The following is a 72,089-nucleotide window of genomic DNA, read 5'->3' as shown; positions in this document are numbered from 1 at the left end:
ACAAACTGTTGTTATATCACTTAGTTCATAAAAAGGTGAAGTTAGTATGACTCGATTGATTTGGCATTTCCACTCACAAACTTACCAGAGTTCATAAGTGGGTGTTGTGTCAATGATTTTACTGATTTTTATAAACAAAAACCCAAAATGGCAACGCTGAAAACTTGACAAAGGTCTTTTATATGAAAATTGTAATTTCAAGTCAATCTATGGATGAGATACAGTAAAAAGAGAAGAAAAGGGACCTGGCCACCAGACTGAGAAGAGACGGGATTGTCCACCCATGTCATCTCCCCTATAACCTCTTGTGTGACACCCCAGTTTAACTGTGTAATGACCCGTCACTAACAACTTTCATTTGACTCTATCAGGGTCAATGTCAGCTACTGTACTGTGAACCTTTGGGTCTTTATGGGAACACAGACAGGTACAGAGATTAAATGATTTTTAATAGAACCATTTTCAAGGAATATATGATCAAGATAATGAGATGATTCAAGACACAATATTATTGAATCTAGGACAAGTCCAGTTTCTATTTCCCAGTTCTCAAAAACTTAGTTACACATATTGACAGATATTGTTGGAAACATCACAAAACTGAGGAAAAACAACCACTTAAAAAATAAAGCAACCCACACACAATCGACCTACATGTCTATTAGTGTTGGTCAGCTCGCCATGGTTTCTTACCATGGATGTTTTAAGCTGTAAGGGTCTTGAGAGAGGTCCCAGGTGCACTCCTTGTTGTTTTTGGACTAAAATCCTGGAGGCCATGATGAGGGCTTGTTGTTTAGGCTTGGGGGCTGAACAGTGATCACTGAGATTTATTCTGAGTCGTAATTATTATACCAGTCACTCTCAATAGGATCCAGTCATGTGCACTAAGCATACCAGGGGTAAAACATGGAAAACTATTTATTGAATGTCTTATTTCATGTGCATTGATGTTTTCTATGCTTTTTGTTGAGAGTGTAGTTTAATTTTTTGAACCACTTTTTTTTCTTAGACACGCTGCTGTGAATAAAAATGTTACTTGCAATGTCTTTTTTTTTTTCTTTTTTTTTTTTTTTAATTTTAACCGCACCTCTTCAATCTTTCAAGACATTCTTAAATCCATTAATGACTTTCAGAGTATCATAAAGAATGATGCAGTGAGGGAGGAATATCATTTTTTTTTCTCGAGAGGCCATTGTGCTTGAATAGTTGTTATTCTGTTTTATTGTTCATTTGTGTATCCTGTATAAGTGTTGGTTTTGTGTGGTTGTCAGGTCTCCCTTGCAAATAAAAATAAATAAAATGAAATAAAAGATTAAATATAAGCTGTTTAATGCTTGATTAAGAAACACCACTGTGTCATTTCTCTGCTTTCAGTATGGAGCTACAACCTGGAGCACATTATCTTTCCTTAACATTAGCACTTTAAACAGGGTGAAAGAACTTGATCCACATTTAAAAGTACTTCTAACTCTAAATCCCTCTAAGTTACCCATACTTTTTACTTCCATGTCAAGTATTCTTAAAAACCCAACATGATAGCCATTTAATTTAAGTATTAAGTAATATTTCCCAAAATGTCAAAAGGGCATCTGGTAATAAAAGATCTTTATTCTGTTACAGTATATCACTGATTTTCACTGTCAGCTTTGGAGGCTTTGTGATCATCCCAGACATGACCTAACAAGCTCAGAGTAACTGCTTAAAAAAAATATAAACATATGCATTTAGTATGTCGACTGCTTTTAATTTCCTATCTGCATTATCCACTTATATATACATGCATGGCTGAGATGTATATCTCCCCGGATATAAGTTCACTTCCTGGAAACAACTACAGTAACAAGAATATCCTGATTTTTTTTGTCTTGCATTTACACAGCGGATATGTAATTCAGTGCAAGATTGGCCTTATTACACTAGGTCTTTACATGCATTTATTTATGCAAGCAGGAAAATGAAAACAACTGCATATTTAATGAAACCGCAGGTGTGCATTTTGTTTTTTGTCCTGGCTGGGTAAAGATAACATTAACATGATTATAGCGTCCTGTCTTTGCCTGGTATTTCATGCTCATATTCCTCTAAAATAGCCTGCTGTGTGTGCATTGGATTTGCCACCACGTTAATGTCAAGCTAATGATACCTTATTTGGAAGTGACTGTCTGCGCTCGTTGTGTGTATCAAGTATTATCCAGTGTCATAGTTTATGCAATGAGGCAGAGAGTAACAGTAATAATGATAAGCTTGATGTTTTTTTTAGGAGTATTACAGTCATAATAGAGCGGAAAAATCCAACATATTAGCTGGCACGACCTGTCTGAAGACGACCAGACTATGTGTGCAGTGGCCGTGACTAAGTGCACACAAATCATCTAAGAAAAAGATGAAATGGGGGTGCATTATATCAATTTCTTTTTTAGGGCTCTTTTGTTTTGAAGGCGAGCAGTAGCTGACTGAGACAGACAGGCTCATCATTACCCAACAAGACGGAGCAAGAAGCCTCCACCTCACCTTCCCAGTCAAGTGGCCCAGTCAAGACAGGGACATGGGCACTGTGGTGTGTGTTGGGGGGGGTGGGATGGAGGAGTCGTCGTCACAGCAGCAGAACGGGTAGCCTGCCTGTCATCTCTGTCTCATCCACATTCTCCAATCTCACTAACTACACTCCTCCACGGCTCAGGCCTCCTCTCTCTCACTGGCCGGGTTTCCTACCAGTGCTGACAACCCACATATAATTAAGGGCCATGAATGCAGCGCTACCTATAAGTGGAGCTGACAGTGAGAGGCCTACCTATAGCTCCTTTTCTTCCACTCCTCCTCCTCATTCTTTCCTTCCATCTCCCTTGCACCGGTTGAGCAGCAGCTCAGCGGAGCGGCGGGGAGGCTGAGGGACGGTCACGGACCCACTGGCCCTAATTGATGGTCTCTTATTCCAGAGAGGGTGGGTCTGGGTGGGCGTGAGGAGGCGTGGAGGTGGTTGTTCATGGATTGGGGGGTGGTTGGCTTTGAAGACATCCCCCTTTTCCCGTCATATCACCCCACCCCCCTCTTTCTGCATCTCCTGCTCTTTTGCCTTGGCCTCTTTCTCTTTAAGGTCTAGCACAGTTAGGTTCTTTTCCTCACTTTCTCTCTATAATAGAGAGAAATAACAGAGTGAATGTGAAGTAACTCAATTAGAAAGAGGCTAACTTAGCAAAATGCTTCGATGGACTTCAGAGTAGCTCCACTGAAAATGAGAAAAATTGAAGGACTGACAACTAAGCTGAGGGAAAATAGAAAAAAGACGTGATAAGGAAAAAATGACTGTGACAATGAAGGTGGAGGGTGATTACTGGCAAGTGCACACCCGCCTCTCCCAGTTCTGCACCCAGAGAGTTCACATTTACTATAGATACTGTATATGTGTCAACGCTGGATATCTCAGAAGAGATTTTCCTGCAGTGCTCGGTCTGAACACACCCCAGTGTTGTTACCACAGTTGGGGTGTGGGGGTATTCCAGTCTCGAGCCGTTGACTGATTAGAGCAATTACACGTCAAATATCTGTCACAGCCAATCACGTCAGTCGGTTTGGTCTCTTTTGAGACAGGCGAGGGGGTGACCCAGACCTGCCTGCGTCGGACTGACCGCAGCCCTTACTGCGTCTGTATGTGCGCCTCTACAGTCGGCGATATTAGGTTAAGTAGGCCTGCCAAGCTCTGACACACTCCAGGTCATTATCCCCGACTAATAATACCATGTTATAGAGGTGGGAGTGGTGTTGATATGGATGGTTAGTGAGTGGATGAATGTCTGGCTGGAAGATTGGGGACAATGTTGGCATGTATGGAGGTGCATAGACATTTGTTCCGTTAGTTTTTGGTTCCGTTACTGCTTAGGTGAATTCCCAGAAGAAAACAACACAAGTATGATGACTATATTGAAGTAATACACATTTTTCATTGTGCTATTCCTCAAATTACTAATACTGTTACTTGCTTGCTTTCTTTTAACTACCCCCCCATGTTTTTACAGCCAGATATTGTCTCCTGATCACCACATGTTTTATCATCGTCACACAGATGTATTCTAGGAGCCAAAATCAGCCTGGGCATTTGGAAGAGAAACTCTTCACTTCTTAATGCATTTATATAATAAAAGCCTGTTGTGTTTACACTGCATGCATTTGGTGTGAATCAAATGCAGGACACATGAAAAACATATCAACACACTTTTCCATGACATTAAGTGAAAAGACACCTTTTGGTTTGCTGAGATAGTAGTCACAGCTTCACTGATTTGCAATCATTAGTTTTTTTTACTTGTAGTGTTTGAGTTATATGATTTAATACAAGATAAATGGTCTCACACTTTTTTCCCTTCTTTATATGACATTAAATTGCATTATAATTGACTATAACGGTGTTACTTGTAATCTGTTGTGCGGGAAGTATTTCTTAAAAGTCTATTTCATCACAAAGAAGTCAAAGCTGTTGAGACAGTTGAGTGCAACACTCTCTAGGTTCTATTTATTTGACGATACATGCCTAAATATTGAGCTTTGTTTTTGCATTAAATTCTTGTCTGAATCTGCATTTGTTAGAAAAGTAATAAAAGGAAGCAACTTAATCAGTAGTACCTATATTTAAGTAATACAGTAGTCATACATTTGAATAGGTTTTTACTAGTCTGCAGCAGCTGTATTTCAAGTTCAACCTTCTCAACACTGGTGATGGTAAAACATTTCAATAACAACCAATAAGAGCCAGAAGACAAACTCACCGCCCACTGTTGTAAATAACCCATCATGCAAACATCAGTATTCTTTTATGTTCTGTACGAGTCACTATCACTAAACACTATCTTGCTGTACCCTATCTGCACTCGTTCTAGCTCTCTTTCCTGTATGTTCCTATCGTGTCTTTTCGTTCTTTCCTCCTCACTGTATCCTTCTCTTTCCTCCTGTCTGTTTGACCCCGCTAAATTCAGAGCTGTGACACGTTTCGAAGGCTTTTGGCAGCACAACACTGTTATGGAGGACTGACTGGCCCTGCAGATCCCCTGCTGTGAGAACCCTGGCTGCACAGCTTGGAGATCACTGCAGATGACCTACGTTGTGCTTGTGTGTTTATGTGTGCACCTCCGTGTTGTGTGGCTGCGTATCTCTCAGTCCTGCCTGACCTTCTCTGTTTCAAGTGTACAAACATGTTATTTCAGTGTTGGGTTAGAAAGTGTCTCAGAGGTCCATCTGATTCAACTTTAAGAGCTATTTATTTCCTCTTACATCTATTGGATACGTAATCACATGGGAGACAGCGCACTAAACATGAAAAACATATGTAATTATGTCAAAAAGTTGACTGGTAGTGGAATCAATGCCCTTTAGTGCACACGACTTCATAGAGCTTTCTTATACATGAAAGAAGACAATACATACTGTAAAGAGGCACTATATGTGGTTTTCTAAATTTGTACAGAACCAGGTCAGAAAACTGCATGGTTGTTTGACTTCTGCCCAGTTGTACATGCTTGATTTTTGAGCTTTGGCGTTCTCCAGTACCGTTCACATACACTATTTTTCTGTAAGCCAAGCGCATGTATAGTTTTGTGAGTACATTTGCGTATTGGTGGTTCCTGACCTCCACTTCTCCATGGGAAACACTCCTGCACAGATTACTTCAAAAGTCAACGTTTGCATCGCGGTGTGTTTAAGTGATTGTAAATTCATGGATGTTAAATCATACTATGAGCTTACTATACACTCACAATGCGGGTGTTGAGCTTTTTGATACATGTGCATGAATAATTTCAGGTTATATATATATCATACTCTGTGTTTTTGCAAATAAGGGTGATTATAAGTGATTATCCCCAAAAAGCCCTGTATGTAGCACATGTATGTCATATCTGTGTGATTACATATGTGCATAAACACAAGGATTACATGTCTGCTGTAGTAGGTTTTTGCAATTTTAAGTGTGCAGGCATGGTGCCATTTTATTCAACTCTGAACTCTTGTTTTGATGATTGTGTCAAGAATGAAAACTGAAGAGACAATGACAAAAGGTTGTTTGATGTATTTCGTTATTTAGTCATATTTATGGATGTTGTTTGCTTTTAATTAATGCTTTAACTGTAGTAATTTGCTCTCCTGCAGATCCATGTCTGTTTGTTAAGTGGGCTAATCTTCCTTAGCCTTTTAGAGAAGCGACCACTAAGAATAGCAAACAGTGACAATCTGCCAGAAACTGTGACTGGCTGGGGCTGGGAATATATGCTCCAGGCGTTTTCCAGCCCCATCTCAAAACCTTACATCATCTATTATTCTCCTGCTCATATTGATATGTAATTTTTTCTTTTATCCATGTACAAATTCAAAATGACAGACGCAGAGGAGCAAAGAAGAACAAAAGAACTCAATTTGTAATTTTCTTTCCATATGTCCTTTACCCCAAACAGACACATATTTCTGCAAGTGCAATTTTTTTTTTATCATTTCTATCTTTTTTATGTTTGTTTTTGAAGTTGAAGTCAGATATATTGTTTGTGATGTCTCCTTGCAGTCTGGCTGTCACCAGCCCCCAATGTCTACATTCTAGATATTATTTCTGGCTGTCCGTACTCCATCTTGGGGCACAATAGAGCCTCTTTCATTTTCTGTGTCATAATGCGATAGCACAAATTTCCCTGCGAGGCATCACACTATTGGAAAAGCGAATAACATATGTTGTGTCTCAAACTCACCCTTCTTCCCCTTATCCCACTGGTGCAGATGACCAGTGAGTCTGCCAGTGCCAAGGGCTGAGGACGAAGAGCGAAGGCAGGAGGAGGAGGAGAGTGTTCTGGAAACATGTCACATAGACTATCATTCATCTCCAGAGTGAAGAGCAAAATAATATGAATCTTTCCTATCAAAACCCAGAAGAGAAGCCATAATGCATTAAATTCAGAGAACCACCACCAACAAACATGGCTCTGTAATGCATTGCCTGTATATTTTATTGATATTGGGGGAGAATAGTCTTTGCGCTGCCTTGAGGAACCTTCACAAAGCAGATTATCTTTTCCTTGGCATGACTTGGTGCCGCTTTCCAGGAGGGTGTGTGTTTGTATCTGTGTGTTTTTTTATATCATGTTTCACTAGATGGCTTGGCCATGCTAATCTTTCACTCAACACCAAGCTTGCAGGGCAGGCTGGCAGCTTTGCCCCCCCAAAAAAACAAAACAAAAAAAAAACAGAGAAGGATAAATAAGCCAGAAGAACTATAAACCTCAAGCAGCATATCCTCACTTCAGGCTCTCTCTAATGTGCCTGTGAAAAGTGTTTCCATATACATCTGTGGAATAGATAGGGACAGTTTTAAAAGCGAGGTGTCTTCAGATGGCTCCTCTATCCCTTGATTGCGAGATGAGGGTTGGTTATTAAAGCGAGATAAAGAGAAAGTGAAACAGCGAGTGAGCGAGCGAGCCAGTGAACGAGAAAAAAGGGAGAGTACGTGAGTTGGTGAGAGTGGGTTCAGATGAGGCGAGAGAGATGATGAAAAGAGTAGCCACTTGGTCCTTTGAGACTCCTTTTCTTCCCTTGCTGCCAAATTAGCCCAATTAGTCAGAGTGGCCTCTGTTCAGGCTGCTGTCAAACCCTCGACACCATACAGCAGCGCCAGCGGTCATTCCCTCTCATTTAAGTCAAGCTTTTGACTCTCTCCTCTGCCTCCTCTCCTGAGCCACCTGCACATGTCTCTGCTGAATGATTACTGTACGGGTGTGTGAAAAAGAGAGGGATTGTGTATGTGTCTATGTGCATGTGTATGTGCGTACTTGTGTTTGTGAAAAAGAGCTTGAAAGGAAGACATTCCCTTCAAATCAATCCCCACCTCGCCAGCATGGTGCCTCCGTGTCCTTCTTATGGCTCCAGCTTCCAAAGCTGAAGTGTGAGAAATCTTTTGATTCCTCAGGTAAAATCTACCAAGTCTCTTTAAAACTCACTATTGCCGTAACTCTTTTATCTTTTAACATCTGAAGAACCAAACTTTTACACACTGCATGGGAAAGGTTTGAGAATAGAGGGTGCTCTGGATGAGTAAAGTCTAGGAAAAATGCCCTGAGCATGGGTGTATGTATGTGCTGATTTGGCAACACAATAACAAACCCTCACCAAAAAATAAACTTCTGCAATTTACTATAATTGTTTAGTCTGTCGTGTTGTGACATAAAAACCTCCTGGAAAGAATAATGGGCACCTTCACCCTACAGCATCTCCCATGACATCATTCTGTCACCACTAACACAAATGGACAAAGGCAAACTCACTACAAAACAGCCACCGAGTTCCAAAGATGAAGGGATCACTTATAACTTGATAGCCACGGTCATCTTTCGTTTCAAATCCGTAGAACTGGAAGAAGAGCTGGTCTCTGTTAATCACCTGCCCACGGGCCGTAGGAGAACAGAGGCAGCAGGAGAGAGAAAGTGGTAGAGGGATGGAAGCAGATACAGAGACACAGAGAGAGGCAGAGCTAATTGGACCGACCTCGATGCAAGAACAAACATACCTTAAGCCACATGAATGGTGGCGGCGAGACGTAAGAGTCACAGAGTGAGCCAAAGCGCACGCATTCATCTCTTTAATTTACCTCACCACTGTTGTATTTTACCCTGGGCCTTGTCACAGCAAAGCCAAACACAGTTCTGACCGTCTGAGATGAAGATGACGTCTGTTTACCTGAATGTGTGTATCTAATAATTTGTCAAGGCTCAGAGGCCTTCTCATGTATGACAAATACACACAGTGCCACTTAGATGCTCCTACCCAGGGAAGCAGAACTCGCCTAAGGATAATACGCTCTGCTTTGTCTGCAGCACAGTACAGAGCTGAATGAGTTAGGGCTACAAAGAACTCAAACCAGATAGCAGGCACCCTCTTATATCTGCAGTATATACCATTATTAATTCAGTATTATAAATGAGAAGTTTTTTTCTTTAGACATACAAAAGGGAGTGGACCACACACAATGAATTATTTCCTATAAATATCTTACCTGCAAATCTACATTTTTTCAGGAGCACACGCACATCCGTCCATCTATCTATCTAACCTCCGCTCGTAGCTTCATCTTTGTAATTTTTTCCATCAAATCCGCTGACATAACTGTCAAAATCTTGTCTAAACAAGGTATCACTGTTGAGGGCTAATGATGATCCTCCTGGATTTCTGTCAAATCTTATTTGCAAAAGTCAAAAGGGCTGACGGGAATGGAGACAAGTTTATACATTATTTTTTTTCTTTGGATATGTAAGTATAATGACATTTTATGCATCAGTATCAGCTGTGCTCACATCATATTAAAAGTGTTTGGATGTGTGGGTTGTCTTGTTCAGAGGCCGTAACGTAACCTGATGAGAAAGGAATAAGGAGAGTCGTAGGAATGTAAGAAATAATAGGAGGAAAGGTGCTCTAATATTCCTTATAATGCCAATAAAAATAGTTCACATGCAAATACCATGTCATATCACATAGTGTGACCCCAAAACCCCTTTTCATTTAACACTGCAATAAAGTGACCTAATTGTTTGAGTGAGGTCTTCATTCCCTGCCTCCTCCCCCTAGTTCTTTCCTCCTTTTGAACCCCATCTCTTTTCTTATTCTATTACTTCTCCTCTTTTCCCCTCCTTCTTCTATAATTACCCCTCACACATCTATTCTCCCACATTCTTTCCTTCTCCCTCTAACTTCCTATCTCTCATGTGTTCATATACCACCACTAGCACAGACACAAGCTGAATTGTCCTGTTTTACCTGCTGCTTTATGTAGTAATGTGTTTTTCAGTCTTATAAGGTTACTTTTGAAGCTTAGTAGGTCACATGTGACTCCACTAATGATTCCTCAGTAATATGACTTGTTAAATTTGATTACTTATTAACTGCTTTTTTTTTTTCAACTGGGCAAAAAAGTTGAAAAGACCTACCTCAACAGATCTGAAATTAAGATCACTCCCATCAAAACACTTGAGTATGGGTCAGTGTGAATTTCTATACTAACATGTTAATTAGTTGGCCAAAACATTAAGTTATTTTAGTATAATTTAGTATGTAAGCTAAATGTAGATTTAGAATTAATCTGGAAGTCACCACAAAAAATAGCTGAAGGTTTAAGGGTTAACTGCTATGGACAGTTATATTACAGTTATTTCCCAACACTGTTCACAATGCTAGATAAAACCATAAAATAAAATACAATTGACGCTCCAAAGATTTTGCGTGCTTCTAAACCCAGCTCCCACTGTCACCTTTTTGTTCAGATTTCCAATACTTAACAACACATTTCCAATATGCCACTTTGGCCTGAAGACAGTGAAACATGTTCTTTGCACTTCATACAATATCAGCTGCCAATTGCAGTAGAGCAAACAAAAATAACAACAATGGCAATATTTGACCAACAATCAAAAGTTGCAAACCACAAAGGGAACAGTTCTGACACCAGTGTCTTCCATTATCAAACACTGGAATATTCATGCTCCCCATATCACTGCTCTACTCCCATTTTGCTTTGCTGGAGGGGATCAAGCGGACCACCTCTTAGGCCCTGCTGGCCACCTCTTAACCCCAGCTCTGGCGTATGTCAGGCTGCTCTAGAACCCGCCGGGTGCTTCCAAAAGCCCACCGACTAATTAGGCCCTCCGCATGAGTCTGATAAGAAGAGCTCACCAGCGATGGAGAATCGACACAGTCCTACTGAGCGGCCAAATGAGCCGGGCATGGAGACGGATGAACAGACAGATGGCTGCTGGCTGACTGGTGGGAAGAGGCCATGCAGGGCTGTGGAGGAGACCCAGGGGCCACCGGGGCCGGGTAAAAGGGGTCGAGGCAACTGAGGTCTAGTGCCATCCAAACAAGAAGAACCGGGAGATATTGAGATGCAAATAGGAAGGAAGTTATAGAATGATGGATGGAGATGTAGATGGAGCAACATGACATCAACTTGGGATGCTTCACAGGGCAGAGGGAGTAAATGTAAAATGTCTGGAAACCAATGGTGGAAAGATTGTCTCATTAACCCCTTGTTTACCCTTCACATAATGTTGTTTACTAGTTTTACCTGAGGCATCATAGAGTACAGAGACCTCTGACTTTGGATAAATGTTATTCCATATTACAGCTTAAAACGGGTAATTACAATCATTCACTGGAGAATTGCACTGTCACGATCTAATAATGTATGCTGTTTGTTTTGAAAGGTGACCGAAAACAAAGCTGTATTATAATTTTTTCTCAAAAACTACACAGTTTATAAGCCAAGAAACATTCTGATATTTTGCCCAATCCACACACATCTAGGTCACATGTGAAACATAATGCTCACAATAGTCTGTTTCTTTTAATGCCTTTGAAAGGTATTTTTATTGTGACTTTCATTAGGTGATAAGTGTGATTTGGGTTAAATATTAGTAAATAAATAGTGAATGTTTTCTTTTTCATCACATCTCTGGATTTAATTAATTATTGCTGTCATTTCTGAGAGACACAGTTGTTATTACAGCCTCATTCTATTACCTTAAAATGCCAAAAGCTCCATGAGCAGTTAAAATTCTGCAAAAGTTGATATACACCATAGACACCATAATTAGTGGATGGAGGAAGAGTGACGTCACCCATTGGTTCCTGTACTCCTGTTTGGAAGCCAGTACTTTTTACTTTTTAGAATCAGAGACCAAGAAGACCAGAACCCTTCTACTGTGTCCCATTGGACCTAAACTCAAAAGAATATATATATATATATATATATATATATATATATATATATATATATATATATATATATATATATATATATACACATATATATACATATGTTTGTGCAGCGATGGGCAGAGACAGGTTTTTTGACACCATTTACACATATATTTGTCAACTGAACAGATAATTTTATAAGCCAAGAAAGTCACAGTTTGTGGCAATGAAAATTAAGAAACATCTCATTTTTGTGATGACAATGGACCGCATAGCAATTTGGTCTCTCCATTGTACCCATCTTAATGCACTCACTGAATGTAGCATTAGCAATTAGCATTAGCACATTAGTGCCATGGTCCAGGGCAGGGACAGGAGAATTAACCTGCATGTATCTGTTTTCAAGAGCAGGGAAAACCACATGACCCGGAGGAAACCTGTGTAGTGCATAGAGAACTTTCTAGCCGTGAACTGTGGGGTGGAAGCACTAACCACTACGTCATTACGTCACCCCATGCTGTGTGTGATTCATGTCACCAAAGCACAAACACTGACAATTTATAAACAACTCTGTAAAATGGAATGAATTTACTATCTGGTGCATTTTCTTATCCTTATAACTTTATATTTTAAGTTTGTTTTTTTTTTCCCTTTTCTGTCTCTGAAAGCTCTTGCATTAATTTATTTGTTTGGATGACTTTTCTTTTCTGACATCTTGATGTTTGTTCAAAATTTCAATGTTTTGTATGCATATATATTTTCAATACAATAAAAAAAAAAAGCCTCTAAAGCATACTATAGTTAAAAAACAAAACAAAAAAAAGATTCATTTCACCAATACCAACATGGCCATTGCTTTGACATATTTTACCTTAATTTTCAAGAGCAAGGTGAAAAAGTATTAAAAAGAGGTGAAAATCACAACAGTCTGGTCATGTTGAAGCTGCTGAGACAACTTCAGAGAGTGACTTTCAGGTGTGTAGTTTTTCTATTGACGTATGTTGACTATGTGATACTGTGACTTCAAATTATTTTTTAAATTGACAATAAATAAGGTCCCATGGGGCACAACTGTAGGGGGTGTTCTCTGGGAAAAAAGGGTGGAGATGGGTCAGAGGAGCTGAACTGGTAAAATGCTAAACTTCATTAAGCTCCGTGTAATGTTATTTACAGTCTTAGTGGAATTAACCACAGCTACTGTGAGGCTGTCTGGAAAGAAATATATTTAATATAATAAAGGCCATTTATACACTTTGCACTGTATTTATAGAAATGGATATTCACCTCTGTTTTCAATAGAGACGTTGTACACCAGATCATTTTCAGAAAAGTTTACATCTACATAAATCTGCATGAATACACTTGTAGAGCACTGTCATGCACACAATGACATTGATGCATTTTTGTTGCTTCTTGTGATGTTTGGGACCCTATAACTCTGTTTCCCCTGAACACAAGCAAGCAAAACAAAAATCTCCAAAATCTTCACTTTGGCTGGAGTTTTCAGAAATAATCAGTGTTAGTGACTTAAACTGGAGTTTTCATGGAAGAAAGGCAAAAACACATGAAAAACTATCAGTTTTTCCAGATACCAGCTACATACACATGGCAAAACTGAAACTCAAAAAATCTGACTTGGTACATGAACAAGCTGTCACACAGACATGATACAGATATCAAAACTTCTATTTGACATGAGATCTAATTTGAAGGTGGGCCACCAGATCACTTTGTACTTAGATCACAAGTACTTTTTAGTTGTCATTCCAATTCTTAGAAAAGTGGTATTACAAGTTTGATATATTTGTGCACTGCCTTTTTTTGAGCCATATCCCTTGATATACACTTATCTAGAAATGTTAATCAAAATAATGTTAATGTTTAGGCAATGGCTACTGCCACAGTACTATGGCATGAAATATTGGTTTGTCTATTGCCACAGAGCCAATCAAATGTTAGCATATGTACTGGAGCCAATCATGGATACTGTTACATGAATTCATTAGCGTCTAGATGCCACAGTACTGGGGCAATTGATGGAAGAAACTACAAATTAGTGATAGTATATAGTATAGAATAAGAATTATTGATCTAAATACTCTGTATGTTGTTTTATGGTGTTCTTTGCTCTGTGCAGTCAGTGAGATTGAAGCTGGAGAAGGTGGGCGGAGCTACATGTTATAGATGCAGCAGTGTGTTGTGTGACTTTTCATTTCTGTGTCAGTTCAGTGTATTGAGTGCTGTGGTCCGAATTCTGCACTGTGACCAGTGGCTGATTTATATCAGTGTGGGATTTTACCTACTGGCACCCTTGGCACCGTAGCCCCCCTCCGTTTGAAAATCTGCAGGAAAAAAAATGCTGCTACAACTGAGAATCAAACCCAAGTCTCCTGCATTATAGTCCTAAATGTTACCAACTAAGCTAAACTTCCAGTGTCTGTAACCCTGACCTATTTGCTATCTGATTGCCTTGGTACTTTTCTGGATCTAACAAGTTACCAGTCTAGACATGATAACGAGGGCACTGATTGACTCTGCGGTAATAGACAAACCAATATTTCGTGCCACAGTACTGTGTCAGTAGTCACTTCGTAATGTTAATCCAGACATTCACTTTATACATATTGCTGTTTGTAGGAACGTACGGTTCCAGTATTTTATTCCCAAGTTGAGGCTCAGTTATCGCCGTCGTAGCCACGAACACCTGACCTGGACTAGGAGTGTCTGCCTGTATCCTCATGTGAATTTGTGTCTCTGTATACATATTGTGTGTCACTCACCTATGCATTTGTGCGCTTTTGCTCAAGAGGACAGTTTTTATTTTGCCTCAGCAGATTCGCTTCAAGCTATGAAGCTCACAGTGACAGAATGCTTTAAACCAGGTTCTCACTGTAGAGGTCTTTGTCTGTCACACAGCCTGCAGACAGAAGCAGAAAAGGCATTACCCAAGGCATCAGTCTATGGATGTGAGTGTGGGTGTGTGTGACAGCTCACGTCCACCCTGGTGACATGCTAGCAGCTAGCCCCTCGGTCGTGCTTTGACATACCTTCAGCTGGGGGAAAGGCAGAGAGGTGTTTATGTGGATGCATATGAGTGCTGATGTGTTATTTAATGTGTCAGAAGGGCGATGTTCAGCACTTTCAAGGTGCTGGGAAGCCTAAAGAGCTTGGCGTTAGCTCGGGACTCTAAGCAGACAAGCCTTCCTGGTGACATGTCCTTGGTTACAAGGTCCATGAGGACTGAAGAGGAAAGTAGGAGGTTTATGCACAAACTTTACTCTGTCATTGACTGACAGAAACAAAAAGAACTGGTTACCATTCATCACGATCACCAGAAAACATGACAATAAACAATACTTACTAAACATCACATAAACAAACTTTATAATTTCAGTTTAAGGATAAGTTTATTTCCTTTTAAGGCTGCAATTCTGGCAGCTCTCTTATATTTACTGTGGTGCTTTTCAGTGTTTGACTGTTAAGTGTGTGTGTGTGTGATGCACTTAAACCTCCCCATTAGAGGCTCTCAGTGCTACACCCACCCAGACAACCTGCAGTTCACATTTTCAGAAATAGAATAGGTTAAGTCTCTCTCAAATTTGACTCACAGAGCAGATGTACGTGCCCTTTGTTGGACGCTTTTACTCTGGGTGGGCCCAGAGGGAATCAACTGTTTCTCTTTTTCTCTCCATCTCCTTTTTCGTTCTTTCTCTCGTTCTGAGGTGAGTGACTGAAGATCTGTATCGGCTTGTGAATGATCAGAGTTCAACGGCTCAGCAGGCTGTCTGAATATACTTACAACAGAAAAAAGATGCTCTGGGGAAATTATTTCAGGTGCTGTATTTTGATATATCTGTTGTACTGTTAAAATAATACACAGTTTCTTTTTGAATCATTAAATATGACCCTGCATGCTTATAAACACAAACACTTTTACAATAATGTCTAAATGTGGAAAACTATTGGTGTCTTGTATATTTTGTGTCTCTTACGCACCTCAGCTCCATGTGTATGTGCACTTGTCATGTAGGTGTGCTGTGTGTGGTCTGTTTGTGTGTGCACTCCATTCCACCTGTCCTATGGGATGTGCTGGTCCGGGCAGTCTAAATTGGAGCTGCTGAAAGGCCCTTGGCACAGATGTCACCAGGCCCGAGTCTTTTCCAGGCTTATCAGATCATGTTCCACTTTAGAGTCGCTTGTTTTTCGTCTCCCTACCTTTCCACTCTTTCCTATCGAACAGGCTTTACCTGTATCAGCACCAAAGCAGATGCCAGGTATCCATCTCTCATTCATTTTAAGTCGGGCCAGCATTCATTCACTGCCTAGCCTGCCGTCGTCTCTTGCAATTTGTGTCTCTCAGAGGCGGTTTGATTTCACAGGATTTCACCCTGATGCCAGGTATTCTTTATACGGAAGCTGAGTGACGTCTCTGGTTCCAGCTAATCACTAAAATCTGTACATAAAGGGTCTTTGTGACTGCATAAATGAACAAGTTGACTCTAAAATTAAAAAAAAAAAACAAAAAAACAAACAAAAAAAACCAAATAGGACAAAACTGAGCTCAAATGAAGATATGAAAACAGGTAGAATGCTTAGATTAAGTCACAGCCTTGGAAAAAAATAAAACTTAATATTCAGAAGTGATAGCAATAATGAAGATAAAGCACATTTAATTTTCTGACTTTTCTCAGACTTCCTGTGTGTTGTTAGAAGTTCGACCTGTGGCACGCTACAGCACAAAAACATCAATCTAGACCTAGTCCATTTCTGACAATTGTAAGTGCCGCACATTTCATATAAATAAATACATACACAGCCCAGTAAGTGCCCATAAAGATGTAAAAATGCAAAAACATTGCACATTAAGTACACAGTTGTTTGGAATTTTACCCTTGCCGCATATGAAAAATGAGACCATGCATGAATTTACAATTCAGATGGGTTTCCTTAGGGATGCCCATTTAAGATGCATTGGTATAATATATTTGTTGTCTTTACCGCTCACCACCACCATTGAACATCATTAGGTAATGCGCACTCACTGGTGGAAGGAGAACTCATGTTTATCATCATTTACTTGGCAAAGAGTCGTTAGCCAGGGCCTTGGGTCGACTTGGTTTTGAACCGGGTGTAGCGTATTACCACCACCACCACTGTGTTCCACCCTGCTTTGGATCTCATATGATCATCTATCATATCAGTTTTACATACTAAAGACCAAGAGAGAAGAACACCATTAGCAACATGCTCAGAGAGGGGTGTGTGTGTGTGTGTGTGTGTGTGTGTGCGTGTGTGTGCGTGTGTGTGTGTGTGTGTGTGTGTGTGTGTTTGGATGGCGGACAAACGTGTGTATGCATGTTGTGTCTGGCGCACTCGCGGCCGTTCACGTCTTTATCCGCTCAATAAGTGCGAATACTTGAAAATCATTTATATGTCTGTTACACTGCAGACGGATAAATAAACAGAGACAGTCTGGGCGGCCATGTTGGTTCAGGGAACATGAGGTCTGTGCTGGATGGATCCCTCCTGCCTGCTGTGAGGGATTATGAGAGTCATTTTCCAGGGTCTTGAGAAGAGGTCTACACAGAATTCAACAATCCCAGTTTTAACTCCATTATACATCTCCCTGTGGGGAGCAAAAGAAAAACCATCCATCATGTTTTGGGTGAAAGACAGAAATGCGAAATGGACAAAATCCTATACTATTATAAAACCTACACCTTTATTCTGTATTGCCTATTGAATATTTCTTTGAAATCAATGCTTGTTAATATTTACTCATGATATCTTTTTTTCCCTTATGCACATGCATTATAGTCTTTGTTTGGAGAGATACAATCCAGTATTATCTGTTCTTAAAAGTACATATGGAACAACACCCCTGAATACGCAATCATTTTCAGTAGATATAGAAGTTGTTCATGGATATGTTAGGGTTTGGATTAAAATGATCAACTTATATGAAAAGTAAACCAAAAAAAAGTCTAAACACTACCTTGGAGGCAGTCGTGACAAAAAATAGTCATGTGTACCCATTTTGTTTTTCCACAGGGGCAGAATGGAAATATTTTCTCTCAGAATAATGGGGACATGCATTTGACATGGCACTGCATGCTCAATTTAAAAACAGTTTCCTGTTCTACACTACTTTTTACACTGCTTGTGTTGATAATTGAATTAGACATTTAAAACTATTACGATACTGCAATTAGAGATTATTTAATTCCCTTTTATCAGAGGGCTCTTTAATTTACACAGCCCACTGTCATTATGATCCAAACACAGAGAGAATGCCATTAGTGCAGCCTGCATCTCTTAATCCATAACAATTTTTGTACCCTCTAATTGCACTAAATTGCTTTTTTTTATCCCTCTTTTATGTTATATTTTCCTCATTATTTTATTGTAATAATAAATGTGTCACTTCAGCTCATTTGAAAACCAACTAAATATGATTACATGAGGCGTAAAAACAAAAAAAAGCTCCTTTTTAACCTGATATCCATAAAATACTGCTCAGAAACTGTCACCCTTTCACCTTCTCTGTACTTTAACTCCATGCCAGGGATTCTACACCTCTGTCTCCTCGCACAGACTTTCTTTTTATTTTGTTTCTCTTCTTCTTATCATCTCCCTCTCCCCCTCTAACTCGTCGCTGGCCCGCCACAGAGCTTCTCCCACAGTGGGTAATGTGAATGGACTCAGTCTCCCGGGTGTCACGGCCCCCTCTCTAGCCTCGCAGGCAAATCTGCGGCAGCCGCTCAGATGGGAACAGCACACATGGAGTCTACAGCAGTCTGTAGGGGCAAAGAACAGAACGATGTGAAAGGACGATGATGGGTTTCGTCTTGGACTTGGAGGATTGTATCGCCTGCTGCACGCCGAGCACAGTGGAGCAGGGAGCAGGCTGCCTGGCCAAGGCAGAGCGTTCTTGACAGTGCTTTGTTTTGAATCCACAAGGACTTGACATATGCCTCAAATCGTTTGCTCTCACCACGCTGCAGATCCATGCTCTGCCGTGATTGGAGACAGGGCCCTGCTGTCTACTGCCGAGGTTGTGTGCCATAAAGATGTGCACTCAATTTATGTGTGTGTTGTCGTGTTTGGAGCGAATGCGTGTGTTTCGTGTGTGTGTGATGGGGAGCATAAACAGCAACATCCGACAGTGCTGTTGCCTGCTTCACTGCCTATCTGTCTTTGTTCAGTTTCCCTTCATGGGGCAGACTCCGCTCTCCAAAGTAAAACACAGTCAACATCGAGTTGACAAATAAAAATGTCCAAATCAATAACCCCTGACCTTTTTCAGTCTAACTCTTCCCCTTTAGAGCATTTGGAGTCTTTTCAAATCAATTTCACCTTGAGTTCGGGGATGTAAAGTAGGCAGTTTACCCCCGAGTTGATTCACCGAACATACTCAAGATAACTTCTATGCTAATTTATTTTCTTCAGCCTGCATGACCTGTTGAGACCCCTATGTACCTAATCTTATCCACGTTGTAAAAACTAAAACACCACGTGACCCAGGTTAATGTATCAAGTGTAAAAATATTCCAAAATCTACTCTCTTATGATCATGACTGTTATTTTTCTCTCCAGTCAAAACTGTAAAAATGTAACGGCCTTCTTACATTACCTGTTTTTTGTGCACATACATGTGAGCAAAGAACACATACTATATGTGTGTGAGACTGTTTCTGCCCAAGTGTGTTTGTATATTGCATCAAAAACCAAGAGACTTTGGTTTCAGCCAATATAAAATAGGTCAGTTCTCCGAGCTTCTGATCACTAGAGCATGGTCACAGCATTTCATGCTACATTAGCCTGGTTTTAAGACCCAATCTGCCTCTATTAATGTTTTATGCTTAATTTCATGGAGGTGAGGACTGGCTGATGTTGCTTGGGCACCAAACTATTACCTGGTAGCAGAGTGAGTGGCATGGGTGAGTGGGCTTAGCACAGGCTTGAAAACTGAATACACAGCATGATTCAGCAGAGATGAATTGTTGTGAGCATCTTCCTGATATACAGTACATACAGTTGATCATACTATTTTATGCTATTTAATATAGAGCGCATTTAGTGAACTTGGGGGGAAATAAATTGCAAATACTTCTTATTTTAGTAAAAAAAAAAATCTGAGGTATGATGCTGGCAAGGTTGGGTTTTTCCAATTTTTGTTCCATCATTGCATGTCATCCTCACCTCATTGCATCCAAAACCATGTATACTGGATGAAGAGGAAAATGTATGTTAATAAATCCCACATAATATTAAAAGGAAGAAGTATTAACAGGAAGAACCATGCAGAAATATTCTCTCATGGTTCAGAAGGTAAGGTGAATAAAACACATTTAACCTGCATGCCGTGAAGTTTAAGTTGCTGCTGTCACAGCACACCGAAGTGGTGAGGTGCAGCGCTGCATAATAAATGATTTGCATTGCCCTGGAGCAAAGTGCTAATCAAGGCTGTCCCCTAACTCCAATCTAATTGTCCACATCCAGCTGATCAGGCATAGGAGGCCTTTTTACCAAGCACTTACTGCGATCATTGATTTGAGAAATGATTCAGTGGACTGTACTAACTCAGATATGATTGGGTGGGCATTTAATAGCATTTGGGGGATGGTCTTGTCGATGTCTGCTGCAGCGCTAATTGTAGCTAATTTACTGTGAAGCTTATCCCAAGCTGCAGTTGTGGGGGTGCAGCCATAATGGTTTTTATGCTCTCTGTTTATTGATGGAAGAGAAAGAAACAGTAGTGCAAAAGGGGGGATCCAGATATTGTGATTGTGTGCATTAATGTTTCTAATTTTAGAAAATTAAAAATGCAACAAGTCTTTGGTTGATATTTCTTGGAGGATAAAATCCTGCAAAATGTAAATATCCATAACAAACCCCATAAAGGATTTTCTGTATTATTATTTAGAGTGATATAGATAAAGAAGCAGTTATGTGATTAAATTTTATTATACGTTACCTGTTAAATGAGACATATAATGGAAAAGTAACACTACACTTGCTATCCATGACATACACAGTCCCATGTTTTCTCAAGTAAAAAGCCCAATGCATGCAAACCTTACACAAACATCCTGCGAATGGCCTTCTTGTTGGATACTTATTAATCTTCCCAGCCCATGCCATCAGCTTTAAGTCTGTCTAATGACTCGTAACGAAGGCAGTGCTCTGTTCTTAATGTGGGCCTACTGGGATCACCCCATACTCTACCACCAGGCTGTCCACTCATCAGTTCCAAAGGACAACCTTTCCTTCCCCTTTCAAAACATGCTGTACAGACCCCCTATTGTTTTGACAATTAAGGATAGAATTCTTTTTCGGTCTTGATTCCTGTTCTTGGCACATTCCTGTACTGTAAACATGGAAATGGAGGTAAAACAGGAATGGGAAGCGCTCAGTGTGTCAGGATCTGATGTTTGTTAGAATTAAACCATCATCTGTCATCTGTGCTAACTGACTGATGCACTCAATCATATCCTAACTTAGTCTCAAACACCTCTTTCTTCTCACTTTCATCCATCCAAAAGAAAAAGTCTTATTATTGCTTCAGTCACTCTCTAGGCGAACTCGTCACCTCTATGTTACCTCTGGGTTTGCCCCCACTCCAGGCCCTAGCTCTTTTCCAGGCCGCATTATTCCATTTAAACTTCAATCCTATTTACGGCCTATCCTTTCCCCTCACCCGCCTGGGGCTATCAAACTATTCATCCAGCGGACTTCGTGTCACCCGGCCCTGTCATAAAAGCCTCTGTTGGGATGTGAGCTGGAGACTTGTGTGTTTGCATGTGTGGTACAGACGAAAGGTAGAGATGTATGAGTGGTCATGTTTTTAAGCTTGTGTCAGAAACAAAGGGTTTGTGTGTTTATTTGTGGTACAATAAACGAATGAAGCGTGTGTGTTGCAGTGATTATTTGCTTTGTGAAGTTTGTTAGACCGCTCATGTTTTAAATGATATGTGAAGTGATGCATTTCTCCACTAACTTTGCATCTGATTCCTACTCATTCAGGTGTGAAAGCCCAAATCTGCTTGATGAAGATTTAATGCTTCCTTGAAATGCTTCCTATCTTACTTAACAGCAGGTGGCCTTTTGTGTTCTAACTCCCTGACAAAAACAAAGCTGGTGTTACATTTAGGAAAATCTAGGATTCTTGCATGGCACTATTTGGATACATGTCTTTTACTGTCTGTATTGTCAAATATGCAGACATTCTTTAAAAAAAAAAAAAAAAAAAAAAAGCCGTCATGCATACATAGTAACAGAGTTTGAGAGTGACTTTGCTGTCAAGCGTCTTTCAGTAGTTTATCAAGTGAAAGGCAGACATGAGGCGGCAAATATGTTTGAAAGTGGCACTGTGGAATGATTTGATGCAGAGACAAATGGTGCAGGTAGACAGAGATGTGAAGTCCAAAGCCGATTGTGGGGGTGAGAGAAAGTGTGAGGTTACAGAGAACAAGGACAGACACAGTACACTGACAGAAAGAAAGTGACTAAGAGAAAGCAACAGAGCACACAGTACAGGAGAGTTTCAACATGAGCTGTCAAAACGTGGCGTAACTTCCCCTTTGACTTCCTCCCTCATCCCAATTTGTGCCATAGTGGAAACTCCTGGATCAGCAGAAAGGAAAAGAGCTCAGCCGGAGAAGAGGCAGGATAAAAGATATGCCCATCACCGTCCTCCTCTCCCTTGTTTTTGTTGTTGCTTGTTGTTGTTTTCTCTTTGTCTTTTACATGGTGTCTCTCACCAATTAGTCTGGAGGATGCACTCTAATGGGGCGCTGCAGCGATGTTTCAGGCGAGGCTCTTTGGTGTGCAGGAGTCAAGGGGTGCGGGTGATAAGACAGGCAAGATGAGGGATAATGTGAGATAGATTGACAACCACAAGAAGGCATTAGGCAAATGGCATCATTAAAAAGTGCAGTTACCTGGGCCAGGCTTCATGTGGCGTCAGATGAGAGAGGAAGTGGGAGAAGGGGAAAGGGGGAAAGACATCGAGGCTTTGCGCCCCCAGCTTTGCTGCTCTGGTAATTTTGATCTTCTCGCTCTTCTTCTTCTTCTTCTTGTTTTAATATCCTCCATCACTTGACTTTCAGGCGTGCTCATAAGAAGCAGACCAAAGGAAAGGTGCTGTGTTCTCTCTTTGATGCCAGGATGTGTGTCTGTGTGTGCATATATGTGCGCTGCCATAGAACGCAGAGATTCTAATGAAAACAAATGAAGAATTTAAACAAACAGCTAACGCTATTTCAGAAACATGTGAGGTTTTATTGGTTGATTTATCAAATGCTAATATTAAATGAGATCACCAACGTGTATGACTTTGTCGTGCTGATAAACAGGTAATGAAACGACTAGGATTTTACTTTGAGTTCAACACTGTTTAATTTTAAAATTTAGAGACTGTTGTTAGATTCCAAAAGGTGATGAAGTTTCGCCCACAGCGTCTAACAGTACAATCAAAGCCAACTACAGTGTGTATCCTAAGTCCATGCCACTGTATTGTATGTATGTGCAAGCTGGTTTTTGGTCATGTAATGTGTGTGTTCTAGCGACGTATGACCGTCCTCTGTTGGTGCTCTTTGTAAATGGCAGCACAGGCAGCCAAGGAGAAAAGGGAATGTGAAATCATTTGACTGCAGAGATTCCTGCTGGGATGCCTCTGGCAGCTGGTCTCTCTCTCACACATACACACACACACACACACACACACACACACACACACACACACACACTCACTGTATTTTATGTTCAGACCACTGTGTTATTGAAATATTATCTCTATAACTCAGTTTACTTCGCGCAATATACAGTATACTGTAGTAGCAGCTGGTGTAGAAACTCCATATCTTGCATAATGAGGCCTGCTGCAGCATGAGTGACTACCCTAATGCTCAGTGCATTGTAACTGAAAAACCATTTTACATGAGTAAATGTTGTTGTCAGATGATTTGTTCTGCTTTCACACAGTTAAGGATTCTTTAGCTACACAGTAAAAATATATATAGGAGGTGTCAGACAGAGGGAACTTTACAAACTTACAAGTCTCTATGAGCTGTGACTGGGGAAAGTTGTTCATTGTACAAATATACAAATAACACGAAACAAATTAGCGATGCTGTGTGTGTGTGTGTGTGTGTGTGTTTGTGAGTGTGTATGTGCATCTTTGTCACTTCCAGAGGTGTATGCCTGCAGATGAAACTATTTTCTCATTCCAAACACAAATTGGATTCCAGCACTGAGCATAGTCCAAGAAGGGAGAAATGCCCCCCTCCTGATTGTCAAAAACACACTACTTGCTTGTTCTTGGGTGCAATAGACCAATGAATGAATAATGAAATAAATAAAATCAATGCCTCACACATGTTTCAAATCCATAAACCTATCTAATCGGCACGGCAGAGAAATGGAAAGCAGTTGAGGCCTCACTTTCTCAGCGTTCCACCATTATGTAAATTGAAGCCAATCAAAGTGCCGCCACGGAGAAGCTTTGTAATAGAGCGTTGATTAGCTAGGCGGCTTTGAATCAGCCATAAAAAGAGTCATATAAATGGGTAAATTCAGCCTGGCATAATTTAGCCCAGTGAACTTAATTTGACTCTGAAGTCACACTGTGTTATACATATGAACATTACGGTAACTGTCAATGTTCAGCTAAAATTTATCTTCCATCTTTGATGTTATTAATGGATCTGATGCTAATTCACTTAATTCAGACTTTCACATTAATCTAAGTCTGTATAACGAAAAATGGGCCCCTGACAATTTTAGGGAGAATTTTTAGGGAATCTCATAAATATCCCACTAAAAGGTGTGTGAAGGTAATGGTTTCACTTTCTCTAGTTTTCTGTATAGTTTCTGTATACAAAAACGTTTACTGAACAAAGCACATGAAAGCGTCAGACAGAATATGAAGGTTAATAGATGTGTCAGTAACTAAACAAGTCCAAACAAATACACTATGTAGAACTACATTACCCTTGAATTGTTGAAATGCTGTAAATTTCTGCCAAAATGCATTAAAAACGTGTTTTACTGATGAAAAGAAAAGAACAAAACAGATATATGTTAATAGAAATGGATGTTAGTTTTTACTTCCACTACTTCTGCTTCTTGTCTACTAACTCTATTAACACGCTCCCTTCTTTCTGCCCTTGTTTGTTTTTATCGTCCCTTCTCGAGTCAAAGATAGGTCTGGCCTGTTTGTGTGTCCTTGTGTGTCCCTCTGTCTCTGCCAAAGACATGTCCATGATTAGAAATAGGTGAGTGAGCACTTCCTCTAGTTGTGTCCCCTCTGACTTGCTGTTGTCCTATTTAGTGTTGTTAGCCAACGATATAACTCTGGCGTTTCCCCTTGGTGACAGTAAACTGCTGTTTCTGCCGACCTTGTTGCACACTGAGGCAGGTTGCAGTTTATAGTTTGGTCTTCTGTGGATGTACCTGGTGTATGTGTGTGTGTGTAGAGGAGGCACTGAGGTTATCATATGTTTATGCGTTTAAATATACAATGCCACGACACAGTAAAGAGCTACATTTGCCAAACATTGCTGTCTACATTATTACTAAGCATTGTTTCACGTAATAAAAAACAAAACAAAAAACAAAACACAACATGATCCAACATGAACATGACCTAAACTAGAAGGGAACAGCCCTGCCCTCTACCGAGTCAATTCTTCATGGCCTAAATTATACGAACACAAAATAAATCATAAATTATGATCGTTGTTGCCAGTGACTGACTGTAACTGACTGTTATCATGGAAATAAAAGACTTAGGGCCTAATTTACTAAAGGTTTGTGCGTGTAAAAACATGCGCAAACTTGACTGTGCATATAAAACACGTTGAAGCTCATCTGCTAACAGGACGCACTAAGGGTTGTGTCTCTCAAATGGGCAAACAAGCTCACACAACTCATTTAGCATGTTTGCCTTGATGAATATGCCATGGGGTGTTTCTGGGAGGAGTAGATGCAAATATTTATTTAGCGTGTGCAATGTGATTTACCAAACCTGAAACTGATTGTGGGGGCTGATTTGGTGTCTATATTTAGCACATCTGAAAGGCAGGTTCTAACTGGCACAGCCTCGTGCAGAACTGGCTGCAGTTGTGGCAAGGAGGCGGCATAGGCACAACCAAAGGCAACGCAGAGAACTAATCTTTTCTGTTCATATCAACATTTTTGGAATGACAGTAAAAAAAAAAAAAAACTGAGATGTATGGCCTACCATTTTAGAACTTCTAGATGAACTAGGGGATGATCTGGGACCAGTCACAAGGAGGAATACCTTCTATGACTAAACTCCTCCAGCGTTACATTTCCTTGTGTTTGGATCATTCTAGCACACTGTTGCCATAAGCGTATCCCAGAGCAGTTTTTGCAGCGTACTGTCTCCATGACGACAACCAGTCACACACGCAAAATCCTCATTTAAATAGGGCGGTCTTTGAGACTTTGCTGCTGTTGTTATTTGCACTAGCAATCTTAGCTGATCACCCGTGACATGCTGTAAGGTGGTTAGTTTGTATGTGAGATGATCAGTGGAGGTGATAGAGTAGCCAGAACTAAACTCTACATATGTACTGTATGTCAACCAAAGAAATGCGGGTAAAAACATTAGGCATGGAATCCAGTTCCAGATGATGGACTGGAAGGAGGCCAAGGGATTTTGGAGACCCAAGTCATCAAGTATTAAAGCAGTGGCGATTTCTCATAGACTGCAAGGGAAGCCCAGCTTCCCCTAAAATTACGAAAATTAAATGGCTAAACATGTACGGTTGTGCTGACATTTTATTGACTACAAATGTGTTAGAACACGTTCATCTCACAGACGAGTTTGTTCAGAATCAGCTTTATCACAAATCAACGGACTCGATGTTGTTCACTTCTCATACATTCCCGTTGCGCTGTTTTCTCATTCGATCTCTGCTCAGTGCATTTGCCCGTAGACACTTCAATGGGACTGAGTGGAACAGTTTTTTTCATCGCCTCAAAATTGGACAGTAATTGGATAAATGCCCTGATGTTGTCCCGCCCCTGGATGCCCGGTGTCTCTGGGGGTGAATGGAGCTGTGGGCGGAGCTCTGCCGGGCTGGACACTGGGATTGGAGGATCGGTCAAAAGGCTGAATCCCATTTGATTGACAGCTAGTTTGAGATCTACTCCTTCACTGACACAGTTCAGTTTAATACTGTCGTGCATTCTGCTGTGAAATCGAGAGAGAAACCACTACGAAATTACTTGTTCATTTCTTGCACTGTAAATAAAACACAGTCATTGTACTTCCTTGTTTCAATTTAACATAATTTCAGCGTTTTCTTGTTTACTTGGTATGATAAGGTCACTGACCATTTTCTTTTAAAGGAACGGAGGGCCAAATTTATGTCTAAATAACTTGACATTTTTTTGATGTAAGCCAACAATGAGCTTCCCCTCTCTGAAAGACGAGCAGCAGCCACTGTATTAAAGGATAAAGACAACAAAGATTCGGAGAGATCTTTGCTGCATGTCTCCCAGTGCTGTTTGAATAAAGACTGACCAACAGAAGATTAATGAATCAGTGTCTTTTGTTCATCACATCCAGAAGCCAATCCTGTTACATGCAAATCAATAGCACACACTTTTTTTAGTATGAGCAAGCAAATTTGCGCCTGTAATTTTCGATCTTAGTAAATCAGGGCCTTAAGGTCTTCACCAGGAGCACTTCATCATGTCAGGCTGTCATGACAACTTTCACAAGCATCTTATTCTTTTTTTATGATTTTGCACCATGACTGAAGGTGACAAGCAAACAAGTTGTACGTAAAAGACATCATGGGATCACAACAATTGTAGTGAACTTGTTGATTTTTGGCAACAAACACAAGATAAACATTGAAGGACAATGTTTCAGGGCAACATCGGCAAACAACTTGGAACAGGAAATTATGGCGCTCATATAGCATTAACGTGAGTGCACTGTGTGTGTCCTCCCACCCAGATGCTACATGTGGACCCAAAGGAACAAACGACATCAGAGCAGATAGACTAAATCTACACTGACTGAGGCTCCAGGTGATGTTGGATTCCATTTCTCTCTATTACCATTGTGTCACACGGCCTTGGACCTTGTACTGAACAAGTGCTACAACTGTTTCTATTCCTAAAATTTACCTATGGTATGAATAATTTTGATAAGAAGTGTTTGTGGGTAAGTATAGAAAGAAAAGAGCAAATTTCTGATGCCTTTTAAAAAGAGCTTTCAGTCTATCATCATGAAAATATGGCACTGCCGCTACACACTGAAAAATGAATCGATTGAAAATTCTGTCTTTTACAGGGCCTCCAGTCTATGGAACAAGTTACCTTCATACATCAAACACACTAAAAGCTTACATTCATTAAAAAAACAAACAAACAACAAAAAAAAAAAACATTCAAACGGGAACAGCAAATGATTGTTTTCAGTCTCAGAATCCAGTTTGCTGTAAAGGCAAAAGTTAAAATGTTTTAGATGATAACAATGAATTGTAAATTTGTTTTTATTTATGTATGTATTTTGTAAACTGTATTTGTATTTTAACAGACCCCAGGAAGAGTAGCAACCACTACAGTGGAAGCTAATGGGGATCCATACTAACAATAAACAATAAACTGATGTTGATTCAGACTAAACAATATTAGCAAATCATGAAAATCAAAAAATGAAAATGTTTGCATGACAGGCAATTAGAGGGATAGACAGACTAACACACAGGAGTGATCCCCTAAGTTCCTTTGGTGGAAGTCATAATAAGTAATAAGTCAGAAAAAATGTACATGTGTCACTGTACTACTTGGCTTAACTTTGCATTGGAGTCTGTTTTTGTGCAGGTGTGCAATCATTTGCTGACATGGGTCTTTGCTAAACTAACATGTCTTTGTAATTTTTATTTCTATTGTAACAACCACAATAAAATAATAAGTAATTTCTATGTTGAGAATTCAGATCTGTTTTTCTGAAAAAAAATTATTCTACATTGCCTTTTGGACCAGGAGGAATAGTGTACAACCGTAGCACCCTTTAGAAAAGCAGCATCCAAAAATGACCAACTTCAAGGAAAACACACACATACACACATGATCATGCACTTGTCATCTATATATTGAACCTTTAACTAGCTAAACTAAAATATCACCATAAGTTCACCCTATTTATTGGTCTTAAACAGTTGTGCAACAGGTTTATATTATTTTCTCACAGTCTATAACAGATTATCGTCCTATTTTTCTTGCACAGTCCTGAGTGTATAACATTCCTTAGCTGAGGCTGACTGGTAGGTAGGGCAGTGACAGTGCATATCTATTTCAGTGAGTCCTTGCCTCTTTTCACCTGGCATCTGGAGAGCTTTGTCTCATTGCCTATATAAAGCCACTTTGTATGGATTGTGCATATCTGCAGGCGGCACACCTTGCTGTACACATATCATTTGGTCTACAGGCAACAGACCCAGAAGCAAGCAGGAATTGTACACTGCTACACACACACACACACACACACACACACACACACACACACACACACACACATACAGATACATATTTGCCTCCTGAGGTCTCGTCTTCTCTCTTTCATCTTTTATTCAAAAGTGCTGAGCAGGAATGAAACAATTGGACAATCCAGACAGAGTGACGAGAGGGGAGGGGAGCGCGTTGTTGTTGCTGAAGACACATTTGCGTACTCATCTTTTTTTCTCTCTCCTCTTTGCCTGCTGCTGGCAGGGGGGCTCTCTAATCATGTTTTTAGTAGTGTTTACTAATGTTTCATTCATTAAGCGTCAGCAGCCACAGGAGAGACATCATCCATCCACCAAAGTGGAGGTTATTATCGCCTTAAATCATCTCACAGTGTACCTGTTTGGGTGGCTGTCACAGGCCGAGGGAGGCCAGACCCCCTGAGCCCCTGAGGGAGGGAGGGAGGGAGGGAGGGAGGAGGGAGGCTGTCATCTACATCCCACCTCTTTCTTTCTTTCTTTCTTTCTTTCTTTCTTTCTTTCTTTCTTTCTCTGTCACATTAATTCCCTCCTTAGTCTCATTAAAACACAAATAAACAGTGCGCGAGTTAAAACTGTATTAAGTGAGCGACTAAAACTCTATGTATCAGCCATTCAAAGACTTTCTTCCCATTGAATGTTTCTTGTCTAAGCTGACGACTGTCCTTGCAGCGACCACTATGCTTTGTCTCAGAATCTGCCCTCTAGCAATCACACATATTCACACACACACCCTTCCCCTCTTTCTCACCATCTCTATTTTGTTCTCTCATCCTCCCTTTCTTTCTTCCATTCTCTCTATTCATCTCTGCCTCCCTCTCCCTGTTTCTCTCCCTGCAATCCTTCACTTTTTGCTGCTCAGCACAGCAATTATCGCCCAACCTCGCTTTGCGGTGACCTCTGAGATGATTAAGTGAGATTACCTGTACAGTACTTGTGGCGAGAAGCATGCTGTGAGACAGTTTGTATATATGTGTGTGTGTGTGTGTGTGTGTGTGTGTGTGTGTGTGTGTGTGTGTGTGTGTGTGTGTGTGTGGAGGATACAGTAGCTACAGTCGTCTTTAGCCACAGGGCAGGTGAGCCCCTACAGTGTCTGTATGGCTCGCTGGCTGCTTAGAGTATGTAACAGTGATTTGTAGCCTGGCATACAAATGCAATGCTTATCATCTGAGGCCTAAATGAATAAATCAGTGTGAAAGAGACAATAAAAAGCACCATAGAATAGAATAGAGTAGACTGTTGTGTTCACATAGTTTTAGGCATGCAGTAGTTGAAATTCAGTTATGTTTTCGCTAATGCCCAGTAAGGACACAAATTAAGTACCAGGTGGACCAAGAAGTATATATATATAAATATAAATATATATATACACTGATGTAACTTCAGTCCAAAAGAAGTCCGCACACACCCTAATTTGAGAGTCCATGTCCGTACTTGGGCGGTTGTTGGTCCCCCACTTTCATTACAATATGCGTCTCATTAGGTGTCCGTTGCTCAGCACCACCTCCGGGTGGAACTTACACTAATGAGGACACTACATCTAACGAACATCCTCCTCCCTCTGTCCTTAATTACAGTGCCGTGCCTCTCCCTGAGCCAACACAGCACCCAGAGTTGCAGCAAAAACCCTGCTGAAACACAAGCACAACAAACCTCTTTGTCCCCAAGAGCCGAAATAGAAGACACATGTCCGTGTCCGCTGTACTGCCGCGCCATGTTTAGAGGGTGTAGCAGTGAGGCATGTGTGCGTGTCTTTGTGTAAGGAAGTGGGTGTTTGTTCATTACACGGTGAGCTGTGCTATTATTTGATATTAGTTGAAACAAGCTGTAGGCTCCTGGGTAGCTTGGTGATTAAACATGCAGTTACAAGCCCATGCGTGACGCGTGGTGCGTCAGTGGATAATGGCTTAACAAGGAATATAATGACTGATACACTCACTATTTACATACAGAAGCAGCTACTATAGATGTGCCTTTTTGCTGTACAGTAAAAGAGTCCTCGCTTACCAGCTGTGATCTGAAAAAGGGTAAAGTGTTATAATGCAAAATAGGATAACTCCAGGCACAACTTCAACATCTAGAGCGCCTGCTTCACTTTTAATTTAAGAATGAACATGCCATAAAATAAATGCACACTGGCATTTATATGATGGTGAAGGAAGGCTGATTCAGAACAATATGCTACAATAGTTAATAATACCTTCAGTGGAGGCATGACGGCTCTGTCAGTTTTCCGTCTAACTTGATTTGCAGACATGAGCTTTGTTTTATTAAAATCAAAGCGTAAAACATTCTTCTTCTTGTGACCTACATGTTACACAACAGCATAGACACAGCGAAACTTTTTGCTAGACTTTATGGGCAATAATATATAAAACGGCACAGTAATTGAAATTCCTGCCTTGTGATTCATTTAATCATTTAACTGTTTGTAGTGATGTTAAGGCCTTGAAAGGATGAGATGCAGCTAATCCTCAGTAAAAGGCTTTAATTATAAACAGAGAATGCTGTCCGATAGCGGTATAATCTCTAGCCAAAATAAGACTTGCTAATTGGACATTTTGAGGATCTGAAGACCTCCAGTATCGTTCCGCACGGACATGGTTTCAGGCCTACATTTCACATGTGCACTCAGGGCTAGTGTGTGCAGATTCATAACAATTTCTCAAAGATTGACCCATGGTCGTGGCCATCGGCTTCTCCTCCCTCTCAGGCTTAACGAGAATGTGAGGCTACTAATTAGAGCAAAGGGGAGAGCTAAGTATGCCTCAAACTTTTGGACCCATTTTCCTCGTTCTCTTCTTCCTCTCTGGGGATGTTCCCTCATGGCTGAATTAAGCTGGGCTGAGTTCACCCGGCCATGTACAGTCAAATCCTTCCTGTGTCTTCAACCCCCTCCCTCCCACCCACGGAGTTGATTCATTTAGTATGTGGGCCAAAACCAGTTATTAAAGCATCCTTTCATTCCTCCTTCCAACCCTTCCATCCTTGACTTCCCTCGCCGCTCTCTGTCTCTCTTTATTCCCTTTTTCTCCCTGTGTCTGCGATACCAAGGGCACCCACAGCTTATAATAAAAGGCATAGGATTTTAAATTAGAAATTAATTTGGATAATTTGTCTCCAACGAGCACCCTCCTCCTGCCGTTACTGCCAGAAATATGTTAATATATCACATTAAGTAATTTCTGGGCTCAGATACACATGCTTATGGTGGGAGAGAGAGAAAGAGAGACAGGGAAAGAGAGAGAGCACCCATCAAGGTTGGATCTCTAATTAGTTAGGTTGGCTCTCTGGGCATGCTCAGTGCAGATCCTGCTCACGTCGTACTCGTGTCACTTATAGCACCTTGGAATCAGAGATGACAAGCTTAATATTGCAGAGGGTGGTAGCCGTACAGGGAGACAGGACTGAGGAGGAAAAAGAGAAGAGAGAGGAGGTGAAATTGGCAGAGGAGAGATTAAAAAGCAGTGTAGAACATTTCAGTGACAGATAAGCCACTTTTTCCACATTAGGAAGCAAATGTTTCTGGTTTAACGTGGCCTCCTTATTTGAGTACTCTCACTGTGTTTCCCTTCGAGCCAGTAGAGGTACAGTATGTTGGTTTTAACCTAATACTGTCACTAATACTGATACTTAAGTCTATTCAGCAGAAGCAGGTGTGAAATTATATGTTAACCAAATCAGAATATATTTTATTTTTATAGTACTGGCCTGTAAATTATTGTATTGACAAAAAAAAGTACAATATCGGCAAAATACTTGTACCTCTTCTTATGAAATGATTGTGACAATATGATTCATTCTTGATAGATAAAGTGTGTAATCATTGCACCAATTACTGATGTGTATAAATAGGAATAAAAAGAAGAATATTAAGATTTGAAAGATTTATTATTGTAAAACCCTTAACAGATAATGTTCTGCACAGAGTGCTACGCAATAAAACTAGAGCATTTGAACAAATAATAAAACAACTGAAGCATAATAAAAAAAACAGTTAAATACATAATAAAATACATAAAAATAGACAGAGAAGCAGAATAAAAAACGTCAGTCATATAACCCTTGTTTTATTAAATACATTCTGAAATAAATAAGGTTCAGGAATGTACCTGAAAGCAAAATTTTTCCAAGCTTATGGACACCAGCGCATGTCAAATAAAAGATTTAACTTAAGCTTTGTTCAGTCACGTTCATCATCACAACAAGCATGACTGAAAAACTGTCACAAGAGAAGAGAAGTAAATTTTACTGAACTCACTGCATCCGAAAAATTAATTTAAATAAGAGCATTGACTGATAACAACATCTACAAGTAAGTATCATGTATGGTTTGTGTAAATGAGAGGATAATATTATGGTACAAATGTAATGACTGTTGTATATCTGAGAGAAACATGTGTTACCATTTCGAGCGTGAACTGGAGTTTTCAGTTAAAGATAAAAAAAGGTAATGAAAAGGAATATATTTTATTTGTTTGTGCATACCATCCTATGTTCATACAAATGTCTGATCACCTACTGTAGACCTTAGGTGCTCCACTATGTCTGTGTGTGTGTGTGTGTGTGTGTGTGTGTGTGTGTGTGTATATTTCAGCCAAAAGCACTACTGTATATTAGAGTATTTCCGTGCTCTGGTGAACTAAATCATTTCCCCTCTATGCAGAAAACTGAAAAAAGATGGACATAATACGCTTTGCTACTGCTGCACACGCTGGGAATTGAATGAGGAGAGAAATGTCATGGCAGCAATGGGGGTGGAGTGTGTCGGGTGAAAGTGGAGTGTATGTGTGTGTGTGAGTGTGCGCACACGTGTAAGTGACTTCAACCTGAGATCAACTACACATTAAGAAGTGCCCTGTGGGTAGTTTAACAATGAGAGAGCAGGCTGGCTGGGAAGAAATATGCATCGCAGTGAGACAGAGAGAGCGGTAAGGTGATAGACGCACATATCATGCTGTGCGTTTTGACCAAACACTGTTTAATCTGTTATGGATTTTCTCGCCCTCTCTCTCTGTCTCTCTCTCTATCTCTCACCCCGTATGCTTGACACTCTTTATTTGACTCTCCTCAGGTCTAGTGACTTGCCATGCCTCGTGGCCCATGATTAAACAGTGTGTCATGATTCAAAGTCAAATCTACCTTCACAGTGCAGCGGGAAGCTGTCATCTTGCATGTTTTAGGAATCAAATTAGTTTCAAGAATCTCCTGTAGAAGTGTGCCCCCCCTCCCCATGCTGGCAAATCATTGCACTTAGTCAAATGTTTTCAAGAGGCACCCAGAGGATTCTTGTTGGAGGGTGAAAAACATAGCATTCCCAATTACAAATTTTCTTTGAATCCTCAATTGTGGAAAGACAAACTACAGTTAAAAAGGATTCCAAAGCATCTTTTGCATTATTAACAACCATGATGTAACCACTAAACAACTTTTAAGAGGGGGGGCAAGCATACAATTAGGCAACCGTGGCTCATCATGAGAAAAAAAACGGTGCAGATAATGCATTTCACAAATGTTTAATTAGACCGTATTAATTAAAGGCTTTCCTCTTCCCTTTCGCTTTCTTTTCTATCTTTTCCTCTCTCCCTTTCTTTCTCTCCCCCCTTCCCTCTTTCTTTTTGTGATAGATCTGCAGCGTGACCCCCAGTTAATTGAAACCCAGGAGACTCTTCTTGCATAAAATCAGATTTATCTATCCATAAAAGGATTTCGTTAAAAATAGTCTAAATCCAGTGGCTCACAACTAAAAGCCTGCAGCTACCGAGGCGAGCCTGGCTCCAACCCCTTTCGCCCTCTTTCAGTCGCCACGGTGAAACAAGTGCTGCCTACTGCTAACTAGCTGGGGACCCATTAATTAATTGCAGGAAAACACAGACATTATGTCTATGGGGCACGTTTTTTTTTCCTCCCCAAAAGAAAGAAATCACTGTGTGTGTGTGTGTGTGTGTGTGTAGGTGTGTGTGTGTGTGTGTGTGTGTGTTGTCCCTCATCCACAGCTCCTCTGAACTGTCTCAAATGTCCCCCAGACTATAATAAGAGGAAAGTAATGATGGGCCGTAGTGATAATGAAATACCATGCATCAAACAAAACACACTGATTCTATAGGACAGGTCAGATGAATTACTGCCAGAGTGGCCGATACACAGACAAGTGTTTCTGTTTTTTAGTGTTAAAATGAATTTGTTTGAAGACCAGTATTTAAAACTTTTGGTAAGAAATAACTCTGTTTGATATGATTACAACACTGCAGTACAAAGTTTAGCAGTTATAATGTTTTTGAGATTATATATTAGGGTTTCCTGGCTGTGGCCCCTCAGTGGTTGCTTGGGACAGATGGTGGCTCGTGTCCAAATACCTCTGGATTTATAGTACCGTGGTCCCCTCTTCTTCCTCCCCCACGGTGAAAGAGGTGTTGTTGTTCTGGATCAGTGCCAGAGATATTGCCTGGCCACGCCCTCTTCAGTTATTTGGGAAACAGGGGAGGGGTCAGACGTTGAGTACCTAATTAAAGCAAACTGGGATTTCAGGCGAAAGCATAGGAGAAGCGAGCATGGTAAGCCTGAGGGGGGGCCTATTATCAATGCAGCACCCTAAGGACATGAGTCACATATGGGCCTCGGTATCTGTAGGCTTTCCTTATTAATTCACTATCATTAGGATTATAGTGCCACCTCTCTCCCATGCAACCACTGATATTGTGGGAAACAGCAATATGATTACAATTATGACATGCATGTGTTTACTAGTGTGGATCCATGTGTGTATGTGTGTGAGCGTGCTTATTCTACATTATTTGCATGCGTGTGTCTTGTTTGGCTCTGGAGTGATACATGATGCGGCTGTGTTGTCCCTCCAATCAGTGCTCCCAGGCTCCCCCCTCTCTCCTTCTACAGGAAATTAATAGGCGGATGCCACTGATGCGTTAAATTGCTTTGCGTTGGGCACCGCAGACAACTGGATTATTTATTCTTTATATTCTCCATATTAGAACAACTGCCTTCTGCTTTGCTATTGTTTTTAAATGAGATTTTCCTTCGCAGTGTAGCGTTAAAAGATACTGTATGCAATTGTTTTGAGCCATCACATAGTTTGAGGTTTGGTATCTTTATGCCGCCTTATCATGAAGGTTTTTATGAATGTTTAAAAAGAGTCAAAGCAGCTTACTTTAAATAAAACATAAAATAAATGTACGATTTTGCTTTTAGCGTAACGGCTAATAGGTTAATTTTTAAGGGATTTTAGCTGTTATCATCTGTAAAGTATCAGGTGAGCCTTTATGGCAAAACAGCCTAAATTAATCACATCAAAATGAAGAATTCATATATTTCTTTTTTGTAAAAGATCCATCAAGCTCTGCTGAGTCTGTGCTACTGCCACAACCCACTATCCATCACCAGACAAAGGAATAGTTTTGTTTCTTTCAAGCTGCCAATCATCAAGTTACACCCCTATAAAGAAGAAAAGCATCGCACTTCTTCACCTTTTAACCACAGCTCGACCCTTTCTGTGCACTTAGTGCTCCATATAATCCTTGATTAATGTGATCTAAAGACAAAAGGCACAGATAAAGTACAATAAAGCCTGACCCTTTTAAATGTCATAATTTCATCATCCAACGTGCCAAAGTGATTATGTGTTATTAAGGTATTATGTGTTTGCATTGTTAGACTGCTGCTGGGCTCATAGGAAATGCTGCTGCCATAATCCCCATCAGGCTAGATCCAGCTTGCAGACTGAGAGGGGAACACGAGGCATTTTAAAAAGATGTGAACTTCTTTTTAAGGTGCTCTGGAGACATGAAACCTTAAGAAAAGGACTGAACCTGCTCTGATTCCTCTTATTATTCATAGACGGATCTGAAAATTCACCACACATTTTGAACATACATGAATTTTCTTGATAAAATACAAAATGCCTACCACACACACACACACACACACACACACACACCAGCTAAAGTAAACATATGATCTTTTATCCTTTTTATCCTCAGCATCCATGCAGCTCTACTCTTTCTTTCTGCCTTGTGGTAAAGAGGGCCTCTTGTTTCACTTTGCAGAGGAGGACTCTTCTCCCCCCACTGGACCACTGTCAGTGGGAATCTCCTTCAAACCCCTGCTGCTGCCTGGCCTGGCATCGCCTCACGCTGCCTCCGCACATATGCATGTCATGTGGTGTCAGCGCCAAGGTGTGCTCTGACGTTATGGGGCCTGATGGTAGCATATTCCCCGCTGATAGCAACGATTGCCACGTTCAGGTATAGCTCTAAGTGTGTGTGTGTGTGTGTGTGTGTGTGTGTGTGTGTGTGTGTGTGTGTGTGCCCTCTTAGCTCGCCCTTCATGTTCTGGGTCTATGCCCATGCTGACTGGTTAGCCCCCTGCACCTTGAGAGTCTACAGTGAGGATTCACCATGGCAGCTGCAGGTTTATGAGGCTGATGACCCTCCTCCCCTGTTCTCTATGCTCTATTTCACCTAGTTCTCTATCCTCTTGCCCCCGTTTCTTTCCCTTTTTCGACTAACCCTCATATTTTTCCATGTGGCTGAGCTTGGAATAGAAGGGGGTGACTCACACGCTGTAGCTGGTGTACAGAAGATCACCAAGACTGCGTTGCTCTATTTTACATCTCTTACTTCAATTTTAATAAATGCCTCGTGGTGATGGATGATACAGTTATTCCTTCATTTGAAAAATTATTGAAGAGAAGCACTGTTCAAACTGGTGCTAGTGTTCATCTTAAATGTTACCAGTACAACAACAGATATAAACTTACCTGGCTCATTCTTCATTTGTTTGAGTAAAAATAAATAACAAAATTACATGATAAGGCATCAGTAGAGATACAAGAAATCTAACAAAACTAATTCAGATAAGGTCTGGATGTAGTTGAGATGAGTTTTCCCACTTGTATAAAAAACAGCACTGAGTAATATTCAAGTTAGCTGTGATTTAATATGACATTTAGTAGATTTTCCTCTAGCATACAGCACAGACCAGGCAGCACCCATGGGAATCTCCTCTCCTGGTACACAGTTAACATTCTGCATTTGTCCGGCACTCTGTAATTTATTGGATCTCATCTGTCCAGGCTTTGATTTATATATTGATTTGAAAAATAAATAAAAGTGATAGGAACCTGCATTGGGGTGTAATGATGGACTGTGTCGACATGCAGGGGTAGGGATATGAAACATTGGGAGGAAATTAGATATTATGCCCTCAAGACAACTGCAGCCAGCAGCACATTCATTATTGGCTGGATATTTATTATTAAGAATTTCTCTTCATGAGTGACTGCTGCAGAATATTTCGGCCTTGCTCTGCTACCAAAGTCTTCACAAAAATGTGTGTGAGGGTGCGTGTGCTTGCACAGTACATATATTTATGCACACATTTGCTGCCATGTGTTCTAACAGAGCAAATACCAGAAGGTTTGGTTTGTCATACGTTTGGCTTTTTATTGTAAGACACATGCCTTGTACACGCAGACCACACACACAGACACACACTGCAGTGCAAACTCCTTGGGAGAAACTGGAAAATAGATCCAGTGTATAAAAATGTTCACAAAGGTGTATAAAAAGCCCTGATTGTTGTTATACAATACACCATGACACATTCCAATCCCATATTTCAACATGACAGCACCACATTCACAGAAACAGTGGGGTAGAAAAACACTAGACAGCTGTTAAAAACTGAAACTCCTTGCCAGGACTTCCACTACCGCTCTGCACCAATTTTAATCACAGCCCAGCGAATTTCAAACAGCAGCACAGAGAAGGGCCGCTGTCCAAGCCTCCAGAATCTTTATTTCATTTTTTCTCCTCCCACCTCTCCGCTCTAATCCACTTCAATTATGTTTCCTCCCATTTCTCCTGATCACTTTACAGCTCAGCAGCACCTGTGCTAATTGTAGCAGCGATGATCGCTGATATGTTTTGCATCCTTAAAGGAGTTTGAGAGGGGGACGACAGATAAACATCTAGCCCCGGGGCTTTTGGGAAGCGTGGCTCAGCCTAGCAGATGGCCATCATATTATATGAGGAGAGCTTCTCGCAGAGGTTGGGATATGGGTGGGTGGGGTGTAATGAGTCTGAGGTAGAAGGAGGAGGTGGGGAGGGAGCTGGAGTGAAGAGAGAAAAGGAAAGGAGGAGAGAGTAAAGAGGGTGGGATAGACAGAGCTAGCATTTTTGTGAACCTGTTGCAACATTTTTTTTTGAGTCTGGAGGCAGAATTAAAATCCAAATAATCTCAGTTAAATGTCTTTGTGTATGTGTACGTAAATGTATTTCCTGTTTGTTCAAGGACAGCAGGAACTGTATGTGTGAGAGTGAGAGAATGTGTGAACATCTTGACATATCCCTCACCTACCCACCTTACTGCCCCCACTGAACCGATTGCACCCATAATGAATGGGCTGCCAGCCCTCCCTGCTGTGGCTATCTGAGGTCGGACCACATATTATATAGCAACCTATCTGAAATGGACCGCATATTATATAGCAGCCTATTTGCTGGGATGATGAGCTCTGGACACCTCCCATTATTTATTAGGAAGGGCCACAGTGATGTGAGAGCAGAGGCTGGATGGCCTAGGTAACCAGGTGTGTGTGTGATGGGGGAGTGGGGGTGGGAACATGAGGAGGAAGAAGGGGAGAAAATTATAGAAAAAGCAAAAGTTGTCCTGTATATTACTCTATAATCCCAAATTTAATGCATCTTATTACATCAAACAAGACATCCCCCAGTTATGCAATGAAAAAGTCACATTTGACCATATGATAACCTAGCAGAAGACAAACACTTAAGTCACTTATGACGTGGGAAAAAAAGAAAAATGTTTATCTGAAACAATAAAAAACCGCTGACTTAAGTGGATGGTAAATTCCTGTGTGGCTTTGAAAAATAGCTTGAATCCTCAGCGTTCTAACAGGGGTCAGCCTGCTTTGTTAGGTGTGTTCTCCTGGTGCTAAAAGACAAATGATGTACTTTGCCTTGGGTCAACTGGGCTTTCCCATCCCATAATGACCTTTCAGGGAGCTGGAGGAGAGCAGCTGTTCCCACAGCGATGAAGCAGCGCTATATGCTGTACATCAAAGGTGTACATAATGGCAAACTAATGTTTTAACACTGCATCATCACCTCTCAACCTATAATGGGCTCCTTTATTCTTCATCAATCATATAAATGCAGTTGAACTGGGTGCTGTGTGTCAAAAAGACTTCTTGGAGAAACTCTTTTTCTTATTTGAGGGCTGTGAAATTTGCTGCCAAACAAGAAAGCAACCAAAGTCATTCTCTGTTTTCATCTGAGTTACATGCTTCCAATCTGCGCCGCGTTCCTCACTTTGCTTTGGAAGAACAACTTAAAAGTCCTCAGTATGTGTGTATACACTGCTGCACTGCCAAAGGTTCCCTGGAGGAGAGAGGATCTCTGTCAGTTTGTCATCAGACACAAGCTGCCAAATTTTATGAAATACCAAATTACTAATTGGCCCAGCGTTAGGTTTCCCGCCTGGAAGTGAGACTGTAATATCTGGGCCTCTATTAGGATCACAGAGAGAGCCACTCTATGCCACCTCCTGCTGAGCTGGCAAGTTTCTGTCATTTCACACCAGGCTATATGGCAATGACACACTCATACCCACAAAGTGATTATCAAGGACAAAAGACAGTCAGACGTTTCTGTTGTCAGTGTCAAGCCTCAAGAGTTTGCAATCAATCGTGTGCGATATTGTATCAGATTTCTTCAGCGCTGCACCTACAGTTAATGTCAGAAGTTCACATACACCTATGCTAATGGCATTAAGACTCATTTTTCAATTCTGAACATTTCATTTTCATACATTTGGCCTCCATGTTTGTTCAGTTTGATGATATGAAATTTCAGAAAAGTAGTTTTTAATTTCCCCAACTTTTCATTTTTTTCACATTCTCTGAGGCTCTAAAGTAAAATTTATATGGGCTGCATTTTTATCTGTATAACCTGGGACAGACTTTGACCATTTGTTCCAGGTATTAGATGTACAAGTACCTATGTCTGGTTTGTTGGCCTCTATGAACTCACCTTTTCAGTTCTACTCACAGATTTGAGCTTTGAGTTTACAGTTTTGAATGCATTTCTGAAAGAATGCCCAAAAATGCAGTCACAGATATGTCCCACTTTAACCCCAGTGATGATAATTCACCAATCTGAAGGTTCTAAAGTCATGGCTTCTGTAGCATTTTGAACTTCAACATCCTAAACTAAGTACAGGGACTAACTGAACTAACAGACACTGAAAAGTTAGGAATTGTGACATTCTGCGTTTGAGTTTGGCTGCTTATCTGTATTCTTGCATGTGTATTTTTCCATGTAGCAGACTGTTTCAGAGCTGTTTTACTGGTCTAGGACTCCTCAGCAGGAAGGCTTCTGGGTCCAGGTTGAAGCTGTGTTTTACTCACTTGGCTTACATGGGGGTCACAACAAGAATCTATTGTTTTGCTGCAATTGGTCTTTGATTTAAGATTAAATAATCTAAGTATTGCTGAATATCAGGATTAGATTGTCAGACTGCCATTTGTGTTTTAATTGATTTATAGATGTTCATATTTTATTCAATAATGCAGCTATTTCAGTGAAAAAAAATGCAAAACAAAACTAAATAACAGAAGAATGTTCTGCCAGAGATGTACTAGACTCAAAATTAACTTTGCTGTGATATTTGTAGAAAAGCAGTGGCTAGAACTTGACAATCTCTTGGGCAATGCCTATATATGAAATGGACTTAGACTTTTCCTGTATGAAGCAGAGACACAGTAATATTTATACTCAAACCGGTGATTCACTGAACTAAAGCTCTGTGCTAAACACCTACAGTACATTTACGATGCACCCAGTTGCTGTTAAAACAATATTTTTCCCTCAATTGGTAGAATAGTACGTGAGTTGCACCATGAGGAAGGCAAATAAAAACTAACTCTCAGCTTAATATGCTTGAATGGCCCAACAGAGGAAACCAAAGTGCGCTAGTGAAAAAGCAGGTGTGTGTCATCACCATCATAATTTAGGGAGAACGCCGGCCGGTACTCATGTGAACGATAAACACACACAGGATAGAGCCAAATGAATAGGACAGGATAGGCTAGGCACAGCGAAGACAGTTTATTTTCTGTTGAGCTGTGCTATCCTTTTTTTTTAGGACTACTAATCAAACATGCCTAAGGCCACGGGATGGATAAACACACACACAACATTTGGCAACATTTCAACTCTTCTCTCAAGCGGTGCAAGGGGAGAGAATAGGGTAGGCTGATGAGTCTCTCTCACACACACACACACACACACACACACACACAAAACACTGGAAGAGTGTATGGGAAATGTCTCAGTTTATTTTATTGTAAAAAGTGTGTTACCCTTTTACCCAAACACATGGTTAGCAAATTATGGCAGTTGATAGTGTTGATGTACAGTGGAGTAAATGGCTCCGTATTCCCAAATATGTCACCATACAGTATAATCACACAGAGCACAATTTAGGGCACAGTTAGATATAAATTATCAATAAACTGTGAAAAAAGTCACTTTTATCAAGACAATGATTATGTAAAACAACTTATTTATTTAGTTTTTTTGTGGCACATGCGGAGACAAAGATGCCTTTTTATCAATATGTACGTTTTGTTTCAGGCTGGGAGACAAACATTCATTTTGAACATGTCAGATTTACTTGTTGCTCTGTACTCTCTCACTCCACCACTTCAGTTTTTCCACCCACTGAAGGGTTTAAGTGCACAAGTCATTTCCAGTGCAAAACTATGCGATTTGGTTAGCTAAGGCGCTGGCTTCCCTTTAGAGTCCTCTGTGTTGTCCTCCATGTCGGGAATGTTTCTGTGAGGCTCTGTAGCACTGCTTTCAGAGAGCCCTCGACTTTAATGATCCCCTTTAAAAAAAAAAGACTTCCTTCAGTTTGCTTCAGAGAAGTTGATTTATGTCATTCAGTTCTACACCAGTGACGTACTGGTATTCTAAAATGGGACACAGTGACTCCATCACACATCAGAGTTTGAATGTGTCAGCTGTGAGGCTGATCGGTGGTCAGACCCTGTATACCCATCCTTGGCTCAGTGTTGATGGTCATGAAACTTGTAGGTCAGGCTCTCGCTTCAGCATATCCCCTGACACAGTTTGGGCCAACTCTACATTAGAGGGGATGTACAGTACGCCTGTGGGTGCCTTCTATACAGTTTGGGAGAGAAATCGGACTTTCTTTCCTGTTAGCAGCCAGCTCGTGAGGTCCTTGATGGAAGGAAGCTTCATTTTGTCTTTGTTTTTACTGTAAACATTCAAGAAGATGCCGAACAGCACCAGAAGGCCACCCCAAATATACCTGAGCAGGAGGAAACACAAGGTTAGACATTTTAGAATGGATGGACAGATATGAACTGGAAACAAGTGGAGATACTTATTTATCCTCATGCAATATATAAAGTAGGATATCAGATTATCTTCACCACCTGTCCTCTGTAACATGAAAACTTTGTAATTTTGCATTTGTGAGATACACAGTAATAGATAAATAAATCAATCAGCAATCAGTGGCAATGGTGTTACTGGGGAAGGACATTTTAATTACTTTATGAAATCAAGATCAAGGTCAGGTTTTGAAACTCATAATAAAAACAGTAGAATATCAAGGGGAGCTTCATATACTTTATGAAGTTTCCCATGGCAAAGCAAATTTGTTCAGCACCAAAAGGCAGCCAGACTACCATTCTGCTGTTATGATGCTGGACAAGACAAGTTAAAAAGAAAAAAAAAAGGTCAAGGTCAGGTTTATTTATATAGCACATTTACAAAGTGCTGTACTAGGATATAGGTAAAAATACAACATATAATAAAAGTAATAAAAATATATAGATATAAAAGATAAGATATACTAAAACTGATAGAACAGATACGCAATCATAAGATAAATCGTATCTAAAAATACAGCCAGAAAATAAAACAAGTAAAAAGTCTAGACTTGTATTAAAATCCTGTGCAAATAGGTGCATCTAAAAAAGAGATTTAAAGTGTCAGTCAAGAGTCAAGTCAGTTAGTTGTTGTTATCATTAACATGTCTCCTTCACCCAAAACAAAATAATTTTAAAAAGCCTGACCAACCTTGAATTAAAAAAAAAAAAAAAAAAAAAAAAAAGACTTCCAACACTTTTTCAGGTTTTACTTGCCAGATTTTGCTTCATTTTATTTATTGCCAACATCTGATTCTTGCTTGCTCTGCAGACACTAAAGCGAGGATGAAGAAGTCAGGCAGGAATATAAGTTCTGCATGTGTATGAGGAAAACACAGATCTCCTCCTACCTTGATTAAAAATTTGTTTATTCTTAAAAAAGATTCACTATACACTATGGTTACCACTGACTGATCTATTATTTATACAATTGTTTTTAATATTTATACATTTGCCCTAACATCATGACTAACAGATTTTAATATAAATATCTTGTGGAGTTCTCTTCTACAGAACACAGCAATCCACCACTGCACCCTAGTACCTTTTCCAAAATAATATGGATTTCTATGTTTTTTTGTTAACTGCAGTACTATCATAGTCACAAGTTCTTGCCAAATCCACCCAATGCACGACTATGAATACACTGCCCCATGAACAGGAGTGTAATAAAAATATGGAAAGTGCTACTTTTAAAGATTACAAACTTCAGTCAAAAAAAGGGACTATGGAGGGCACATACCAGCTGGAGGGAGAGTGAAGTTGGCCAGACAAACAAGTTTGCTACTAAGACTTTAGTATCTTGTGTGTTTTTGTGCAGAAAGTCACAATGTAGATCCAGAACAAGAGAGGTACAACAGAAAATGAGACCCCTCTGACCACACAGAGTTACAGGGTGAGTGAAGGAGTCAAAAACAGGGAGACCGAGCAGCAGAGTCGTCTAAAAATGGACTGAGGACATAAAAACCACGAGCAGGGAAACCAAATCAAGTGTTATTAGTCAAAGGAGAGGTTGGGGGTCACACTGAAGACTTACTTAAAACAAGAGGAAAAGTGATCAAAGTCAAAAGGTGAAAATACTTACTGAAAAGTGAAAGGTTTCGTGAAGAACATGAAGGAAAGTACGATAGTCATGGCCTTTCGCCCAGTGGTCACTGCAAAGGAGAAAAAACATATTTTGCGACTATAAAGTTAAAATGCAAAACAGAATCTTAAACTCACACTGTCCATGCTGACCAATATAGAGCAGTCCCAGTACAACAGTGAAAAGGTACAGATGTGACAACTGCATCCCCAATGTGGCACAGTAACAGTCTAATGTTTAAAAAATAGTCACTTTACAGTCACTTCCTATTTCTAATCACTCTATTTCAGATTTTAAAAAAATGGAATGATTTGCATAAATTTGCAGATAATCATCAATTTTGTGTATGTAGTATGTGCATGAAAGTAAACTGATTTTCTGACTGCTTGAATATAGAAGAACCTAACTATTATTCTTAGTAGGGATACAGTTTGTTTTAAATTACTGAAACAGATGGAATGCACACTGAAATGAAGAAATACTGTTATTCAGACCTGTAACTGCAACCAGGGCGCCAAACAATTTAATCAAGGCGAGTACGAAGGAGATGCCAAAATAACCCGTAAGCGAGAAGAAGAATGCATAACCGTATGTTTTCACAGGATGCTGGAAAGAGAGGAAGCATATGATACAAAAACTGGTGAACAACAATAGAAAACTAAATTGTGGATGTCATAAATTCAACATATAAAGGGTGTACACGCTGAAATTACAGTGTCTTTTACAGGGTGTTTACTCTTTATCCAAAAGAAAAAAATTCCAGACTTTTTCAAAACTGCTATTTTTTCCCTAAGACGTTGACTTTATATACTTTTATACTTGTGTAGGGCTGCACAATAGTAGAAAAAACTGACATTGCGTTTTTTTTTTTAACCCTGCGATATATATTGCGATATGAAAAAATACTCAGGAGGATATAATAGCTGTGTGGCACCGACATAAATGGTCAAACAAATTAGTTGTGTTACCTCTCGTTATGGCAACAGGTGCAAGGCACTACCGACACAAAACACACGTTTCAGTATCATCCTTCTTGTAGCCAAAATAATTCCAGATAACTGATGTTGGGTTTTTTTTTGGCACCAAGTCTTCGTTTTCAGTGATCTTCTCTTGTTAGTCACTCATTTTTCAATGTTGTTTCCAGCGATTCACTCTATGTGCAGGGGCGTGGTCTGGTTTGGCAAAATGATTAAGAACGATTGTGATTGGTGGATCGCTGCGCGCAGTGTGTGTCAGGTACCCAGGTTGAAATTAGATGAGAATACGTTGAGTACATTTGCCTCCTACATTGCAGAATCTGCAGTGTGACTGTTGCCCACACGTACATTGTGATGACGATGCTCAAACAATATATTGTGCAGCTCTATACTTGCGTGCCTACTTTTTTGGTTGAGATTGTACCTGTTGTGAGTAGTAAAAAAGTTCATTTTAATAAATGTATGAATTAATGAATGCATAATTCGCAGTAAATTACATTTTACTAACAGAAACGTTTTCAAAACATGAAAATCACAAAAGTGCATGGATATCACACAAACAAGTTGCACTAGAATCATTCCAGTATTGACAGGTTAGCCAAATCATATCAAGTTTTTTTTGTTTTCCTCATGTATTTCTTATCTTACAAGATTATGTGCCTTTGTGCATACTCTAAAACTCGACTATGAGAGAAACTTTTTTCCATACTTTATTAAGACTTTCACACAAAATTCCAGCCAAAATTCCATACTTTTAGACCTGCGTAAGCACCCTATTTTTAGATGTCAGTTTAACCAGGACGGGTGGACTGATTCACATTCAATACTTGGGGTTTTTTAGCCTATGCTTTCAGCTTTTTGGTGCAGTATATAGTTAGGTTTAGTAAAAGACCATAGTTAAAATTTCTTGATATTTGTCACATCTTAGAAAGCCTTTCTACCAAATTATTTTATACTCTGCTGCTAATATCATACAATAGATCATAACATTCAGGTGTAAATATAGAAAGTGCATTCGATACTAAAGGTATAATCTGTACTCTCACCTCTGAGCAGAATGCTACTGCAGGCCCTAACCCACCCACACAGAGCAGGCCTGTCAGGATGTAGACAAAGCCAATTGAGTATGAGTACAGCACCTGTAAACAACCAATAACAGTGAGTCCAGAGCATCACATACCTATACAGTATATTTGTGTGAAGAAATGACCTACAACTACTGTCATATATTGTATATTATTGTTATAGATTAACAGGATACCATTTCAGAGTTAGAGCCATTATGGAGTTTCATAGCTTTCTCCTGCACGTTTCCAATGGCGGCGTCTGCACACAACGCCAGAGAGATGAGGAGAACACCTGCACAGCACACACACACACACACACACACACAATATAAACCACTGTGTGAAGTCACCTGGATGCAATTTTTGTGGTAGAACTTCATGTCTGTGTCATTAGAGGTGCACGAAATATGTGTGATTAATGGTGCATACTAGTTAGATTAATGAATGAATATATAAACAAAACTTAACCACTGATGTTTTGGTGACAACTGTTTGTGAACACATAATATGACATTGATATTTTGTGACATAATATTGAGAATTCAGCTCGAAGTGGACACTTTTTCGATATCTAAAGGGAGTATCAAGGAAAGGCTATGAAACCAGTGGAGCTTTTGCATTTTTTATTTGATTACCTGTTAAGTTGAAGTTGGGGGCCACTTTGCTGTCAGCTAGCGTAAACCAGATAAGTCCCAGACTCATGCAGAGAGCAGCAGATACATCAGCGACATTATAGCGCTTACCTGGAAAATATATATAGAGAGAGTATACAGACTTCAATCCAACGTTTTGTGTCTACAGTTACAACGTGAATGTATAAATTATAAAAATCAAATGTTCTAAAATAATTTTGACTGACTTTGATTGTGTAGACATTTATTCTTTCTCATCAAAAATATCAAATGGAGAAGAGATCCCCAAAAGCACCGCTCATAAAGAAATCTTCTAAAAATGACCTTTCTTTTTAAACAACAGAAGTTGGCTTTGGACTGAAGTACAAATGAAAACTTTTTAAAGTAGGTACTTTTCACAGTTCAAAGTTTCTGAGGGTGGGCATGTAAAAATTCACTAAAAAAAAAAGAGGGTAACAAAACAAGAGGATGAAGGAGTCTTCCAAAAACAGGCTGACGGATGGATGCCCTGAGGTTGACAAGGGGACGCAGCATCAGGTTGGCCGTAGTCAGCTTTGATTTCTCCACTCACCTTTGAAGGGCCAAACATCAGATGCAAACCCACACCCCTCCCTCCATCCCTCCATCTATCCCTCTCTCCCACTCTTTTCCCTCTTTGCATTCTAAGTGAACAAGTTCTGTTTCCCACTCGACCCCTTGAGGGACCGAGGTCCTCACATCTATCCATCCAGAGAGTGACGGAGGAAGGGGAAAAATGCACAAAACCTGTCTGACGTTGAGGACACAAGGTTTGAGGATAAAAAGACAGCTAGAACTGAGAGACTGAAAGAGAGAAGAAACAGTGTGTACCGCTGTCTGGGCACTGACAACTGAAAACAACAGTCGTAGATAAAAAGAAGGTACCAGGAGTTGAAAGGTGGTCATTGCATCAAAGCAAGTATATGCAATAACTGGAATTTGGGTTTCTTTAAAGTGTACATCTACTGACTCCTAATTATAGGTAACCAATTCTGACTTCAATGAGAGAAAAAGGTACATTTGAACTACAATTCTTTGTGTGATGATTTACTTATATGCTGAATAATATTGCAAATCCTTATTGCAAGAAGATTCAGTTGCTTTTTGAATGTTTAAAGACTGAATTGAATTTTCACGTTACAGGATGACACCGATCTCTTTTTCTATTTCCCGACCCGGACGAAATACATGTCCATGAATCCATTTTTAAACATGTGAATTTGAGCTGTATTTTATAAAATGCATGAAGTACAAAGACGATTTTCAAATACAGTCTAGAAAATTACAAACAGGTCAACTGAATTTACAATGACTGCAGAAGAACAGAGAGGACACAACCATAGCATTCACAGCTACCAGATATAAAAATAATAATAATAATGATGATAAAAGAAAAGCTGACCTTGTATAAACACTCCTCCAATCATGACAGGGATGAGTTTACAGCACTTGAAGATAACCTGTGTAGGGTAGTTCAAGTAGCCCAGCGAGGTATTGGACAGGCCCATGGTGCCCACTGTTAGAAATGCTATTATCATATAAGTCTTTCCTGGGATCCTGAAGGACAAGAAAAAATATAAAGATGGATACAACAATGTAAATGGCTGTTGTTGGACTACACTTTATACATATACAGTATGTACAATCATAATGACTTCTCTATCTGAGGTTGATTAAACACAATCTCTTTACAAAGTGTCACAAGCATATTACAAATGAATGTCTAATAGATAAAATAAGCCTGTCAATAGCGGTACCTCCTGCGTTTGTCCTGTGTGAGTTGCAGTTCCACTAGTCCAAACATGGAGTAAAACCCAAACTGGATCAATGTGAGGTACCAACCAAAAGGTTTAAATCCTTCCACAGAAAATATCAACTCCTGGGTGGTAAGATAAAGAATTACAAATTATGCAATATTAATATTGGTACTTGTGTATCATTTCTATTTACTCAGACAGAAACAGTTATAACTACACACAATGAACAAAAAAACACCTACAACTTTGAGAACTTCACTTTTATTGTGGTAAACTGCAAAAGTTGACATAAAGGAATTGGACAGTGTGTATGTGTATGAAGGCTTCTTTGTTGTTTGTTGTTGTGTTACCTGCAGGTAGCCGTAGACGAGGTAAAAGAGGAAGACTCCAGCCACGCAGATGAAGAACTGTGTGGGAGCACTAAAGCTGCTCAAATTGATTCCCAGGACTCTCAGCTCCTCCACAGACTTTATGTGGGGTGACATCACCTCCGTGGATGAAGGGATGGAGATGGAAATGTGCTTCCGTGAACTGTTGTAGCCCACCAGGCCATATTTGGCACTCATTGTGTCTTCGGCTGCTGGGAGCTGTGTAAGCAGAGATGTGGTTAGGCAATAATTATATGGGGAATTATTTCTCCTCCTCGAGGACCAAGTACAACATACAGCTTGAGATGAAGCGGGGAGAACAGGAACACAAAATCTACAAAAGGGCATTACGCCTATCTTAAAGATTAACAAACTATACAGTACCACTTCAAGAGTAATTAGTGTTAAATTTGACAAAATAAAGCAGATATTAAAAGTGAAGTTGAGTAATATGTATATGTGTGTAGTTTTCATCCATTCTGTTGAGTAATGCCTTTAATCTACATTGTGAGGGACTGGATGCTGAATTTCCAGAATAGAATGAACAAAGTGTCGCTCTATGAAAAACAAAAAAAAGATGTAGCCCAGATCTACAAAGTCATTATCTTATATGGGCTCAAAACTCAGGTAAGATGGTGTCATCTAAAGTATCACTTTCTGACAAAATAAAACAATACATATGCAGACAATATGACAAGAACTATGGCCTACTTCATTTGTTGCATCCAGAGAATTATACTATAGTGATCATATGTATACAGCTATTTATTGTATTTGAACATGACTACAGTTCTATATCTATAATGTAGACAGTGATCATGAAAACTAATCATTTAAATGTCAGTACATGCTTGCGGCTACATTGTAGACAGAGTTTTACAAGCATCACCATAACCATCACTGATTTCATGAGATTGCACTACTTCAAAACCATTCTATGAATGAACATGAAAACACGTGTTGAATAAATACTTTGTCATACAGCTTTTGTAACACTGGTCTCATTACTAGAAAGCTTTTGACATGCTCATATAGCTTATGGTGTCCTTATGTTTATTTTCCAGGGTGATCAGCAAGTTATAAGATGGTGAAGTCTTATTATTGTGACATTGGGTCTCCCGAATGCCTTTGCTGCTGGATACTATATTATTTTCTACTTTTGTTGCCTTTTATTTAATGTTACAAAACAATATACAATATATGTATTCGGTATTCACTCTAAAGGTGGAATTAACCCAATGTTCATTCTTCTAATAGAAATTCGACAAGAATATTACCAACTGAATATTTTAGACGTGATTTGAAAAATTTATATTACGATATTTACAAGTAACTACGCCCTTATAATCTAAATATGTTCGGCCATACGGATGTCATATGGTAACTGAGTGGCTACGTGTTAATGCTCTTTAGAAAAACTAGGATCATGCTACATCGTTAGCTTTGCTCCATGCAGCCAGCTAAAAACTGAAGCAGATGATGCTGTATGATTGTCCACCATACACCAGCCACACAAACACCCCTCGTAACTACACATCAGTTTATGAGATGATGATATTGGCGACACATTTCATCCCCGGCTTGGCTTTCTCACTCATACAAGCAAGCTACAGTAGCAAGCCTGTTACCTTCAACAACACTTCCGGGTTTTTTACGTTAGCTTGTCCTCCTCTTTAGAGGCAATCCAGGTGAAAATCATTCCCCTGGATGTTCCGGCTTCATCTTTCGTACATTTCAAACGTTTGCATAGCTTTATTATCCTGTGGTAAAAGGTTCAAACACGCTGGGAAACACGTTAGCCCGCTATGCTAAAAGCTACTTTATGTTGCTGCAGTGACAGAAGCAGCCAACAACTTCCGTTCGTCTTCGACCTCCGAACTCTGACGCTATTGGTCGAGAGAGGCACGCGCAACATCAGGTAAGTGTAGAGGTTTTTATTCCAGTATTTACTCTAAAATTTACTTTTCAACCATAATTTCTAAAATTATCTCTGTTTGCCTCTGGTCTAGAGCGGGGACAAAGGAAAATGCATTTTAGTGAATGAACACCTGCTTCTTACCTGTGTTGTATAGTCCATGTTCAGTTGTCTCTGAGTGCATGCTAGTTTATCCGGCTTAACAACATAGTAGTTTACTTAGTATATCCACTCAGGTTACTCATATGAGATGCTTCCTCTGGTGATTTATTTAGATACTATGTTAAATAAGACAGTATTTAGAAACCTAAAAGTTGTTTTTGGAAATGAACAAATAACAGGTGACCAATAGTGAGTTTAAAAAGTTGAGATTTGACACCAAAATGTGCAATTTCATTAAATGTAATGTATAGTGCGAGTAACACATTTCACTATACTTTGCTAAAACAAAAACATGCAGTGAAAAATGTATTAAATATCAATAAGTGGAATACAAAGTCCAAACACATGAAAAGTTTATAGATGACAAAATTTTGAAAAATACCATGACTTAATATGGGACAATAAGACTTTTTCCATAATAAAACCTTAACCAAAACTAGTCTGTTCCACACAATAAAGTATCTGTGCAGTCTGAAACTACTAACAAAACTAAAAGACTAAATAAAAATAACAGCAAATAGACATTGTAAAACAGTAATGATTCCATCTGATGACTTCTTATCCCTATATATAGTATCCTTTTCTACTCTTGTCCTCTCCTCACTGGTCTTCCAGTGTTTCCCTCTAAATCTTTATCGCATTATACCCTCCTCTCCATTCCCTCTCTTCTTGCTATGTCTCATCTCATATCTATGGCTTCCCCAGCTCTTTTTCACCCCTCACTTCCCCTCCTCCTTCTTCTAGCCTTCTTTTCTCCCTACTGTCCAATCTGAGACCCCTCCTTCTGCTTGCCATCTCTCTCTCTCTCTCTCTCTCTCTCTCTCTCTCTCTTTCCCTGTCCTCTTTCCCCAGCCAGAGGTTAATACACTCCAGGATGGCATTATTTCCTCCCCGGCCCTCCGACAATATAAAAATTCAGAATGGACAGCTCAATCCCTCTTCCATCTCAGATTTGATTGTAATGGTATTGCCTCCTGTCCCTGGGAGGCCCCTGCCGCCTCGCCAACCCGGCCTTTATGACACTAAATGGCCAGGCTACAATTTTTCCATCTATTCAAAAAATTCTGTTAATAACTCATTTGGAATGAGACGTCTGCGCTCCCTCGGCCGTCTGCAGCCAGGTCTCTCACCCCTCTGCTCATAGGGGTCACTAATATACAGAAAAAAAAAAAGATGCAGGGCTGAATCGCAAATGTAAAAGGTTAATTAATCTCTCTGAATTTACAATCCCCTTCCCACAGTCCCCATGCACTCCAATTGACAGTCCCAATGAGACAAAAATGTCATATTTACAACCTTGCATGGAGAAAGTGTTCAGCAATGCACAGTAGGCAAGTGCATGTGCTAGCCTGTCTGACCACTTTTCTTTCTCCCCCATCCAACTTTACAAGTGTACCCATTCATCATGTGTGATGGATTTATGTAATAAAACCCATTTCCTTTTCCCATACGATCCTATTAAATAATAAAATAATTATTTATTGATTATTCAAAAAGGTACATATGCGCGGGTAATGGCTTTGTACCACACCACTGGACCTGCAATAAATAAAGCAGGCAGAGAGAGGGCTTGAGAAAGACAGAGAGGAATAAAGTAGAGAGAGGGGGAGAAATGAAGGGGAATGAAATGACTTTTGAACCAGTGAAATCTGGATCCAATATGGCCTCTTGCAGTGCGGATCAGGAAGGACATTATTCAATCTTCAGGAGGCTCATATGGGAGTATGACCTATGAATGGTTTTCATATACTATACAGACCATAGAAATTAAAATAGACAACTGGGTCACTGTCTTGCATAGACATAGCTCCTTATTCATGATTAAAAAACAAACAAAACAATGTTCATGTTTCAACCACAATGTGTTTTATATAAATATAAAAGCTTTGTTATTGACTGGCTTATACAATGTCAACTTATTAAGGTTTGCAGGGCTAAACTGGATGGTTCATTTGTAAAGCGTGCACTGACCATCAGGCAAAGCATGACGAGGCACTATTACCAGACGTAATTAATCTCCTCTTCATTAAAACCCATTTAAATTCTGGCTAGTTTAGAGGTGAGACTCAGGAAATACTAACAATAGCCTTTGTAATCATTAACAGGCTTTTTAAGAGTTTATGTTGGAGCTTTTTGTTCCAGAATATGACTTCATGGGGTTTAATAAACTATCCAGCAATGTTCAATGATAACATTCATGTTCTTCCTTCTTTAATCTCAGATCCACACATATAAACACACTCTCCATCATTGTGATCCTTCATGTTATTTATTCCCTATCAGTATCACAAAAGCCCCTATCCCCAGCAGTGGATCATCTCAGAAAAAGACACTTTAATGTCAGCCAGATATTACATTTGAGGGTTTCTTAATAACCCATTTGTGTTTGGTCTTATCCTCGGCTAAAGTGCACTTGCTCTCCGTTGTCTTTTTCTGGGCTTGTCTCAAGCCTCCTGCATGCTACGGAAAACAGATGCTATCTCGGCTATATTACTTCTCAAAGCACTCATATCCTCTCCCATGTTATTTTCTTTGATCTGCTAGGCTTGCTGCTCTTACATTTTTCTTCCCCCCATCGCAAGTCCTCTCCCACACCCACCTCCCACCTCCCCCACTCGCTCCACCTCCTCATTTCCCCCCTCCTTCCTCTGCGAGTGACCAGAGAGCAGACAGCCCTGGTAGGCTGGTGGCTGTGGATGTTGAAATTCAGCTCATCTGTTCTCTGTCATCAGAGGGCAAGAGGTGCATGGTGGGTCGGACCTTTTAGATTCTCCATTTAATATGCCTTTTCCCTCAGAGTAGTACTTCATTTCACTTCATCAAAAAACAGTTAATTGAATTCAGAACCGGGACAATAACTTTACTTTCGTGAGAGTATTTTCCTAAAGCTCCCTACTTTTTAATTTAATGAAGAATTTTTAAATCAGTGAATCTATAATCAGTGACCACCTTATTGATTTTGATAACTCAGTTGTTTTTAAGCAAAACTACTTAGTTGGCTGTGGATGCATGGAGTTCAGCTCATCTGTTCTAAGTCATCAGAGGGCAGGAGGTGTATGGTGGCTCGGAGCTTTTAGATTCTCCCTTTAATATGCTTTTCCTGCTGTAGCAGTGCATCATTTCAGGACTGAGTTTCAGTTCATATTAAAAATTCAGTTAATTGAATTCATAGCAGGGGCCATAACTTCAGTTTTGTTAGAATATTTTTCTAAAACTGAAAGAACCTGTAAATGAGAAAATCTATCCAGTAGTCGGAAGTCTTATTTATTTTGATAAGGTGTTTTTAAGCAGAATTATAGAAATACAGTAGTTTTAGAGGGTGAAAATGATTCATCTGTCAGTCATATTAATCTATTCTGGTATTATTTATTGGAAACCATCTGTTTTTCAGACATAGTTTATGTGTCCTTATGTAAAAGTATTACTATTTCTCAATTTGTGTGCAGTAAATTTGTTTTACATTGGAGCTTTATATGCTGCTTGACCTTGTAGAATATCTCCCATCAATACTTGTAGATTGCTATACTACAATGCATTTCTGTCACTTAAAGAACTAAACATTCTTGCTATAAATTAGTTCTTGCATGTATAAAATGTTTTTATGTTGTCTTTATTATCTTTAAATTCTTTTGATCAGCCATACTTCAAATGCACAAAATCGCAGCACTGAGATTTTGAATGAAATTTGCAACAGTTGGGAACCAAAGCCTTATCTAGACTTCCAAAATATATATTACCAGTGCTGTCAACTTAATCCAGCAGTAAATTATATGTATGTGAGTGTGAGCATTAACAGAAGTAAGAACAGTTAATTAAAAGGTTAGTTACGGACACTATGGGCTGCTTACACACTTTAGGTGTTGTAGGAGTGTGGAAAACCAACTTTTCCCACACGAAATTGACAATAGAGTAAATGTTTGGTGCTGTGGGGAGGCACAGGAGACCGAGGAGTCTTTGGCCTTCTTATGAGCAGCCAGGAGGGGGAAGCATCTCTCTTTCCAAGTGTGCTCAGAAGAAAAGGAAAGAAAAAGTAATTAAACAAACAATTTACCCGGACTTGTGTGTCTGCTTATCCAATCTTCCATACTCGCTTTTGCTCTAATACATATAGAAAGAAAATGGTGGAAAAAAAAGATTGTTTGTTGTCTCCTCAGAGTGACGGTAAATGACACACACGTTTCATTGCCCATTCATTTAACCTGCGTTGTGCTTATGAAGAGAAAGGGATTGAGAAACAAATTATGTAGTGTCATTTAATTAGGAGTTTTGCTGTGAGCAATAATCCTGTTTTTTCTCATAACCTTTAACTACTTAATGGATTTGAGAAGCTATTACCTTTCAAGATTTCTGTTTTTAATTATTTGGAGTATTGTCACAGATATGAAATGTCAATCACACACTGGGATTAATCCTGTGGTTTATGTCTGAATATTATTTACTTATGGATTGAGGCTGGAGGAATTCTTTCCGTTAACAGGTTTGCAAAAACATCAAAATTGTGCAATATGCAAAATTATGCTCTGTGGCCTATTTAGCTTTTCACAGTCATTTATCCTTATGCACCCATTTACTAACATAGCCTTATCTGAAATCCATGAGAGGCACTTATTTACATAGATAATAATATTTTGTTTATAATAACAGCAAGCCATGGTAAATCTCAGAGTAATATTAGAAATATATGATTCTTAGACCATATTATAATAATGACTCAGTTTTAATATGTACAAACTCAATTTATGTGTTGCCTCCTTTGGCGTTTATACTGTAGGTGCGGATGTGTATAAATATAAACCAATGAACGTGTGTGCTTGGATAACTCCACCGCAGAGGAACTACCTCTCACCCCGATCACGTTTAGGCAACACTGTGAAAGTGGCAGACAGAGTTTGTTTAGTTTCCCCTGGAGGACATCGCAGTTCTCTGCCAACAGACCAACCCACGTGCTGTGACATCAGGCCCGACTGTGTATATGAATATTGCCTTGAATACACGAGCCATGTGAGGTATGCTTGATTTATTTGGCCAGACACTCATAGGACCACGAGTGCATCTGTCCAGATATTATATCAGCACTGCTTATGACAACACCCTGCCTACCTGAGAAAATATTTAACATATATTTTAAATTCTTTGCTGGATTAAGAAAATATATACGTTAGAAGGAGCTGATGTAGCTTTTCTGCAAGTTGATGCTTCCATGTTGGAGAATGTATTAATGTCTAGGAGGATAAATGAAGCGTACCTGGAGCAGTTCAAATATTCAAAACCTTATTCAAATAGATGTTTTCACCCAGGTTTGACGCGGCTTTTAGGCTGGCGTGTTGGCTTCTCAGACCCCCCATGGCACGGGGCATGTAATCATCCTGAAAGTCTCTCTGGGTGTCTGCACTCTCATAAAGCAGGAAAATGGATCGTGTGGCCCAGGAAGGGAAAATGAAAGAAAAAGAGAATGAAATTACAGACCTAGCTGACTGCACAAATCATGCATATCATGTTTTATGGCTTGCCAGAAGAATTCAACACCTGTGGATCACCGTAGCTATAATTGTACATGAACGCACCAGGATGGGGGAGGGAGGAGAGTTGTGGTTTGTGTCTCTGTGTGCCGGTGTGTTACTGGATGTGTGAGTGAGAGTCTGTGCTCCTAGTATGTGTCTGCGTGGATGCAAGTATGTTTTTCTTGGCATGGCCAGGTTTTAGAGACACAGAGAAAGATGATAAAAGAAAGTTACGGGAACGCCTGTTGTTCACTTCTACAGCACATCCTGGGTGAGCCGCCCACAGCCCACACGGCTCGCTCACAGAGGCTTCATTTACCAATGTAATTACCCTGTTTATTTACCCTACCTGCTTTTGGTGGTAAAACGGGGCCAATTCATCAGATCAGGACAATTTGGCCTTGCTTTGGCTTTACCATTTACTTTAATTAAATGAGGCAATCAGTGAATCATAAATCACAATCCATGTGACCACTGGCTGTTTGAACCTGGTAGTCTTCTTTAACGTTAACACACCTTAAAAATAAAATAGCCACCACTGTACAATAACCCTTCATGTTGAGGATTAACCTTTCAACCAGTTTTGGTTTTCGTTATATCCAAGATTTGAGCCTTTTTTCAGTTTTTCGTCAATATCTTTCAGAGCTTCTTTCACATGATGCATTTCTTGATGTTTTGTTTAAAAGTATAGATGGATGTTAAAGCAAAAATCCAACAGAGCATGACAACCTAGTGGATGGAAGAGTCTCCTCTCCTCCTCCTCCTCTTCCCTTCTGTCTCTCTCCTCTCTGCCGTGGATGCTGATGCTTGAGTCAAATTGATTACACCACTCCATCTGCATCATGACTGGCCTCCTCCTGTGTTTGCCGCCTCTGCCTACAGCACAGAGTTAGTGTACAATTACATATAGTTTAATATATCTGCCTGAGCACCTTTAAATAAGCATCACAAGTCCACAAGGTGATTTGTCTTCCAGCCCCATTACTCCATTGTACATCTTGATAGCCAGGGATCGCTCCTAGCTATGTTTAAGCATTAAATAGTGTATTATTATTTCACATAAATCAAGCTGAGATGTGAGGGGGGTATTCATAAATTTTGCATTTCTCACAGACAGTATTTTAAAGCCCCTCTCTCTCCACTGCTTGGAATTTTGAGACTAAAGCAATTCTGCTCCCTGCACTTGATAGTACATTAAAGATGGGCATATCAGGGAGGTATATTCAAAACAACATGTAATGCAGTTTAGATTAAGTTTGAGTTGCTCTAACACATTCATCATACCACCGTTTCCATAATAAGTACCCCTGCTCTTGTCACTGTTGCAGCAGATGCATGCAGCAGTACATTCAGGGAACACTGTATTGTTATTGTCATGAATAATGGGGAAAAATACTAATAAAAGCCCATTTATCATAATAATTTCACAGTTAACCGTGGCTACTGAATCTGTTATCTGTGCTCTACAATGAAAGAAAATTAAATTTAAAGGTGAATGTTCACCATCAGCCCTTTGTTCAAGACAAGTGCCCCTGAACCCCCCTTGAATATTAGTCCAGTGTTTGTGCAAAACGTCTACCAAGGAAATGACTTCACTCAGGAAACTGGATGTCAGCTTTACACACGGGCCGCAGAGCTGCCAGTGTTTTAGTCAGGCCGACAACACGTTTTTTTCTCAGCTCACACTCCAGTTTAAAGTAAAGCTGCAAAAAGTGACAAAGGAGGAAATTGGACTCTCAGTTGTTTTGGTTACTCCAAGGACACCTCACACATTTGCTTCTATTTCCTGTCTAAGGGCTGGTTTTCTGATTGGCACTGATGCGAATGTCAGGGTCTGTGGAGTCTAAGGTGAATCGTGGGGCTTTTGTCAGAGCCTGGTGGCAATTTAAGGTTATCTTTATGTGTCACAGGAATTGTACAAACATTTGCATTAAGTATACATTAGCGTGCTCCCCAGCTTGCTCGAGGATTAAGCCTTTGTGCAGAAGAAGAATACAAATCCTTGCCCACACGTTTTTGCACATTTGCTACCTTTGCATGGATATAAAATAATGTACATTAAAAAAACAACAAGCTGCTATCAAAGAATATAATTAACAGTGTAAATGGAATATATTTGAGACAACAAAAATGCATAACTGTGGTCCAAATGCATAATCCAGTCATATTCTGAAATATGTCCCCATTATTACCCCAGTCATTTCCTAAAATAACTCGCGTCTCTAAAGATCTGACCAAACACAAATCAACCCGCCCGGATTGTTTAAATAATGCAATAGTCTCATAAGTTTGACTTTTGTGATTTCATGCTCACATTGCAACCATACACCACAATTAAACCTAATTTTCACTTTTAAAACATGCTTATCATTTTCTGCACATAATAATTATATGACCCAGTAGCCGGGGGGCTTCAGTGCTGCAACAAAGTCAGTAAAAAATCTTGTAAAAGTCATTGCAAATGGGAAATTGACTTGATGCCAGGACAGTAAGTTGAGGATTCGGGGGTTGTGAAAAAATGTCTTTGAACTAGTTTTTGCTCGCAGAAAATATTGCTTCTGGGTTGATATTCTTTCTGAAGTGTTTCATGGCAATGAGAATTAAGAAATAAAATGCAGCGCCAAATGATTCAGTGAAAAGATGGCACACACACCCACAGGTATTCTGTTCACATGACATCACCCTGTGTAAAATTGACAACTTCATGTTTTTTTAACCTTTCTTTAAAGTAGGTGAGGTTTTTTTTTCTTACAGAGTTATAAAATTTGTCTTGTCTTGTAAGAGAGGCCAGTGAAGCAGCATCATGGGAAACAAAAGACAAAGAACATCGGTTACATCAATAATAATCCAGGAATTTATTGGTAAAATGTGTTTAGTTCGTTTATGGGATCGAAATACTTTTTAAATTGCTTTTTGTGATTCAGACACACACCTCTTCTCCGGCTATTTTAATGCTGTAAATCTCAGCAGAGCCACATCAAGGTATATTTGGATGAGATCTCTATCTTTTCCGCGTCTCCTTTCATTCCTCAGAAGAACATGTCTTTTGACCTTGACATGTGCAGGCTGGCTGCATGTTTCCCTTTCAGTGCGCTCTCACCTCAGCCTGTGAACTGGAAACTTTGCTCCTGTCATCCCTCTTATGATCAGTCTGCTTCCTTAGCTTCCACACACGGCACATACCGGCTACAATACCTGGGAGGATAAATGCTCAGTTAAATTGAATAAACATAATCCAGACATGCTTCATTCCAGCCTGTCTGTTATGGACAACGTACACGCGTGATCTCTGATTCCATCGGTGTTGAAGAAAGAGCACGAACTAGTGCAAAGATTAGACGTCAGCTGTAAAGGCCAGTGTCAGATAAAAGAGAATTTGTATCTTCCAGAGACAATCTACTGTGATAAATACAATTTTAATCAAACGTAAGATAATCACTGCTTTTATTGAACTGTTTTATTACTTCCTTTGTTATCTTTTGATAACGGATAGCACTGTTTATTAGCTTATACTGCAGTGTTCTGTGAATTTAATTCAAGCAAGTCTGTTTGAATGTTGTTTTTCACCGGACTTCTGGCCTTGCGCCTTTTTTTTTTGCCGAGGTGTGATGTCTTGCAAAAGTATTTCCTAAGCGGCATAACCACAAAGATTAGCAGTAACCCCCCCTCTCTGTGCCCTAGTCTGCAATGTCCTCTCATGTTAAAACAAAGCATCTGCCTGTCTATCATCTAACCATAGGAGCTCTGGGTGGGGCAGGATTCCAGTCTTTTGAAGTGAACTTGTCATGGGAAATCTGCATCATTGGGGCTCAGTACAATCACTGGCTCAAGATTAATTGCTTGTGGTGCACCACTTCAAACAATTTAAGACACTGCAGAAGGAGATGAACTTTTGGAAAGCTGTAATTATCTACATACATACCTGTATGCGCACATTGTTATCTTTCATGCGTGACTTTAAAAATATGCATGGTTAAATGTAAACATGCACACATTCGTAATCTGTTATATAATTAAAGAAACATAAATCATTTTATTTTTTATATACTTCAAATACATAGATATATACAGTTATACATATTTACAGATATATGAAATAAGAGTCTAATCTGTAGTGACAAGTAACACCCCCCTTCAAATACACACAAACACAAGCATGCACAACTCCAAACAGACTGCAGTAACACAACATTAAGCGGTTTTCTCTTCTCTGTTATCTCCAGCTTCCTTTTTGCCCTTTGGTTAAACATTCTCTTGGCATGCATGATCTCATTTAACTTTGATTTCCTCTTTTTCCAGGACGGCATCCTCGATGGTTCCAATTTCCAGCCCATTCCCCAATTTTCAACCCCAATGACAGACAACACACGCAGGAATGGCTGTTTAGCTAAAGAAGGGAATTGGTAAGTGATGATTTTAAATGCTGTTTAAGATAAAAAGGACAGTTTGCAGCAGATAAGGATTTGCCGGGATCGAGAGCAGGAAGCCCGGTTTGAATGTGCTGTTACAGTAGCCACATATCACATATGTGATTTATGTGACTGAGTTTTATGACACACTGCTGTTTGTCAGAAATTACAGTATTTTATACTGTGTAAGTATTATTATTTTGACATTTTTAAAAAATAGTTATTCCTTTCATTCTGAATATATTTAATCTGAGGAGCATTTTATTTCACACAGATGCTAAACATATATAAATATTTAATCATGACATTTTTTCACCATTCAAGTCATAAAATTTGGATACAAATATACCCAAATTGTGATTATGTAAAATCAGATTTTTGTGATTTTATATTATATTTTACATTAAATAAAATGTATGTTTTTCAACCCCTGCAAGTGAAGGATAGTGACAAAGTGTGGCTTTATATAAGAAATTATAGGAGAAAAAAAAAAACTTATGCTGCAAGTATTGTTATAATACATCAGTGTTGTGCACATAAAAATGTTTGATATCCACACATTATCACACAGTTTTAATGTCTTTATTTTTGACTTGGTATTTATTTTACAATAGGAAATCTCAGTCATATTATTATTACATTTTACAACATGTGTTTTCTTTGAGGATCTTAAAGTGAAAATAATCCTGTCTTTCCTTAAACATAAAAATTTAAATTTTATTGTCATTTTATTGGTTCATAGCCCTGAATATAATCACAATATCTACTGAATTTGGTTTTAATTAACCTGTCATTTGTGGTGTGTCCAGCATCAAGAACTTTTTTGCTGGTTGAAAAGTGCAGCTGTAGTTTTGTGTAATCCATGAAGCCAGAGGATTCTGAAATTCACTTTTCAGCACATTTCGAATAGGAGCGAACCTGGGAATTCTCTCTCTCCATCTCCCTAACTCTGTCATGAAACAGAGCACCCCATTTCCATATCAATCGGATTAGTTCCAAGACCAGGGAAGTAGGAGTAATGTAAGTAACCGTACAAATTTAAATATAGGACATCAAAAACATTGTTAGGCATTCATTTATTTTTGAAGCAGCCTTGGCTCTCAGTGACTCTCTGTGAAGATGAGATGAAAATGCATCTCTTCAATTTTATTTTATTTTATTGTGAAAGGTGTTGAACACCGCAGTATTTTAACATTACATGTGCACCAGGCTTCCCGCTGTTCTTGTGTGCTTAACCTCCTTTGCAAAATGAATATGTCACATCAAGCAATGCACTTGTTCAGAATGCAATATCAAAACAATTTCAGGTGGGCAGCATTCACATAAGCTGATTGTCTTTGTACGTTTTGTTGCTCCTGTGACACTAATGCCAGCTGGCACGATACAGCCAGAGCTGAACAAAGACATCATCATGTATTTGTGCATCTATATTTTCTGTATATTTAAAATTCATATGTCTTTGAAAAATAAAACATGGTCAACTTCCTGATGCTGCTGAAATTTTAAGCCTGCTTCACTGTTAAATGTGTTTAAAGTTAAAGAGAAATATTTAGACACAGTTATGTAATGTATGTCACATCAAAAAAGAGAAACAGGAGCTCGAGCGTGGAATGAAATTGAAATTTTACTTGGCTTGATATCAGTATAAATCCATACATATATTTCTGACTGTATTTTGTGGGTGAATCCCAGTGACATGCTGACTGATCTGACCAGTAGCTCTTGGTCCAGATGAAGACATGGATAGATGGATGCCTCCGTGACTTAGCCTGTCTCTCTGTAATTGAAAAACTAGCTAGACTGTGTTGTCTTGGGATTTGTCCCTTTATAATGCTGCTTCAAAACAGGAAAACCAATAGTGGGAATAGACCCCCGAATGTAATTAATTTCGTGGGGGCGGGGGTGGGTGGTGGTTGAGTGGGGTGTGTGTGTGGGGGGGACTATTATTGCAGGAGGAAGAATTCTAATCAGTTGCAGATTCCTTCCTGTTTGGTTAGCGTGACCGTGGCCAATTACCAGTGAACTCTGTGTTACAGTTTCACTTCCTGTGCTACCCAAAGAATGGAGCGAGGCCGACACTGCACAGCCTGGCAGAGAGAAGAGAGGGAGCGAGGAGATAGAGAGACAGACTGAGTAAGTCACATGAAGATGAAGACTGTAGGAAAGTAAACAGAGCAGAGGAAGGGGAGAGAAAAAGGAGAAAAGAGGAGGGGGGAAATCTCTAGCTAGATCTAAGGTGCACAGACATGAAGGCACATACGTCCTTTATCCACCTAATATAGAACATGACATGTGGTTTACAAAGGAAATGAAAGGATTTTGGACCCGGACTTCTCCTGCTGGCTGAGCTCTTCTCAGGTAAAGGCTGAAACTGCAGAGCAACAAACCAAACTCAAGTCACAAATGCAATAATGCATAACTCAATCATTGCTGCGATGTTATCGAAAGACACAATTTGGCATCGCTGTTTTCCCCTAAATCGAATTAAACCACTGGACAAAACAACTGAATGACAATTGCTAAGGCATACCTACATTTGCATAAAGTCTCCTTTTTTTCCACGTGTAGAAGTAACTTAATATGCCACGGTACTTCCTGGGAAATTCTGCGTGCTTATTAAGCCAGATACTGCTTTTGCTAAAGGCTTGCCAAGCCAGTAGTTTACACCATATTACAACAACAAGCTTAAAATGTCAATCATGCTCATTTCTCAAGTCTTTTTCTCACTCCCTGGACATTAGTGGGATTTTGTGTAAATATTTTTCTGTTTCTATGTCAGTAAATCTGTCAAAACATGATATTGTGGTAAAAGGCCAAAGACAACTTGCCACTGCCACAGACATTTCCAGTGACAATCACTAACAACCTGGCCTGCAAATACACTTCCCTTTAGCTCAATCCCTCTCCTTAATTCTCTGTCTTCTGCTTCTCTAGAGGGGTCTATTCCCACAGTTTCCCATTGTAATAGTTTTTGGCATATTACTCTGCACGATTCCACCCCAGAGGTCTCCCATAATTCACTTTTGATATCATTGTTTAGTAGTAGAATTAGAGGAGGGGTGCACATTGGGAACAGGCAATCTGAATTGGCAGTGGGACATTAATACATTCATTCTAGTTTGATATGATAGGATGTGTTTAGTGCAGTCGGGAATTGTGCAGTTTTAGAGTTTGTGCAGGATTAGGTTCACCAATAAAATAAAAAAATATATATATATTTAATTTTAATCAAATTGTAGCATGAATTTTATATGATTGAACATGAGGAATGTGGAATATATATACTGTTGTTATATTTATTTATATTTTATATTTATTGTTTTTATAGTTATATTTATTGCTATTTTATTTGTTCCTTTGACATCCTGAACCAATTTTGTTGTAACTTGGAGTTCAATGACAATAAAGCCTATTCTATTCTATTCTATTCTATTCTATTCTATTCTATTCTATCACTGACACACTGTATAACACCATTGCATGTAATGTTGCTGTTTTCACCTCTGAATAAGTGAGCTCTATTCTGTATTTTTGATTCAACATTCCATCCAGCAATGCCACTGTTAATAAATGAGATATTTTTGGAGTGAGCTTTTAAGACCATACAATACAAGAGAAGATATGTTCCTTTTTCAAGTGAAATTCAGGAAATCTGCTTTATATTACCAAACACATGACATGATATTTATTACCATTTTCCAGCACAGTTGAAAACATCTCAAGGGGGCCAATACTGTAGCAGTTACAAGTGGAATAAACTGCTTAGAAGATGTTCGAGGGATGATGCACATAACCGGCAATATGAATGTGAATTCCCTGGGAAGCCTATTTTGCACACATGCACACAGTCACAAGCACACACACAGTGTTCGACATGAGAAATGGGCTAAGTGCCATACTGTTTAGTGTGAACTGGAGGGTCCAAGTCGCTAAACTAATCCTAGTACCACAGGATCCTACTTCCAGCCCCGTCTTTTGCTGCAGCTGCCTGGGATCATTTCACAAACACAAGGTATTCCTGGAAGAATTGATTCTGTTAGATAGTACATTGATCACACACATCGCCTGCGGACAGAAGATGGCTTTACAAGCAATAAGATGGGAGACAATTATATTATTTTAGTGAAATAAGACAGAGTACAAGCAGCGAGTGCCAATAGCCCAGGCAGGAGGGAAGGCACCGGCAGCCCCCTCTGTGGCTGCCGCTGTGTGTTTGTGCTCCATCCTCAAGTGGCACGGTAATCCACTAAACTTTCCTCCACCCGCTTCTCTCAATGCAATCAGGATGCGAAGGCTCACCAGTGATTGCGTTCATTTGTAAAAGCATCCAAGCCAAAATTGAACCCCAAGGCTGATAAACTATAAAGATGCTGATCAGATCGCAGCTAAGGAGTCCACACTTGAGGGCACAAGGTGTCAGGGCTAGAGCCAAAAGAGCAATGACTCTGTATACCTCACTCGGAGCCAGACGGCTGCCCCGGAATACAAACAAGAAGAGAGAAAACGCATAAAAACGACAACAAACTGCAGTAGGATTTTTCATCCCCCAGCATCCTTCAGAGGAGGAAAGTATTATCTGTTCAGCAGATTAACAGTTTCTCAGATGTTCTTTTTTTTTTTTTTTGTTCCTTTTTATTGAGTCTATTGGTAAATTGAGTGCATTTATTGTTTGAGCTTTAGCAAAATGCATTGTATGTTATTGATGAGCTTGGTATGAATTTCATAATGCATCTCATGAAAAGTAGAAGCCCAAAAGAGAAACCGTGCATGGAAGTTGTTGTGTTTTCAACCCTGCAATGGAATGTTACGACCAGTTTATGAGAATGAAAACAATACATAACTCTACAATGTGAACTGTGTGTGCAGAAAAGTGCTCTTCAAGTCCAATTTATTTTGTTTTTACTGTGCCCTTCATCGCACTGCCTCCTGTCATCGCACTTCAACAGTTACCGCAACTTTTTATCTGCTTTACAGTTATTTCTCACAGCTATTGCTCTGTCTCACGCTAAATGAACAGTGTCATTACGTTAAACACACATATCTCTGTCTGCTAAAGCGCAGAGATTGAGGACAGACAGACAGAGAGAAAGGGAGGATCTGAGGATGTTTTTTCCTCTCCATCCTCGTGGCCCCAGTGCGTTAAATGTCAAAGAGCAGTCAGCGGGAGAGACTGATTCCAGGAGGCGATGTGAATGGGACGATTGAAGACCCGCTTTGATTGACAGCTCTTCCTCTCTTGCTCTGCCCTGAGGGTGATTGACAATGTGGTTCATCTCACATTTTGTGACTGAGCTAATCCAGTAAATTCCTACCAGACGCAGCACAACTCAGCAGAGACCTGCTGCTCCTTTCCCAGGTGGAGTTTTTATTTTATCTCTACTTCCCCAAAATAAATATGTTTTTCCATCTGTGGCACTGAAAACAAACCAGGGGGGGACTATAATTAAGTGTAAGTACATAATTAAGCGAGTTTAGAAAAGTGCTAGTTTTCGATGAATTAAAATGTAGACTAATTACATGTGGGAATTAGCCTGCTGTTGTGATAGTGATTAATATTGTCATAGGTTACTGTCTCAATATGCTGCCAGTTGGAAATGGGATCACCTTACTGGAACGATTGATCTCTTGCCAAGTTCAATAATTAATTGACTGAACAATCTCTGACACACAACTATCTCACATGTCGTCCTGTTCGCCCACAAGGTGAGCGACTCGTCCTCTCGACCTTGCACCTGTAGTTTGATGTGTGTTGTTGTTTCCCAGAAATCGCTTCCGCCGCACTGCAGCTGGCTTTTCAAAGAGAAATAAGGACACAAGAATGAAAAAAGACGAAGAAAAGAAATTAACTTACAAGACCTCCACTCCTATTTTAGGGTGTGTAAGTAGTGATAAAGGGGTTATTGCAGTGTACGGTGCCATCTGACAGCCGTGGCTCACATTAACGCAGCTGCCCAATAAGGAGTGGAATGTGAGAAATATTTGACGCTTTCATTAATCATCATTCCTAAATGATCACTCTGTGAGGGTATGCGTTTAAGCGTGATTAATTGCAGAGTGAGCCTAATCAAGCAATGAATTACCTGCCTAACCTTTTGCAGGAGGCTGGTGTTAACCTCAAGTCAAAGCAGTGTGGTTAACTGTGTCAAGGAAAATTACGAAGAGACAGTAATGAGAACCAGCAAAAGATGCCAAATTAAAGAAAGTAGATCATCAGATATGATTTGAGACCTGCAAAATAAATTAAATATAGACCTAGGTGACATTATTACCTGCTTTTTTTTCCTTCCAAGGTAGTAATGAATAGGATGCACATACCCAGTTGTTTTCTAAGATAATCCCCAGATATGTCACTGTTTGTGTGTACAGTTTTTAAACATTACTCTGCCATTGTTTTACAGTCTTTTAATAAACTTGTAGCATCTTTGTATAAAAATCTTTATAAAATGATTAAGCCATAAAGACCCAAATACACACCACTGACCAAAAGCATCTACTGATCTAATGTTGATCCATGAATCCTATTGATATATGTAAATAATTGAAGGAAAATGCAGTTTCTCATCTAGGAAAATACCTGATTTTCACCCAAAAAATACAAAATATACATGATAATGTTATAATAAATGCTGATAAATCATTTGGGAAAGAAAGTTGTGGGTCTTCAAGGGTTAAATTACAAGCTTTATGTTACTATTTTATATTGCAGAGGTTTCAACTTCAGTGTATTTCAGAGAATAAATAAAATGATTTAAACATTTAAATGCATACTGTTTAAGCTTAACAAAAAAAAAAAAATACACAGAATAATCCTTTAAAGAATAATAAGTACAGGGGTGTCCTTAATAATTCCCTGTCTTCGTGCAGTCGTCTTCTGTAGAGCCCAGGAGACAATACCCCAGTGTGTGCAGATCAGGTGTTCGCCTTATAAGTATGATGAAAGCCTCACCAACCAGTTGTGACAATGGCAAAGTGAGATAATAGCCCACCGAGATGAATTGAGGATGACTCGTACAAGCGTCAAGCTTGTATGGGGGCATTGCACACTCTAAAAGGTATGCTTTTGAAGTCAGGGGTGTGGCAGACTTTGTCTAGTCCACCTTACTGTGATATTTGGTCTGTGTTTATCCTCCAACTCATGTAATTTCTATATTTTGTATTCATGACATTCAAACTCCAAAATGTGACCAAAGCCTTGTAAAGAGAATAAATATTTAATTCAAATATAACCCGTGATTTGACTCCTTCTTCAGAGCCAGTACTCATTAGAAGCAAATATTTTGTTCACATACACAAATGAGCTTCATAATTGCACGATTTTATGCACAATTCAAATTCAAATCATTCCTTCTTGACACAGCCAATACATCTGTCATGCGGCTCCTCGTTTTTTTGTTGAATAATTAAAAAAAGAAATAGAGAAACATACTAATGAGAGAACCTTACTTGAGGGCTTTGCCGCTCCAGTGACTATCATATTAATGTATTCCTGTGTGAATTAAACGCATCATCAAACACCTAAGTTCCCTCCATATTTTCCTCTGAAGACGAGGGCTGGACACCGGTGTCTACCTTGCCCTCTGCAAAAATGAAGGGCATTCTTCATTATTACACCTCTTGTGATTACTTGTTAATAGCCGTGTGCTAAAGGTCCTCTTCGAAATTGACAAAAACAGTGAATTGAGCTTTTTATGAGAATGACATTGTTTCGGTCACTGATTAAGTCATTAAGATATTTCAAAGTGCTTTTAAAGAGACATGTAGTTGTAATACAGCTTTTTGGTGTTACTTGTCTATTGTATACAGTGTATTGTATTGTGTACAGTTTTGTGTAAAAATCTCTGTCATGTAATTAAAAAAATACAATATTTTAGGTATCACAGCTCAGTAGTTTTTCTCATGAACACCAGCCAAGTCAACAGCCTTTTTCAGCCTTTCTCTGCCTCCAGCTCTGGTGACTGCCAGTGTAATCTGTGCCTGACCTTTCCCCACCTTCTTAAACCTCAGTCTGTTCCCCCATTCTTCCACGTCTCCATGCGATGCCATCTTCCCCTTAACTCACAGCAGATTGACAGTCATCAGAGCTCCTCTCTCACAGTGGCTGACAGCCTGAACCTGCTCATTAAGGCAAATTGGAATGGGAGACTAAACTGAGCATGCAGAGTTATTTTAGAGGCCACTTTGTGACGGAGCAAACATGCCAGCTCATGCTCCTTATAATGGCTTGTCCTGGGTTGAAGAAATATGCTAGATTTAATTATCATAATAGACCATTAGTGCAAAGGTACTAAAAGGGTGAGGACTTACAGAGTATGCCACAAGATTTCCTTCCACTCAATCAGTTTGAGGAGTTTGGAGATAAGAAAATATTAATGTTTTTTTTTTTAAGGGAGAAGAGGTAAATGAGGTTTTTAAAATTCTTATGCAGGCACCAAACAAAAGCACAGAAAGTACAAAGCAACAAAGCATGCAGTTAAGGTAGGACTGATTTGTTAGTGTGAATATTTTGAATAGATTTGCCCATAGCTGTTAGAGAGCAAAGCAGGCGATGTGTGATTGATCACGTCCCACAGGGGCGACAGCCAGCATGCCATTTATACACAACAAACGGTGTTGGCTACACTAAACTAAGCTCACACAACCTATGCAGATAGCTTAGTCTTTCATTTTAACATGTGCATGCTAAACCTGGCTGATAAACGATTTGCCTAGCAGCACTTCCGTCCATATTTTATCACGGCAGACAATGCTCGGTGGCGTTGCCAGACTTGGTGTATATCCAGTATTCAGGCAAAAAGCTTCTCCTCAACCCCTCAACAGCTTGGCTCCCATAATTAACTTCCAGAGGACTGATGGGAGCCATAGTCAGAGACAACAGGAATAGAATAGAATAATAGAACTGGATTTAACCGAATTGAATCAAATAGATTAAAATTTAGGAACAGGTAGAAGAGCTACAGAGAACTAGATGTTAAAAGCAGAGCATCGAGACAAAGATTATATTTGACAAACAGCAGTCTTGGGTCAGTCATGCTTGAAGCTTATTCCTTTTGCAGATAACTTCCATCATACAGAGAGCTCCTGTTGAGGGCAGAAATGGCTAAAAGGATTAATGACTGTTTAAACCTACAGCTCTGCAGTTGCTAAACACAGCGAAAACCTGTAAGCCGTAACACCAGCAACATTTTTAGCCAATATTCCGAATATGGCACTTTTCCCAACAAATAAAAGCAGAGTAGAGTGTTAAGGGTGTTACCCGCAGGTAAATCTGTCTGGTAAATCTGGTGCTCCAGTGATTTTTCACTTTGTTTTTGCAAGTGAGATTTTTTTTAAAGTGAGCTCTCAGATTTGTGCTGGTTTTGCTTATCATTATATAATATGACTTACATTTCCTTTAGAGTCACTTTTCTTTAAATTCAGCAACAGATAATGACCGAGATGATGCTATGGAAAAAAAAAAAAGTATATCTATCTTTATTTATATATAACTCTAGCAAATTAAATAGCTACAGTTGTGCATATAACATGTATTGATGTGCACAATGTAATGAAGTAAATCACAGGTTATTATGGGCTTAGACATATTCATGAATGCACTCACACACTGTGCGAGGCAGCGGACTGACCTGTTCCTTATTTGTGCACACACACATATGCAAACACAGACATCAGAGCGGATCCCTTATTTCTGCTCTTCCTCAGTCTAACCTCAACCAGACAGATCTCCTTCTGGAGGCCCCAGGTGACTTCTTGGCTGTCTCTGATTGGACAGATCCTGTGTGTGCTTTTTGTTAAAAAGGATCATTAATAGCCTGCGTACGACCTCTGACCATCCCTTTAAATCATTAGCTGGCCAGTGAATGGTTTCTATTACTAGCCCCAGAGGAGATCTTGAAGACGAAAGGATTATGAAGATGTTGTGACACTGAAGTTGATGCATCGTATTTAGTTAGATCCTGGACTCTGT

The 72,089-nt window shown here is 39.6% G+C and overlaps 1 protein-coding gene and 1 long non-coding RNA gene across 2 annotated transcripts; one reads left to right on the top strand and one right to left on the bottom strand.

Annotated features, from left to right (window-relative positions):
- Positions 1–42,595: 42,595 nt before the first annotated feature.
- slc35b3 (solute carrier family 35 member B3) lies at positions 42,596–51,985 on the bottom strand. Its single transcript, XM_030123757.1, has 10 exons — positions 51,767–51,985; positions 50,121–50,357; positions 49,771–49,892; positions 49,416–49,570; positions 47,999–48,106; positions 47,558–47,655; positions 47,343–47,435; positions 45,814–45,925; positions 45,320–45,389; positions 42,596–43,610 (listed from the first exon to the last, which is right to left on the bottom strand). Exons 2-10 carry the CDS (start codon positions 50,334–50,336, stop codon positions 43,460–43,462), a joined length of 1,125 nt encoding a protein of 374 aa, XP_029979617.1. The 5' UTR covers positions 50,337–50,357; positions 51,767–51,985; the 3' UTR covers positions 42,596–43,459.
- LOC115411567 (uncharacterized) lies at positions 51,979–65,344 on the top strand. Its single transcript, XR_003934235.1, has 3 exons — positions 51,979–52,056; positions 62,016–62,119; positions 64,162–65,344. It is a non-coding gene; the product is annotated as an uncharacterized LOC115411567 (long non-coding RNA).
- The last annotated feature ends 6,745 nt before the right edge of the window (positions 65,345–72,089 follow it).

The sequence above is a fragment of the Sphaeramia orbicularis genome, chromosome 20 (assembly GCF_902148855.1).
Source record: "Sphaeramia orbicularis chromosome 20, fSphaOr1.1, whole genome shotgun sequence".
NCBI lineage: Eukaryota > Metazoa > Chordata > Actinopteri > Kurtiformes > Apogonidae > Sphaeramia > Sphaeramia orbicularis.
The sequence above is the reverse complement of the archived record's forward strand: the minus strand, read 5'-3'. Positions and strand labels throughout refer to the sequence as shown.

Excerpts from the sequence above, each read along its gene's own strand:
- slc35b3 (XM_030123757.1), bottom strand. The coding sequence starts at position 50,336 with ATGAGTGCCAAATATGGCCTGGTGGGCTACAACAGTTCACGGAAGCAC. Across the intron at positions 45,390-45,813 it reads CGCCCTGGTTGCAGTTACAG|TGACCACTGGGCGAAAGGCC; the intron begins GTCTGAATAACA and ends TCTCCTTTGCAG. Across the intron at positions 43,611-45,319 it reads ACGAAACCTTTCACTTTTCA|GTATATTTGGGGTGGCCTTC; the intron begins GTAAGTATTTTC and ends CCTCCTGCTCAG.